This window comes from Stegostoma tigrinum, chromosome 19 (genome assembly GCF_030684315.1).
Source record: "Stegostoma tigrinum isolate sSteTig4 chromosome 19, sSteTig4.hap1, whole genome shotgun sequence".
NCBI classification, from domain to species: Eukaryota; Metazoa; Chordata; class Chondrichthyes; order Orectolobiformes; family Stegostomatidae; genus Stegostoma; species Stegostoma tigrinum.
In genome coordinates, this window is record NC_081372.1 from 28834183 (window position 1) to 28897606 (window position 63424).

A 63424-nucleotide genomic window follows, 5' to 3' on the forward strand; every position below is an offset into this window, starting at 1 on the left:
GAGATAGAAGGAACTGCAGATGCTGGAGAATCCGAGATAACAGGGTGTAGAGCTGGATGAACACAGCAGGCCAGGCAGCATCTTAGGATCAGGAAAGCTGACATTTCAGGCCTAGGCCCTTCCTCAGAAATGCTTGTTTCAGGAGTCGCAGGGAGAAACGCTTCTGAAGGGTCTCAATGTTCTGAATGTAGATATTGTTGCAGTTGGGGCCAAATTGGGAAGGCTTGAATGTGGGCTGTAGCCTTGCTGGAAAAGCTCAGCAGGTCTGGTAGCTTCTGTGGAAGAGAAAACAGAGTTATCATTTCAGGCCAGGTGACCCTTCGTCAGAACTCAGCTTGCTTTAATACCTTATCATAAAGACAGCCCCTCTGATGGTGCAGCACACCCTCGGTACTTTGCTGGAGTACTGAGCAGTAGCAGCAGAACCATCCCTATGGTCAGGTGAATCAGGACAACTGCCCAGGACACTACACTTTGGGGGAGCCTGCACCAGTATCATAGGTAGCTGGAGTGATAGGTGAGAGTGATACATTTCCAGTTTGGTTAGAAAGCAGTAAGGCTTCTTCAATGCAAAGATGCGTCAAGGAATTCCAGCCTATAATTCCAAGAGGATTGCAATATAATTATCGAAATCTGGAGCAGTATGGAACGCCTTTTATGGTAAACACAAAATTCTTGGCATTGATCATGATTGGTCAGTTTTGTGTTTGTTAAAAAAAGAGCATAAGAAATAAAAGGGGGTTAAACAATTTACACTGGTGAATGGTAAACACAATGAATTGGAACTTGCAGACTCAAAAACTGGTGTTTAGAGAAGCGTGGGGTATGGGGTGGGCCGCACTCTGTGATCTGCCTCATCCCGTACAAATCTTTCTCCACCCCACCCCAACCGCACACTGCCACCGGGGGTGGGGCCCCACCGCCAACCAAGTAGAAGCCTTGACTTTTTTTCTAATGAACCTGTTTGGGCATGGTATGACACACATCCATGCTATCACATCCAGAGGGGAGAGTTGACCCAGACCTTCCAGGCCAGACACAGGGATGCTACTACTACACCACAAAACCTTGATCATTAATGCTTACGTTCTGGAGTGGGGCTCAACCCTTTAACCTCGTGACTTAAAGGTGAGGTTGTTACCAAGAGAACCACAGCTAAGTTGAAGCTGTAGTGCAGCGTGAGGAGGAGTTCTGGTACAAACAGTGATGTGGGACTAGCTGCCACTTGTTGGGTGCTGGGATGATGTGGTGTTGGGGCCAGAGTGTTGAGGTGTTGTTCCTCTGCAGTGCCGATGGATTAACCTAAGGATGCTAACAATTATTACAGTGGCTGCCGCTTTTCAAATTTCCCCAACATAGACAACTCGCCTTCTTCATTCCATCTTGTCTTCACGCTCGTTGGATTTAGGCTCCAACTGGTAAAATATTCTTGGCATTTTCGTTCCGCACAAAGTATGGACACAGCCCAAGGCGTGGTTTAAATAGCATTGCCTTCTCTTAGAACACTCTCTGATTACATCAATGTAAGTAACGAGGAAGTGAGATGGAAGCTTGCATTTTCGAAAATGTAACAAGCAGGACCTCACCATCGTCCCTGGAGGTGGAGAGGGCAGCAGGGAGAGAATCTGAGTAGTGTTCACCTCCATGGCCGAAACCTTACAAAGGATCTGTCCCTGTTTAAATTCCATGTGGAATGTAATCTTCGCTTCTAGACAAAGCCCTGAGGGTGACGGAGAGAAGAATTTACCACAGCGTCGGAGTTCTCTGGTATCTACGCCGAAGGAGAGCGGGGGCAGCGTTTACACGGCGCTGTATGACTTTAGCGCCAGGACAACTGAGGAACTGTCTTTCCAAGCCGGGGATGAGTTTGAAATCCTTAAGGAGGACGACCGTTCATCGGGAGCTTGGTTGTTTGCAAAGAAACGAACTCATTCCAAGGGCCATAGCTGCACGGGATATATTCCTTTTAATTATGTTGCTAAGAAAGAAAGTGTAGCCACTGAGCCGTAAGTGCTTTCAAATAGTTTTCACAGCATTTATGTCTGTAAATCGATTTGCGAATTGTACTTCAAGACTGACAAGTGATGCTGGTGGCTGTTCGATTCAGAATTTTCTAATTGCTGAATTCGTTTGAGAGAGGCAGTTTATTTGGGGTTTATGACCTTAAAGGTGTCAGTGAGATGGGCAGCTTGGCGAATAGTGAGGCAGAAAGCCGGAGATTGCAGCTGTCAGTGGAGGGGTAAGGACTCCGATAAGCGCTATGTGGAATTTCATTGGGAGGAATAAGGTAATGCACTTGGAAAGAAAACAAAACCATGGTAAGGAGTTGCACAATGACTTGAGACTAAAGTGTAGAGGTACAGCGGGACCACTATGTCCACAGATCACTGCATAAAGTAGGATAAGATGTAGTGTGGTGGAATTCTCCCCACTTACCTGGAGCACTGCAGCTCCAACAACACGTTAGGAGTTTGACATCACAAAGCAGCTCGATTTAATCTGTATCTCATCCACCAAGTTAATCATTCGTTATCTCCATCACTGACACACACTAGCAGCAATGTATACCATATACAGGATGCATTGCAACAAATTACCTCGGCTCCTTTGACAGTAGTTGCTAAACCTGTACCTTCCAACAGACACATGGAAGTCAGACACCTGCAAGTTCCCACCAAGCCGCACAACATTCTACCTAGGGACTATATCGTCATTCTTTCACTGTCTCTGGATCAAATTCCTCTTTCCTTAACCTGCACAAGATAGAATGCAACAATTTAAGAAGGTCGCTCACTACAACTGGCTTCAAGGCATTTAGAGATGATAGGCAAGTGCTGGCATTTTCAGCAACATTCACACTTGTGAATAAAGAATTGAAAATGTTGTTGAAATAAATGCAAGGTACTTTCATTTACTTGATGAGGCCTAGAGTATAAGATAAGAGAGGTTATGCGAGGTCTGTATAAAACATTAGTTATGAGGACGTTACTGGCGAGACAGTATTTATTGTCCACCCCTAATTAGCCAGAGTGCAATTCAGAGTCAATCACATTACTGTGGATCTGGAGTCACGTGTAGGCCAGAACAGGTAAGGATGGCACTTTCCTTCCCTAAAGGACATTAGTGTACCAGATGGATGTGTTCCACCAACAATTGATTCATGGTCCTCAACAGATTCCTAATTCCAGATATTTTATTGAATTCAAATTCCACCATCTGCCATGGCAGGATTTGAACCCAGGTCCCCAGAATTTTAACTGGGTTGCTGGATTAATAGTCCAGCAATAATACCACTGGGCCATTGCCTCCCCTTTTGGCAGACTAATGGTAGAATTCTGGTCACAGCCTTTCAGTATAGAGAGTACAAAGAAGAATTACAATTTTTGCTGTGAAGAAAGACTAGAGTTGCATTCTTTGGAAGAAAAGAGCAGACATGTTTAATAATATTATTAAATATAAATAATCATACTTAACTGACATGCTTAATATGAGTTATTTGAGAGTACCTATTGCTCTTAGCGGAAAGGTCAGCAACTATGGAGACTGATTTAAAATAATTGATAGGATTAGAAGGGATGTACTGAACCTATTGGGCAATAGATTAAGTGCTGAAAGTGGGAATTGACTGGATAATTCCCCTCATGACACAGGTATGATGGGCTGGATGGCTTTTTGAGGAACATAAGAAATAGGAGTAGGCCATTGGGTCTGTTGGTTCCTTTTTAGTGCTATATATATCTGTGATTTTGAAATTTCATCACTTCATGCAGTTTTTTGCCCATAAACAAATAAAAGAGCTGATGATATTACAAGCAAATGATGAATGTGTTCATGTGCAGTTTGCCCTTTGTTTTGATGAATGTGTTGGATCCATTTTAAAAATGACATTAGAAAATAAATAGAATTGGAAGGAGGCAGAAAATAAGCAGAGCTCAATCATGCCCACACCAGAATTCCAAATATTGCATTTGAAATTTGGCCTTAACATCAATACTTGGAAGTTCAACATGGTACTGGCAGTTTACATACACTCCTGATTAGAAGATGAGAAGGATGAGGAGGAAGAAGGGAGGAGGTGGCCTAGACAGGTTTCTTTTTGGCCAGCCTAGGGTCAGCTTATTCACAAACAAAACCCCAAATATCCTTTTATCAACAGTACCTGCTGTTACCCTCTCTCTGTTACTGACCGTCCCAAAGTTTGCTTGATCACAATATGAAAATAATAGCCAGCACAATATAAACATTCTAAACAAAATTTACAAATCAAAAGTATTCTAAATTGCACACAAAAACCAAAAGTTGTACACTGTGTTGTGCCTGTCTGTTACATGCTTTTATCTGTCCAAGTTGCCTTTTGCAGAGCTATCCCAATGGTTGCATTGTGCCGAGTGAAAGCCCACTAATTTTCAGTGAAGGCCTTGGAGGGCAGCTTTAAGCAGCTTTGAGCTCCAAAGACCAAGCTTCAGATTTCAGACAACAGCAAGGACATGGCAGGTGTAGCAGATGTGGGAAGATCTGTCCTTTTTCCCAGGACAGCCCATCGGAAATCTGTATAATCGGCTGAAATCCAGCTTGCTGAACCGTTGTGTGACCCCGAATGTACTTTTGAGCATTTGTATTTGCTCATTGACAATGGCTGTCATTGTAGCTTTTGTGCTTACTTTTTGAGCTTGCCTGAGAGCAGTCTGTACTTGCATGAACGTGAGCTGATCTTGCATAACAAGAGTCTGAACTTAACATGAGCGCCTAGAATTTCTGCATCTGCTGTGTGTGTTATAGTGGAAGCTGAAGCATTGTTCATCGGATGTTGCATCATCTTTGGGTACACAAATATTCTAATAGACTTGGTCGCTATCGAACTATCGAGAATCAGCTCCAAACTTAGGACAAAACCTGTTCAGCATTGATACTGGACTATTTCATCCTCTCCAGCTTTTCCAGGCTTCTTGTCCTTTCTACATGTACTATACTCTTCAAAATTCAGGTGCCAGTTCTTGACATCCTTTCGCCATGTCTCTCCAATGCCTACCAATCTGTTTGCACTCTGCTTTCATCTGTTTTGTTTCAAATAATGTGTGTATGCAGTTACAGAATCTTTGCTTTTATCCTTTTATTGTTTTTTGTAGCTTCTAGTCTTATCTGTTTGTTTATTCTTAGACTCGCACTCTATCCCCTCCTGTTGAGATCTGTTTATCATATCACACATTAATACCTTTCTCTTTGAAATGAGGCAAGAATGAAACAATGAAGGTTGTGAATGATTCATAGAGTCATAAAGCTTGGAAACAGACCCTTTGGTCTAACTTCGAACCAACCAAGTTTCCCAAATTAAACTAGTCCCACTTGCCTGCATTTGACCCATATCCCTATAGAGATTTCCTGTTCATGTACCTACCAAAATGCCTTTCAAATGTTGTAAAAGAACCAACATCTACCACCTCCTCTGGAAGTTCATTTCACATATGAACGACCTCTATCTGAAAAAGCAACCCTTCAGGTCCCTCTTAAATCTTTCTCCTCTCACCTTAAAAATATGCCCCTTACTTTGGAACTCCCCACCATGTGAAAAATACCGTTGCTATTCACCTTATCTATGCCTGTCATGATTTTATCAACCTCTATAAAGTTACCCCTCAAACTCCCACACTCCTGAGAAAAATGCCCCAGCCTCTCCTTATAACTCAAAACCTCCAGTCTCAGCAATATCCTGCTATGTCTTTTCTGACCCCTGTCTGACTAATAATATCCTTTCTATAGCAGAGACACCAGAACTGTACACAGTATTCCAAAAGTAACCTCACTAACATCCCATACAACCTTAATATGACATCCCATCACTTCCATTTGATGGTCTGAACAATGAAGGCAAGTGTGCCAAACACCTTCTTAATCATCCTGTCTATCTGTGACACAACTTTTAAAGAACTATGTACCTGAACCCAATGTCTCTGTTTGACAACACCAAGGGCCCTATCATTAACTGTATAAGTCCTACCCTTGTGTGTTTTACCAAAATGCAATAGCTCACATTTATCCAAATTGAACACCATGTGCCAGTCCCCAGTCCATCAGCCCAAGTGATCAAGATCCCTTTGTAATCTTAGATAACCTTCTTCACTATCGACTATACCACCAAATTTGGTGCCATCCACAAACTTAGCAATCGTGCCTCCTAAATTCTCCTAAATTTGTCAACTCAGGAGGAATCTCTTTCCAGAGATGATTCCAGATCTGCTGAGTATTTCTACCTTTTTCTTCTAATGTAACTGAGAAAGAGTGAAAGATATCAAATGTAGTCATTGTATCTTCAGTGTTGAAGCGGCAGTACATGGGGTCATTACAGAGAATGGTTATAAATCTTCAAGAGTCCAGATTACTCAAAATGTCAACATGCTCATTGTTACAAAAGAAAATTCCTTATTATCATCCTCAAATCCTCAGAGTGGCCCCTGATTGATCAGAGATAATGGGGACTGCAGATGCTGGAGAATCCAAGATAACAAAGTGTGGAGCTGGATGAACACAGCAGGCCAAGCAGCATCTCAGGAGCACAAAAGCTGACGTTTCGGGCCTAGACCCTTCTGATGCTGCTTGGCCTGCTGTATTCATCCAGCTTCACACTTGGTTATCTTGGCCCCTGATTGATTTTCTGTCTGTCTATCTCTCTCTCTCTCTCTCTCTCTCTCTCTCTCTCTCTCTCTCACACACACACACACACACACACACAATGAATCTATGAGGGGTGAATTTGTATTTGCAGATACATTCTGTTTGGCTCTGAAAGCACTTAATTTTTAGACAGTTAGTCAATGTGGCATTTTATAAATTCAAACTTGAGAATTAAAACCAGTCTGACTCCAAACCAAAACACAAACAGATTCTAAACAAGGCCTGACACCTAGCATGCATTGTCTGACCAAAAATGTCACCTCTTCTATACACAATAAAACCTTTAGTTCTCTCAGAACAGTGACTTGAAAGGAAATTGTGGATTTACATACATATGTTATCAATTAAAACCTTCTAACTAATTAAAGATTTAACGGCTCCTTAGGTTTGTTTAATACATCTTCAATAGTGTGACTCTTTGATCTTTTACTTATAAATTCTCTGTCTGATACTACGTCTCTCACTAACACCTGAAGAAGGAGTAAAACTCCAAAAGCTTGTGTTTTTAAACAAACCTGTTGGACTGTAACATGGGGGTCATGTGATTTCTGACCTTGTCCACCCCAGTCCAACACCAGCATCTCCACATTCTGATTGATTGATGGAGGATGTGGTAGGTGCATGATGAAGGTATACTGTGTTGAGCAGTGTCTGAATTAAGTAGTACAGTTGGTAGTTTAAAGATATATTCACTGAGATTTACCACTCTTCGTAAGTTAATTGAATTTCTTGTGGCATTGCATCAAGGTCATGAGAGCTTGGCTCCTGCCATTGACCTCCAGCTTATCTGCTTCCATTACACCCTGAGCATTTGTCTGTGGGATCTTCATGACCCTGTGGATTGTATCCAGTGCTGCAGGAATCCTTGGAGCCTGGCCCTTTTCCCATGTCGGAGTCTGTTGTAAAATGATTTTGCAGCAATAATGAACCCACCCTCATTAATTAGTGCAGGCTGCCTTTAACTACTATAAGAGATAACAAGGAGTAGAACTGGATGAACACAGCAGGCCAGGCAGCATCAGAGGAGCAGGAAGGCTGACACTTCAGGCCTACACCCGTCTTCAGAACTGCTGCCAGTTTTTGTTAGTTTGGATCTTTTGAGGTGTACAGCCATTGTTCCTGCTCGTTCCACACTGCAAACAAGTCAGTAAGCAGGCAGCACAAAATTGGTGTGCTGTCTGCATCAGAATCAACATGTGCAGGTTGGCCCCTCGTTGCAATTCCTGTTTTCAGACATTGTCAAATTTCACCCCTGTACATTTTCAACATGAACCACTGGATTCTTGTCAGGCTTGGGAACATCTGTTTATTTATCTTGATGCAGCGAAGGAAGTAAATTCCGCGGATTGCAAAGACTTTATGATTAATCAAGTGTCTTTGAAAGATAGCTACTTTTGCCATGATTATCACATGGGCCCTTTATTTTCAAAGATTAGCTAAGTCACTTGGGCTGCCAGCTCTGATCAGACCTGCTCTGAGAGGCTTCATCACAAGATCATTCACCGCCAACGGCACTACCCCTGCCCAACAATTTTTTCAATATTTCTTGATAAAACAAAACTAATCAAGGAACATTTTCAAAATGGAGCTGTTTTCTGTCCTTGTGACTTTCCTTTTGGATTGCTCACAGCAGTGCTCAGGAAATAAATCTTCAAAGACTAAATACTGCAGAGCAATTTTGGAGGGTTGGCAATTAGATATGGATCAAAGATGGAACCTGGAATTTTCCTGGTGCCAAATGGGTCAGTAACTTAATTAGCTAGCCATTAGGAGGTAACTAGTGGGATGAAAAAAGTGACATGAATGGATACGGGTTATTATGATTTTTAAATAGATTTTGATAAAGTGGAAATCAATAGATTATTGCACAAAGTCAAGACTTGTGCAATTGAAGTAATGTATCAAGTAAAACCAGCCCAGCCTGTCCCGGCCTCCCTAACCTGTTCTTCCTCTCACCCATTCCTTCCTCCCACCTCAAACCGCACCTCCATTTCCTACCTACTAACCTCATCTCGCCTCCTTGACCTGCCCATCTTCCTTGGACTGACCTATCCCCTCCCTACCTCCCCACCTATACTCTCCTCTCCACCTATCTACTTTTGTCTCCATCTTTGGACCGCCTCCCCCTCTCTCCCTATTTATTCCAGAACCCTCTCCCCATCCCCCTCTCTGATGAAGGATCTAGGCCTGAAACGTCAGCTTTTGTGCTCCTGAGGTACTGCTTGGCCTGCTGTGTTCATCCAGCTTCACATTTTGTTATCTGTGGAGGAATGTGGTTGTGTTGGATGATGGGCAAGATCATCAGATTATCATATGGGAAAGTATAACGTTATCCAATTTAGTGTGAAAAATAATAGGCTTCTTTTTAAACATTTAATGCTGGAAGACTGGAAATATTCAGATTCAGAAGGGCATGTGTGTCCTTATATATGAATTGTTGAAAGATAACAATTAGGTACAACACCCAATTTGAGGTAGGACAGCCATGATCCTGTTGAATAACAGTAGGCTTGTAAAGTCTTATAATCTATTCCTTATGTTCTTAGTTACTTAATTAATGAGAGGGGACATCAGATTGACAGAATATTTCCAATTACTTAGATTAGTGTTGTTGTTTCTGTAATGTGCTTTCAGTCTTAGGATATAAGCCCATTAAGTCAGTTTGTGTAATATCATACAAATATCAGGAATTGAACCTGTTTCATAGTTTGGATTATGTAAAAATAATTTAAGTTGCTGCAGTCCTCAACCACTGTAAAACTGGAAATTCAAAGTTTTGTCTCAGAAATAATAAACTACAAAATCCCAACATTACAAAAAGCATAGTGCAAGTGATATATTGGGATTTAATTTTGTAAGTCTGTGACTTAATTTTCACTGCAATGTACCTTTTCCCTTGACAGTTGGTACGCTGGGAAACTCAGCCGGTCAGAAGCAAAAATTATTCTTCTCTCTAGCAAGACCATAACCGGGTCTTTTCTTATCCGTGAAAGTGAAAATCAAGATAACACATATGCATTATCTGGTAAGCATTTTATACAAGTTAGCAACATTTTATTTGAACCCGTTAGGGTTAGATATCATTTAATCTATTTTATTCAATGTCAAAAGGGTTCTAGATGCAGCTGCATGAGTTATTTTTAAGCTTTATCGTGGAGTAATGGTTTGAGTTTCATAACTGATCATTTGCAACATGACAATCAAAACCGCACATCCAGTCAGTTTGTGGTTAAACCTGAACTAGATTTCCTGTACGGGAATATTCTACAATCAACAGCTTCATTTCCTCCCTCAATAGAATGAGAACAAAGTGTTTTCTTTGTTTTTTAAAGTCTAATGCAGGCATTCAACCTACAGTTCTGGGCTACCTGCAGCTGCCAAGTCTGATTCTAGTTCTCAACGCCCTTGTGATTCACTCCTATATGTGCCAATGCTTCTTATTTGTTGGTTATGTAAAGGGCTGTTTACCTAATAGGGGAGGAGGGCCTAAAGCAGATTACCAAAATCTACTCATATACGCAAATTATACACACTTTAGCTGCGAGACAGAAGATCCAACCTAGTTTCCGATGTTGAATCTGGCCAGCTATGTTGAGCAACATTCCTGCTAAGCTGAGCAACCGTGTAGCCACTCCAAGGTCCTTCACAAACTGTTTGGCATGCCAACTCACTGATTTTCAGTTTCAGAAGTCAATACAAAGCACAGAACTCTGAGGTCCAATCACCATAACAAACAACGAGACGGAGCATTGAGTTTGAATTGCCTGGTTTGCACCTTCCAGCCCCAATTGTGAGGGGTACATTTTTGAGCAAATGTTTGAAAATTAACTCAAAATCATACAGGGCTCCATGATTGAACATTGGTAAGTATAATCTTAAGTCAAAGGCTGGTGAAGTTGAATTGATAAAATTTCAGTATCTTTAGCAACCACTCACGCCCTCTGCCTCCTCCAAGACTTCCAATTCCCTGGCCTCCAAAACCTCATCTTCACCATGAACATCCAATCCCAGCGAACTTGCATTCCCCATGCAGATGGCCTAAAAGCCCTCTGTTTCTTCCTCTCCCACAGGCCCAACCAGTCCCCCTCCACTGACACCTCATCAGCCTAACAGAACTTGTCCTTAACATAAACGACTACTCCTTTAAATTCTCCCACTTCCTACTGACTAAGGGGGTGGCTGTGGGCACCCGTATGGGTCCAAGCTATGCCTGCCTCTTCGTAGGATACAAGGACTAGTCCCTTTTCTGCAGTTACACTGACAGCACCCGCCCTTCTTCCTCTGTTGCATTGATGACTATCTGCACTGCCTTGTGCTCCCATGAGGAGATTGAACAGTTCATCAACTTTACTAACACTTTTCACCCCAACCTCAAATTCACAGGACTATCTCCGATATCTCCCTTCCCTTCCTGGACCTCTCTGTCTCCATCTCTGGTAACCACCTCAACACCAACATCTATTTCAAGCTCACTGACTCCCATAGCTACCTAGACTACACCTCCTCTCACCTGCCTTCCTGCAAGAATGTGATCCCTTACTCCCAATTCCTCTACCTTCGCCACATCTGCTCCCAAGATCAAGCATTCCATTCCCAGACATCCCAGACGGCCTCTTATTTCAAGGACCGCAACTTCCCCCTCCAGTGATCAAAAATGCCCTAAACCGCATGTCTTACATTTCCTGCACTTCTGCCCTCAAATCCCCTCAGCCCAACAAAATAAAGACAGAATCCCCCGATCCTCACATACCACTCCACCAAGCTCTGCACCCAGCGAATCATCATCTGCCACTACGGCCACCTACAATCCAACCCCATACATCCCTCCCCACCCCTATCTGCTTTCCGTAGGGCCCGCTCACTCCATGATTCCCTCATCCGCTCCACACTCCCCACTAGCTCAACCACTCCTGGCACTTTCCCTGCAACCACAGGAAGTGCTACAGCTGCCCCTACACCTCTCCCCAGAACCTCCACTCAAGGCCAAAAGCAACCTTTCCATTTCTGACAGGGGTTCACCTGTACATCCACCAATTTGGTCTACTGTATCCACTGTTCCCTACATTGGGGAGACCAAGCGCAGTCTTTGAGACCGTTTTATGGAGCTTCTGCGCTCTGTATGCAATAATCGACGACACTTTCCAGTCGCTAACCATTTTAACTCCTTCTCCCACTCCCTTGATGATACGTCCGTCCTGGGCCTCCTCCAGTGCCACAATGATCCCACCCAAAAACTGGAGGAGCAACATATCATGTGTACAGTTCTGGTTGCCACATTACCAAAAGGATGTGGATGCTTTGGAGAGGGTGCAGAGGAGGTTCACCAGGATGTTGCCTGGTATGGAGGGTGCTAGCTATGAAGAGAGGTTGAGTAGATTAGGATTATTTTCATTAGAAAGACGGAGATTGAGGGGGGACCTGATTGAGGTCTACAAAATCATGAGGGGTATAGACAGGGTGGATAGCAAGAAGCTTTTTCCCAGAGTGGGGGACTCAATTACTAGGGGTCATGAGTTCAAAATGAGAGGGGGAAAGTTTAAGGGAGATATGCGTGGAAAGTTCTTTACACAGAGGGTGGTGGGTGCCTGGAATGCGTTGCCAGCGGAGGTGGTAGACGCAGACACGTTAGCGTCTTTTAAGATATATTTGGACAGGTACATGGATGGGCAGGGAGCAAATGGACACAGACCGTTAGAAAATAGCTGACAGGTTAGACAGAGGATCTTGATTGGCGCAGGCTTGGAGGGCCGAAGGCCCTGTCCCTGTGCTGTAGGTTTCTTTGTTCTTTGTCATATTCCACCTCGGGTGCCTACAGCCTGATGGCCTGAACATAGAATTCACCGGTTTTAAAATCTCCCCACACCCAGCCTCATCCCATGTCCAAACCTCCATCTCATCACCGCCTCCTTAACCTGACACAACCTGTTCATTCCTTCCCCACCAATCCACCCCACCCTTCCGACTGACCAATCCCTACTATCCCCACCTGTATCCACCTATCACCATACCACCAATCCTCCTCCAGCCACACCCCTTCTCCCTCTCACCTCTTCAACCTGACGCAACCCGTTCATCTTCTTTCGCACCTATCTGCCACACCCTTCCCACTGACCAATCCCCACTACCCCCTACCTGCATCCACCTATCACCATTCCACCTACCTTCCCCAGCCACACCCCTTCTCTCTATTTAATTCCCAGCTCCCTTCCCCCTCCCCATTTCTGAAGAAGGGTCCCAATCTGAAACATCAACTTTCCTGTTCCACTGATGCTGCCTGAACTGCTGTGTTCATCCAGCTCCACACTGCGTTGTCTCTGATTCCACCATCTGCAGTTCTTGGTATCTTCGCGTATCCAGGAAGTTTCCCCAATAGCCGGACAAATATTTATTTCTCAATTAGCATCACTGAAGTGTTAAATGGTCTACTCCAGTTACTCTTTCTATTGTTCAAAAAGCATAGAAGTAAACGTATATTCTAGACAAAGCCAGTGAGATTAGGGAGTGGCAACACGCCCATTAAAAACCCTCCTCTGCATATCAGAGATAATGGGAACTGCAGATGCTGGAGATTCCAAGATAATAAAATGTGAGGCTGGATGAACACAGCAGGCCAAGCAGCATCTCAGGAGCACAAAAGCTGACGTTTCGGGCCTAGACCCTTCATCAGAGAGGGGGATGGGGGGAGGGAACTGGAATAAATAGGGAGAGAGGGGGAGGCGGACCGAAGATGGAGAGTAAAGAAGATAAGTGGAGAGAGTGTAGGTGGGGAGGTAGGGAGGGGATAGGTCAGTCCAGGGAAGACGGACAGGTCAAGGAGGTGGGATGAGGTTAGTAGGTAGCTGGGGGTGCGGCTTGGGGTGGGAGGAAGGGATGGGTGAGAGGAAGAACCGGTTAGGGAGGCAGAGACAGGTTGGACTGGTTTTGGGATGCAGTGGGTGGGGGGGAAGAGCTGGGCTGGTTGTGTGGTGCAGTGGGGGGAGGGGATCAACTGGGCTGGTTTAGGGATGCAGTAGGGGAAGGGGAGATTTTGAAACTGGTGAAGTCTACATTGATACCATATGGCTGCAGGGTTCCCAGGCGGAATATGAGTTGCTGTTCCTGCAACCTTCGGGTGGCCTCTGCATATCTCTAGTCATCTTCTTGGATAAGTTTTGCACCATTTCCTATCTATTTCCTTCCAAGTTACCACAGATTGATACTGATGACTTCAAAGTGTCCAGTACTGCAGAGACTGCAGTGGAACTCTAACATTCCTCTTTAACTTCTTGAGCCTCTCCTTTATCTTCAAACCTGTTGCCCATAATGCACCATCTCCTCTCTTCTCCATCTGTGTAACAGCCCTTCCAAATTTCCATTCCTACTTGACCCAATTAAACCAAATCATCTTTCAGAATGATTTCTCCTCTGGATCTTCATTTTTAATGCAGCTAAAAGTCCATCATTGGAAGCCTTCTCATCCTGAATCACACTGCCGTCAGCAACATAAATAAGCGGGGGATGAGCTTCTGTTTCAATACCGGTGATATTCAACTTGACAAGTGCACTAACCCTTCCACCAATGACCTGATTCTTTACTGCTGTTATGCTGTCAACTGCTTCCTTAACATTAGGTCATGGGTGACCAGAACAAAACCATTGTTGTTCAAGTGATAAAGATACTGAACATTTTCATCAATTCAGCTTCACCTGCCTTTGACTCAGATTATACTTAACAGTGCTCAATCGTATTGCCCTGTTTGATTACGAGCTCATTTTCATACATTTGCTAAAACTTCCATCATCGGTTCCCAAATATTAGTCATTTCTATCCATCTGTACTTTGTTCGCATTAAAATCTCTGCCGAGGCCTCCCTAAAGTTCTCCTTATTGAGCTTCATTCTAAATAAACTGTAACTCAGAAAAACCCTCTCTAAGCATTCAACCTGATTTTCACATCCATACTACCATTCATCAGCTAGCTATGCACCAGCATTTATTTCCAAATCTTTCCCAGCCAAACTAAATCCAACCTATACTTCCACCCCTTCCTTTTGTCATCTGCTTTAATCCTATGTTCATTTCTCGCCACTTCTGCAATTCACATTGCGTCAAAGTCTATAGATGTTCACTTAAAAATTCACCAGGTTTTCCACACCTATAAGAACTGCCGCATTTGATTACCTTCCAAAAACTGTGGCATACCAGATTTAAGAGAAACTTTGTGAATTTGTTTCATTTGTTGATTGAAATGGGTACAACTTTTCAACATTGTTCCCTAACATTATTCCTTCTTTCATCTATCGTTTCAGTGATTTCCTCTCAATTAATGGAGTAAGAAAAGGGGAGGGCTTTTAGAATTTGAATCTAGAACACTGCAGTGGCTCTTATCAAAGGATAGCTCTCATTTGTTTTTAATTTTTGGAGTTCTGATGAGTTAAGTTAAACTATCTGACCAAATTCTCATAATCTTCTTTGACATACGATATCATACAGAATTCCCATTTTATCCTTTCTTCTTCAGTACGAGATGGATCCATTATCAGACACTATCGAATCATGCAAAATAAAGCTGGGACGTTTTGCCTGAATACAAACAAACAATTTTCCAGTCTAAAAGAACTTGTGGAATACTACAAATTAAGCTGTCTTCGATCAAATCTCCTATTAACCGCACCTTTTCCGAAAGTAAGTTAATTTTAAGTGAAACCTTTCAAGATGTATCTTCTTTAATCTTCAGGCAATTTTTTCATATACGAAAACAATATACCGCTTTGGTTGAAAGACAAAAAGTGACAGAATTCAGTTTGCTGTGGAAAAAAACAGGTTAACGTTTTCTTCGTACAAAACATTTGTGCTGTCTGATATTGTGGGTAAACTTTCTGATTACATTTTCTCAGCAAAGAGCATGATGCATCAGGAAATTGCACGCACAGCCCTGATTTTGTTTCTGACAGGCTGGGCACCATCTCATTACATCACACTCAATTAACTTACATTTCATATTTTCCACGTACTATTTAGTTAGGACCATGCATATAAGCAAGCACAGCTAATATCCTGGGCACATTAAAAAGTGGGCCACTTTATTTCAGTTCTGAGAAGAAGTTTAGATAGGAATACCTGTGCAAAATTTCTTTGATAATCAAAACAATATTCAACCCCTAGCTGTTCTTAAGATTGTTCTGTGAGTAAAACATTCTGGTAGTGAAGTGCCAGCAAATTCTTAATACCTATCTTAACAGACACTTTGGTTTAGTTTCACAACTGCATGAAATCACCCTCAAAAATGTAGAATTCTTCTGTAGTTGAATTATTGGCCAATTTATTTCATCAAGACCTGGAAGGTACCTGAACCTGCACCCCATTGACTTAAAGTTGAAGTTACCACCATCTGACCTGAGATTCCAATAAAATTGCAAATGAGCAGCATGAAGGATAAAGTCAATTTATTCTCCTTGTTGTTCGCATCCATGTAGTGTCTGATACTGTTTAAAGGTAGCTTTTTTTAAAATCTGTGAAGTACCGTTGCATAGACTGTTGATGCATTCACTAAATTAAGTATTTGTGATTATTTTTCTACTAAAAGTATTCCTGCATAAATGTTGATTTGCAATGTGTATGTTTTTCATGCACAGCCCACTGCTTCTGTCCAATTTAAATGGACAGATGGTGCAGCAAAATGGAGAAGAATCTAGAATGTTCATATGTGTTCTTTCTGGAACCATTGCAAACAAAAATATATACTAATTAGTTCATGAAAATATAAACCAAACGATTGCTCAGGAATTAATTTTGTTTTTACTTTGACAATCAATACATTTTGACACTTGAAGGAAACATTTATTACAATCTTATGTGCTTTGTATTTGAAGAAATATCAACCAAATATAAGAGATTTGTCCTATTTGACTGTGGATGACTGGGAGCGACCAAAGGAAGAATTCACATTCACAAAGAAATTGGGATCTGGACATTTTGGAGAAGTATATGCTGGATATTGGAATAAAACAGTTCAAGTAGCCATCAAAACGGTCCATGTTGGTAAGAATGTGCCTAAAGCAAGTTTCAACATGAAAGTGTTTTTTTTTCAGTTAGGACAGGAGACTCAATGTCAGCTCTGAGGCTAGCAATTGAGCCCTTGTAGTTTAGGCAACATTGCCTTATTTATACTAATATGGTTCTTGTTGATGTTAATCTTATTTGAATTTTGGAGCCATGGGTTTTAGAAAGGATCATTCTTGGTTTTGTTACTTCGTTAGTATACAAATCCTGATCTATTGATATTTATTGGGCACGATTGCTGCCTCGAGAGCATTGCTTAAAACTCCCATTGCAATTTACTTGTAGACTGGAATCATACTTAACAATGTTATTGGTTTGCAGCAAAGTTTATTTTAAAGAAAGCAGATCATTTTCTTGAAGAATTATGCTGTTTTCTAAGGCTGTGTGACCTTTAATTTTTCTAGCATCCTACGCTCAGTTTTTTCTTGAAGAAATTATTCTTATTTCAAATTAATTTAATTTACAGTGAAATAGTCACTAATAGGTGGCCATTATATATCTTAATACATTAAAATTACAAGGAAATATTTCCAAATGCTGATTTAGTTTGTCAATGCCTTGTTTAAACAATTGATGAGAAATCCTTGAGGAGATGGGAAGAGGCCCTTAATTGTCTATGTACATAACTTAATTATGCTCCAAGCAGATGGCATGTTTACCCAACTTTCCCTAAGTGGCATGGCAGCAAGAAGATGTCAGATTGGTCTCCCATGCCCATCAGAAGTAAAATTCTGCCAATGAGGTCGGATAGGACAGTTTCAGAATTCCTTTTCCTATCAAAGAGAGAAGTGATAATGCAGAGTATAGCTGTAACAGCTACTGCCATATGTATTTCAGTGAAGTAGATCAGATGGAGGAGGTATTCTACGAATGAGGCCAGAGAAGCTATATAGCTACCTCTGGCACAGGAAACAGTGAGAACTCACTTGCAAGGATATAATAAGGAACAAATGAGTAAAGTGATTGTGGTTGACCAGAAATGTTATAATTCATAAATGGCACCTGATCTGCGAAGATCTCCAGAGAATCAACAATTTGTAAAGTACCATGAGCAACAGTGTTATAGAGAAATCCAGGTACCCAAGGAAACATCTCAGAGGTTAGCCTATTTGACTTTTGAACATCTACCACCTTCTTTCTACTCATGGAAAAATGGTGAAACTGGAATGATAATTGCAAGTGTTCAATATGCTCATTTATTTGTCACTAACTTCTGTGTGTTGCTTATTGATAAGTTTTGCTACAAAGTGGTTTCCTAGGTAGAGGAGTAGGAACATACAGTGTGCTAGCAAACAAGCTTCTACAAGAAATACTAAATGGTCATTTCATGGACCTATGACTAACCCTAAATGCATCACTGCCTGTGATAGAAATCTTTGTTTAGCCAGTCTCCACACAATGAATTCAAAGATAAAACCTGCTATCTCTTGATGACACACAACTGTTGCTTTCTGGCTACTCCACAAATATTTACAGCTGATGCTCACTAAACTATTTTAGCCACAGAAAGTGACTGACTATAAGACTTGAGTCCCTTTCTAATCTTTGCTTATAACCATTTTCATTGTACCTAGTGGCAGTGGAAATGAACAAATGAGGGCCAGTTTATTGTCTAACTAATATTTTCACTGCTGATGCGGATGTTGCTGTGCACTCAAAAAAAAATTCACTATAAAGCAATGTGCAAGTTTCAAAAGACATTCAGTATCTGAAGGGTTATTGTGCGCAATTTCAATCTGTGGCAAAACATTTACTGATCAGAAAGTTGGAGTATGGTACAACATGATCAAGAATGCCATTTCTAATAGCAACAATTTAAATGTAGTTCAGCCTGACCTTTTGACCTAAACAAACACTGTTTTAATGTAATCATGACATAGGTTAGGAGGCAATGTCCAATGCATATCTTATTTGTCAACAGCAGACCAATTCAGGTCTGTAGGCAATTCGAGGGGACAGTCAGCTGGCAAGAACACTGCCTTCTCTCATTTCAATAGCAACTTAAATTTTCTCCTCTGTTACTTCTTACATCCTGCTTCCATATTTTTTATATATTCTGGTGTTTACTTCCACACTTAGTTCTCAAGTGAAATGATGCCGAACATATCAAACATTGGCTTTTCTTGTCATAGGAAAAAGCAGATGGCAAATACTTATATATCCATTTGGGTATTTTGACATCCTGTCCAATCTCCACACTTCTTTCTGACAAACTTGATTATTACCTTTGCATTTCTTGTGACATTGCGTCTATTATCTTGTTATGGTGCATACTTTTCAATTTCAGAGCACTTGGAACTGAGACAGGTGACTTGGCTCATAGATACTGTTCTTTGCAACATGTTTTGTTTTTCATAATGGAATGCATAGAATAATTTGCATAACACTGATATTTTTCGCTTACACAATCATTCTTGCTATATCCTTAATAGTATCTCATTGCGTCAGTGCAGCATTTCCACATAATTTAGCAGCTACTTATTGTCCTAATGCCTTTATAGTATGTGAATATTTGTAGGATGTGTACATTTGACTTGAATGAACTCTTAAGACATGAATTGTTTCAAATTTCATTAATAATAACATCACCAATCACCTACAAGGATGCATGTAAGCTACAGAAAGTATTATAACTTCTTGCAAAAAAATCTTTGAAAAGGAAATTAAATCTTGAAATTTTGATAACAACATTCCCATATTAGAAAAACAGCATTTTAATATCCAACATTAACAGTGTGCAATGTATTCATGTATATATTAATAACCTGACAATTAACACACGAGGCTATAAAGGAAAATTGATGCAACCTCAGCTTTGCTCTTCTTTTGCAAATTGATATTTTGATCAAATAGCAAAGTCACTGGAAGGTCAAAAACATTAGTTCAGACTAAATTCTATTTTTAGGTCACAAGTTAACCAGTTTGCACAGTAAGACTATCACATATTTAAGGTCCTGCAGTAATAGACCATTCTTGTCGACGTGTTAGCATACTGGTGGTTGTCTTCCAAATTGGATAATGATGCTTCATTGCAAAATATTTCTAGTTCTAGAAAAAATAGAGAAAGAACAAAAGAGGAAATTACCCCAACTATTTCATATTTGCCCAGGTATCAGTTAACCTTTGTAGTAAAACCATTATCATATTTACAAGGATTATGTTAGAAATTAGACTCAGATTGTAGCTTCCCTAGCAGTGATTTCAATGCATAATGTTCCAAATTTTACTTTTCCATTACATTAATAGTGGCTGTTTGTTTCCCTTTTCAGAAAGATGCTGGCCAAAAAGATGGTGTTAAGTTTCTTATAAGTTATCATAAAATTTATTCTTGCACATTGTCCCCGTGTCTGCGTGGGTTTCCTCTGGGTGCTCTGGTTTCCTCCCACAGTCCCAAAATGTGCAGGCTAGGTGGATTGGTCATGAAAAATTGCCCATAGTGTTGAGGGATGTGTAGATTAGGTGGGTTACAGGAGGAAGGGTCTGGGCGGGATGCTGTGAGAGTCGGTGTGGACTTGCTGGGCCGAAGGGCCTGTTTTCACACTGTAGGGATTTTATGATTTTACGAAAACTCCGCATTTACGTACATGACTATAAACTGGTGGAAAGTTTTGTGAAAATAACAAACAAAGAGCAAAAATGTAGGAAACAAAGAATGTTTATGCTTCATAAAATCTATTCTTACAATTGTACATATATTTTTCTCCAGATGTAATGAATCAGAAAGATTTCCAAGCAGAGACGCAGGTTATGAAGAAGTTGCATCATCCACATATAATGTCGCTTTATGCAGTATGCACAACAGCAGATCCTTATTACATTGTAACAGAACTAATGAAAAATGGCAGTTTGCTAAATTATTTACGAAGTTGAGTAGACATTTTTTATATTATTAACTGTTCAGTATTTTGGATTTGTTTTAAGTGTGCTGTTGAAATGCTTTACTGAGCAATCAGAGTCCCTTTCCAATTCAGCCATCAAAGCTGTAGCTGCAAATGATTTTGTGCTCTGGGAAATTGGCATCACAGTCGATTAACTTAAGCTGCACCTGTTTCATTTTTATGTTAGGATATTAAAATATTCTCTAGCAATTGGTCATTCTTTTCTTGAAGTCCTTTTTTGATTTGATATTGGTATCTCCAAAGGGACTGAAGCAAACTAGACAAAACTGTCACCAAGAAGAATTACATAAATTATTTGGGAGACTGCAGCACAAAACTTTCAAAATGACAATAGCCACTTTTGCTGTCTCCAACACTGCAGAAGTGTAAAACCACTAATGCTAACATAAAGGATACTGTTATAGGATACTGTTAACAGCATCATGTTTGCAAAGATCAAATTTCAGACTACGGTTATAGCTTGGAAAATTAGAGCTTTTTTTCACTCTGACAGGTTCTTTAAAATTCTGAGAGTTTACAAGAAGGTTGTTTGTGATGTTCATTACTTCATCACATAGGGCCACATTGAAGATTACTACTCAGGACAGAAAGGGAAAGGCTTTAATTTATGTGGGTCTGTGAGCCCTGATGCAGTTTATATTGTCTCTTGCCCACCGGAAAAGTGATATTAGGTAGAATTTCCCACTCCCTGGCATAATGCCAAAAAAGATGGCAAAATTGGGTGAGAATAATAAAATAAAATTCTTGATTTTTGAGAAAAAAGTCCGATTTTCCCCTCTAAACTTAAATGACAAGTTCAGAATCTATCCCATGAGTATCGACTACACTTTTGTTTCCACAGATTTCCATCTCCACCTTGCCCTATTTTGCTCTCCCTTCCAATTTTCCTCTCTTCCACTGAGAAACTAGGTGGCTCAAAAACATAACTTATAAGTTATCATAAAATTTATTCTTGCACATTGTCCCCGTGTCTGCGTGGGTTTCCTCTGGGTGCTCTGGTTTCCTCCCACAGTCCCAAAATGTGCAGGCTAGGTGTACGGAATGGCTATCCAGTATCTGCAACCTGTTGGATCCTTGTCCCAGCCATCATTCAGCTGCTTCATCAGGCAGCCCTGTATATTCCTGTGTGGTGACCATGCTCCTCAACCCTTCGACCACAGAAGTTGGCATCAGCAAACCACCATCCTTGCTGAATCATCATGCCTGCTCTCAAACCAAATCAGACATCACTTCAAGCCTTCACCACTTTGGATCTAATGGACGCCTATAATTTGCATGCATCTCCATGTCACTTGGTATGCAGGGACGAATATGCATCTCATGCATCTGGAGAGGATGCTTTTGAGCTGATATAGATAAATGCATCTTATGGCTCTTAGCTTCATTTCTGAGTGCTCACTCACTTTGTGCTTGGAAGTAGTCAATGTCTGTCCACTTAACATTGCACGATGAATTCCATACTGTCTTAGAGGCTGCCAACTTCTGAGTGGGCCCCATTGTTTTCTTAGTGCACACGGTCTTTAGCCCTCAGTTACTGTCTGCCAATTACAGTGCTGTTTAGTGCAGAGAAAGGAGAGGAAATAGGAAAACTCAGCTCTCTAAAACAAAAGCAGAATGGGACAGATCCTGAAAATATGAAATAAGAACAAAAATTATTGGAAACCTTCAGCAGATTTGGATCTGTGAGTAGAAAATAGAGTTAATATTTAGAACTGATGAAAGATCATTGATCAAAAGTGTTATCTTTGCTTTCCTATGTTTAAAGAAGCTACCTGACCTTCCAGCATTTTCTGTTTATAACTTCAAACTTTGACCAAATGCTTTTGGAAATCTACACATCAGTCATGTGGCAAAACAATTACAATATTGCCTAATACCATCAGAAAATGTGTCTGAAAAATGAAATAACCCATTCCAGGTTTAACCCTAAAATTTGTGCCTTAAGTTCTTCAAATAATTTCTTGACTTGTCTTTGAAATACTTTCTCAAACAGCATAGTGTCTGCAACAAATGTAGCTTTCTCACTTCCTTTGTGTTCATTAGTAAGCATTTTGAACAGCAAAGATGCCTTTGGGAACCCAGCTAACTTTTTTGTTATCTAGCTCACTAACAATTCAGTTCTGACTTCCATAGTTGGAACTCTTGAACTTTTTCTTTTATTAGGTCTGCTCTGAGGGGTCATAAATATTCTACTGCTTCCTCAACTCGGGATACTTAGTGAATGTAACTCAATCTCGCTAAAATAATTTGACTCATAATACTAATTGGGTAACTCTTTGAAAGAGCTTTTATAGCCAAATCATTTGAATAACTTCTTTCTGTGCTGTCATGATTCTTTTTTATAAATTTAATGGCCATTTATGGCATTGAGTTTACTCAGTTGAGAAAGATCAAATGGATGAAAATTCTCTTGGGAGACTTCTCAACTGACTCCATTCCTAGCTAGTCTCTAACATTTGGTAAATTATATCTGTTTCTGCTTTAACTAGATTTCTCAATGTTATATATAAAAGCTTAACGTGCACAGAAATGTAGTGCAAGTTCATTATTGTCACACACACATCTATGAAATAATAAGAGATTTGTTGCTTGAATAAGTAGCATATTCAGATGTAAACTTTACTGAAGAATTATAAAAAATGTGAATCCATAAAGTCGTATTTTTTGTCAAAATCAATTTTTATGTTCTATTCATCCTTACTGCTGTCATTTTAATGAATCTTAGGCAAAGAAAGATTATATTTGAACACAGAACATCTGCTTGACATGACGGTTCAAATAGCAGAGGGAATGTCCTATTTGGAATCCCAAAATTATATCCATCGAGATTTGGCAGCAAGGAATGTACTTGTTGGAGAAAACTGCATTTGCAAAATTGCTGACTTTGGATTAGCCCGCTTGATAAAGGTACTGCCATTTTCCTTTCAGATCACTTATGCATACTGCTAAATTTAATCATGCTAGAAAGGAGCTATCAGACATATTGATGTCCTCTGAAATTTGGACTACAATAAAGATGTGTTGACCATTAAAACAGAAATTACTATAAACCTAATTACATTCAATTCAGAAGTATACAACAAGAGTTGACCTTTGATGTATTTCACATGGCATATTCTTAGTACCTTCTGGATTTTACTGCTTCATCACAAGATCTGGTCACTTTCAGTGGCCAGAGTCCAATTATAGATTAGAGTTAGGCTAAATGTTCTATTCTTGTTCATATTCAACATTCTACTGCTTCATTTAAATCTAGGAGGATGTGTACGTGTCTCAATCAACTACAATTCCATATAAATGGACAGCCCCAGAAGCTATAGAATTTGGCCATTTCTCTGTGAAATCTGATGTGTGGTCTTTTGGTGTTCTTCTTTATGAAACAGTCACTCATGGTAAAACACCTTACCCAGGTAGGCTTTCAGTTTTGTTGTACATAAACTGCACACTGAAATTATAAGGAAAGTATAGCTTTAATTTTAGTTAGTTTAATAATAATCACTTTGCTGCAGGTATGAACAACCAAGAAGTAGTGAGCATGGTTTCTAAAGATTACCGAATGCCGTGTCCTGACGAATGTCCAAGAAAACTGTATGAAATAATGCTTCAGTGCTGGAACAGCAGAGCACAAAATCGCCCATCATTTAAAGCATTAGTACAAATGTTGGTGTCCTTCAGCAACTATGAAGGTAATATTTGCTTTTCCGCTGACATTAAACATTTCTGTTCAAATTATAGATGAGAATATTCTTTAAAATATCATCTTGTCGAATGACTGCCTTCAGATTGCCCATGAACTTTAAGCATTCTTAATTCCTAGCCTGACATTAAGCTAATAAACTATTAAGCGAGTCCAGGTCTAATAAACTGATGGGTTAAATTTTTATGGCATCACTGTTATTTTAGAAAATAACTCCTACAACAGTTTGTTGCTTTTATCAAAATGCAAATGGTTCAAATTTATAAAGCTGTAGAAAATAAAACAATTTTATTGTATCATTGTTACTAAGTATTCGTTATAAAATTTGGGAGAAACTAAGTTTGTTTCTTAAAGGAATTGTTTTATCAAAATATTTAGGACATAGAGGAGCATCTTTCCTCTTTCAGTAAAGTTAAACAAAACATTTGATATAAATTATCACTAGTTATTGTTAAGATTAGGTCAACTGGTGTATAATATTGCTGCAAGGTAAAGACTGAAATTTTTAATAATTCCAACAATAACAAAACACTTTATTTGTTTGCATCAAAGTTAACAGTTCATTTACAGGATGCAGAGATGGGCTGAGAGGTGGCAGATGGAGTTCAACCTGGATAAATGCGAGGTGATGCATTTTGGAAGGTCGAATTTGAAAACTGAGTACAGGATTAAGGATAGGATTCTTGGCAGCGTGGAGGAACAGAGGGATCTTGGTGTGCAGATACATAGATCCCTTAAAATGGCCACCCAAGTGGACAGGGTTGTTAAGAAAGCATATGGTGTTTTGGCTTTCATTAACAGGGGGATTGAGTTTAAGAGTCGTGAGATCTTGTTGCAGCTCTATAAAACTTTGGTTAGACCGCACTTGGAATACTGCGTCCAGTTCTGGGCGCCCTATTATAGGAAAGATGTGGATGCTTTGGAGAGGGTTCAGAGGAGGTTTACCAGGATGCTGCCTGGACTGGAGGGCTTATCTTATGAAGAGAGGTTGACTGAGCTCGGTCTCTTTTCATTGGAGAAAAGGAGGAGGAGAGGGGACCTAATTGAGGTATACAAGATAATGAGAGGCATAGATAGAGTCGATAGCCAGAGACTATTTCCCAGGGCAGAAATGGCTGGCACGAGGGGTCATAGTTTTAAGCTGGTTGGTGGAAAGTATAGAGGGGATGTCAGAGGCAGGTTCTTTACGCAGAGAGTTGTGAGAGCATGGAATGCGTTGCCAGCAGCAGTTGTGGAAGCAAGGTCATTGGGGTCATTTAAGAGACTGCTGGACATGCATATGGTCACAGAAATTTGAGGGTGCATCCATGAGGATCAATGGTCGGCACAACATTGTGGGCTGAAGGGCCTGTTCTGTGCTGTACTGTTCTATGTTCTATGTTCTATGTTCTATGTTACTCCTGATTCCAACACCAGCAATAATTTTCCTACTTCCAATGACGTGCAGGTGCCAATGTTGGACTAGGTTAGACAAGGTCAAAAATCACACGACACCAGGTTATAATCCAGTAACTGGATTACTTCCACTGAGGTGGTGTTCCCAACCAAGCTGGGAATACCACTAAGTAACTGGTATTGAAAAGGATCTGAGACTTGGAAATTAGCTGGAATCAAGGGGTTGGGCATGGAGCCAATTATAGGCTATATCTGGCCAATTTGGCATAGCAAAGGAACCAGTAGAATAGCCCCAGTGTGCTACTTACTATTTTACTAGCATTCTTGTTTTCTCAAGCTAAAATCCAAGTAAAATGTACAGAATATGTCTATGCAGGTGATTATATTTACATGAATGTAAATCAATGGCCATTTACGTGCTTATGTGCAATTGTGTGCATTCCAACTATGTTAATATATTTGTGTGTGTCCTAAATCTGACACCTCTTCCTACTTTAAGCATCTCATCTTCTTTTATCCCTTACCTCTCATTTTAAAAGACTCATTCTCTCCCACTCATCCAAAACTTGAAATATTTTACAAATTATTTTCACTGCTTTTTCCCTCAGCCTCTGAACCAAATGACTGCTCACCCTCAGCCTTCATCTCAAATGTATCATTCTCTTTCGCTCTCTATTCATGAGGCTAATGTCTTGGTTGCTTGACTACGTATCCATGAAACTACTGATTGTACAGCTCTCCTCTCAACTCCCAGGTTAGCTGGTGTTGTAAATGATTCTGTCTGCCCTGGTGCTGTCCCACTCTTTGTCAAATCTGCCATCGCCACCCCCTTTTCCCAAGAATGAATTTTTGACACCTGCTTTCTTATAAATTACCATTCATCAACAACTTTCCTATTCAAAGTCCTTGAATTTACTATCAACTCTCAAATCCATGTTAATCTTTTGCAGAGCTTCATGTTTGAGACCATACAATGAGGTTCTCCACTGTCACAGCACCTAAGCAGCCCTTAGCTATGTGTCTGTGACTGTTCTAAACCATCCCTGCCCATCCTTCTCGACTTGTCTGCAGCCTTTGACTCAGTCAGCCAAGCTATGCTCCTCCAATATCTCTCCACTTTTGTCCAGCTGTATTAGACTACACTCACCTGCCTCCATTTTTCTTTATTCCATCATAGTCAAAAAATTGCTTGCAATGCAATGCCTTCTCTTCCTGCTCTGACACTTTACATCATGTCTCTTCAGAATCTGTCTGTAGCCTCTACTACTTCTCATCAATATGCTGCCCCAGAGTGACATTATCACAAAGCACAGTATTAGTTTTCACATGTATGCTGTCAACACCCAACTCACCAACACCTCTTTCAAACCCCACCAGTGTTTGACATCCAGTACTAGATGAGCAGAAATTTCTGCCAACTAAATTGTTCAAGGTGGAAGCAATTATCTTCAGTCCCTGTCACAAAGTGAGTTCCCTAACTACCATCTTCATCCCCTCCCTGATGACAGCCTCTGAGCATGTGCACAGCTATCGTGTCTTTGCTTAACCTGACATGAGTTTGCAAGTACAGATTTTCACCATCACCATATATGTTTATTTCCACTTCTCTAACATTGCTCAACTCCACCACTGCCTCATAGAATGTGTCATACAATCCCTACTGTGTAGAAAGAGGCCATGCAGCCCAATGAATCTGACTGGCCTGCTGAACAGCAGCCCCAAAAAACCAAGTCCTCACTCTATCCCCAAACCCTGCATTTACCATGGCTAATACGCCTAGACTGCACACCCATGGACAATATGGGCAATTTACCAAGGCCAATCCACCCAACCTGCACATCTTTGGACTGTGGGAGGAAACTGGAGCACCTGAGTGGACCCACACAAACACAGGGAGAACGTGCAGTATCCACACAGACAGTTGCCCAAAGCTGGAATGAAACCCGGATCTCTGGCACTGTGAGGCAGTAGTGCTAATCACCGAGGCACTATGCAGCTCATGGTGAAGCCCCCACTTACCCTTTTGTTCCCAAGAAAAAAAACCTCTATTCCAATTCATTCCCAGTAGTCTTTCTGTGTTCTCCTACCTATAAACTGGAGATAATCCATCTCTGGCATGTATCCTAAATTGCATCAGGCCCTGTTTGTTCTCTTGCTGATCCACATTGACTCCCACTTAAGCAACTCCTCAATTTTAAAAATTTCATCCTGGTTTTCAAATTCCTTCATGGCCTTACCCTTCATCATCTCCATTCCCTTCACCAGCCCTACACACTTTCAAAATATCTGCACAATTCTGGTCCCGTTGATCTTCTGCACAACATCACTTACTGCAGGATAATAAAATGTGAGGCTGGATGAACACAGCAGGCCAAGCAGCATCTCAGGAGCACAAAAGCTGACGTTTCGGGCCTAGACCCTTCATCAGAGAGGGGGATGGGGGGAGGGAACTGGAATAAATAGGGAGAGAGGGGGAGGCGGACCGAAGATGGAGAGTAAAGAAGATAGGTGGAGAGGGTGTAGGTGGGGAGGTAGGGAGGGGATAGGTCAGTCCAGGGAAGACGGACAGGTCAAGGAGGTGGGATGAGGTTAGTAGGTAGCTGGGGGTGCGGCTTGGGGTGGGAGGAAGGGATGGGTGAGAGGAAGAACCGGTTAGGGAGGCAGAGACAGGTTGGACTGGTTTTGGGATGCAGTGGGTAGAGGGGAAGAGCTGGGCTGGTTGTGTGGTGCAGTGGGGGGAGGGGATGAACTGGGCTGGTTGAGGGATGCAGTGGGGGAAGGGGAGATTTTGAAACTGGTGAAGTCCACATTGATACCATATGGCTGCAGGGTTCCCAGGCGGAATATGAGTTGCTGTTCCTGCAACCTTCGGGTGGCATCATTGTGGCAGTGCAGGAGGCCCATGATGGACATGTCATCAAGAGAATGGGAGGGGGAGTGGAAATGGTTTGCGACTGGGAGGTGCAGTTGTTTGTTGCGAACTGATGCCACAATGATGCCACCCGAAGGTTGCAGGAACAGCAACTCATATTCCGCCTGGGAACCCTGCAGCCATATGGTATCAATGTGGAAGCCACAATGATGCCACCCGAAGGTTGCAGGAACAGCAACTCATATTCCGCCTGGGAACCCTGCAGCCATATGGTATCAATGTGGAAGCCACAATGATGCCACCCGAAGGTTGCAGGAACAGCAACTCATATTCCGCCTGGGAACCCTGCAGCCATATGGTATCAATGTGGACTTCACCAGTTTCAAAATCTCCCCTTCCCCCACTGCATCCCTCAACCAGCCCAGTTCATCCCCTCCCCCCACTGCACCACACAACCAGCCCAGCTCTTCCCCTCTACCCACTGCATCCCAAAACCAGTCCAACCTGTCTCTGCCTCCCTAACCGGTTCTTCCTCTCACCCATCCCTTCCTCCCACCCCAAGCCGCACCCCCAGCTACCTACTAACCTCATCCCACCTCCTTGACCTGTCCGTCTTCCCTGGACTGACCTATCCCCTCCCTACCTCCCCACCTACACCCTCTCCACCTATCTTCTTTACTCTCCATCTTCGGTCCGCCTCCCCCTCTCTCCCTATTTATTCCAGTTCCCTCCCCCCATCCCCCTCTCTGATGAAGGGTCTAGGCCCGAAACGTCAGCTTTTGTGCTCCTGAGATGCTGCTTGGCCTGCTGTGTTCATCCAGCCTCACATTTTATTATCTTGGAATCTCCAGCATCTGCAGTTCCCATTATCTCTCATCACTTACTGCAGCATTGCTGCATGTGCCATCAATTGCCAAAGCTGTAAACTCCATGACTCCCTGCCCAAACACATTCACCTCTCTGCCTTTCCTCTTTTGAGATGCTGTTTGAAATGCACCTGTTTTTATCAACCTTTTAGTCATCCACTTTACCAACACCGTCAGTGATTCCATTTCAAATTTTATTTGGTAACATTGCTATGAAGTGGCTTGGGCTATTTTACTATGTTAGAGGTGCAATATAAAACCAAGTTGCTATTCTTATCAGAAATAATTTTGCAGATGCTACAGTTAATAAATTCCACACTAAAATCAGAAATCGACATAACAGTGGGAGCAATATCCTAAGCACCTGGCTCATCAGTAATGTTCAATCGTCTTAGTTTTCAAATAGTTTTATTCGTGTCTTATTTTGACTGGTTTTGCATTTTCTAAATATCTCTTGTGTTAAAATATTCTATCTATTCAAATTGCATAACATTTCATCAAAATCCTAGAATACAAACATTATGTTATATTGTCAGCTCAGTCCAAAAGTATTTGCGAAGAAATGTTCCACATATACTGTTCTCTTGGAACGTTTAAGGTACCAAAATATTTTATCAAACAGCATTCCTTTTATTTTATGTTTAAAACATGATCAAATGTAAATGTTAACTTTTTCTGTCTGTTTCTCTGTCTTTCCACAGATGCTGTTTGACCTGCTGAACATTTAGAGCACTTTCTGCTTTTATTTCAGATTTCCAGTAGCCATAGTATTCTATTTTTGTTACTACTTTAATTTATGTTTTATCTTTTGTCTGTCCTCAAAACGAGCCAAGTGTAATATTCTGGTAATCAGAAAGACAATTCTAATTCACATAGAAACATTTTCGCATGCACAATAACTTCTTCAATCTGGAGAGTACATAACCAAGGCATTTCTGGATTTTGTAATTTTCTGAAATATAAAATAATATTAGAAAGCCCAACAACAAGTGTCACAACTGGAATCAAGACTGAACTCAACGCATAAAACATACCAAAACTATGTTAAGACATGACGGTGCACGGTTTCATTCATCATTTGAACCTAATGGCTGATGCACCAACACACATGGATACAGAATTAAATTGAGCATCATTAACAGTTAAATAATGCATTCCATTATAAATATTATTGAAGATTTTCAAATCACAATGTTTTAATATATTTGAAAACGTTTAAAGTTATCTCAGATTGTTACCTAATCAACATACACCATCAAACACACGCAGATTAATCAATCCCTCTCCCCAAATTTTGATGCCAGAGTCTGCAAAACAGAGTCACCAGAATGGGATAATTGCTGATCCAGCAGGGTAAGGGGGGAGTTGAAACCCAGCAACATTTAAAGCTGTCACTCAGCTTCCCCGCTCAGCCACACCACCTACATAGAATCCATACAGTTTAGAGACAGGCTATTCAGCCCCCTCAAGCCCACACAAATGCTCCAAAAGAGCATCCCACCCAGACTCTTTACCCTGCACACTATGGGCAATTTAGCATAACCCATACATCTTTGGACTACGGAAAGGAAAACAGAACACCCACAGACACAGAGAGAACATGCAAACTCCACATAGACATTCACCCAAGGGTGCAAATGAACCTGGGCCCAGTACTATGAAGCAGATATGATAACCACTGAGCCACTATGCTGGCTCTTCCCATATTTCCAGACTTACCACTAAATCAATGACTGAGTTACACTTACCACCTGCCTCTACACAAACATTCCGGGCCCACTAGACACTTGCTGATAAAATGGCTTAAAGAGCACATTGAGCTCATTGTCTGCACATTGCTGTTTGGCATTATCAGCCCAGTGGGTCATAGCCTTGTACAGTGCTGGGAGTAGTGAGTGTGTGAGTTGAAGGGCTTGCTGAAAAGACTTCCAGGTAACTGGTGGTTCTGTATTTCTTTGTTCCAGACTGGAGAAGTTACAATGCTCTATGTTGGTTATTACTGCATTTGTCCCAATCTGTACCCACATACTTTACCTCCAGTCACTCATAATATTTGCAATAGCCCATTGGTAGATGTACAAATGTGACTGACTGATTTGGGTGAATTTTTTGTTTAGTTCTCCACTGTTCTTCCTTCCCTGTGCAAAATTCTAGCCCTTTGAGTCTCTACAATGTTCATTGCTCCTACATCATGCCATTAGGTGCCTTGGACGTAACCTCTAGAATGGCCTCCTCAATCACTTTTTGCCTTTCCTTCCTCCTTTTAAGCATATTCCTTCAGATATAACTACCAAAGTTTTGGTAATCCATCCTAATGTGGCTTGCTTTCAGTTTTGCTTGTGACACCTCTCATGAGGAACATGCCAAGTAGAGATTTTGTTTTTACTCCTTCATGAATGAAGGTCCAGGCCAGCATTGGTGCATATCCCTAATTGCCCTTGAGAAGGCTGTGGCAAGTCATCTTCCATCTTAGTGGTTTGCTAGACTTTTTAGAGGCTTGTTCAGGGCCAACCATATTCCCATGGGTATGGAGACACTTGTAGAGCACCAGTTGCACTTGATTTGAACTAGTATCACCAGAAAATTGATCAGGGGATCTGGATTGCTAACATTAACATAAAGCTGTCATTGTCTTGGGAGTGATCTTCTAGTGCAGTAATAACAATATGCAGCCAGCCAAGTCCTTTGTGTTATCTTTTCAAAGTAAATAAAACATGAAGAATCTGTGAACTATTTCTTCACTTTCGATGTGATAATAGTTCTAGATGTTGTATCTAAATGCTTTTCTTTAATGCAATATAATTCCCTTTTATTGTTTGTATACCTTGTAAACTGATTTAGGTTTGTTATCAGTATTAAGTAAAGCTATTGTACACAAAGCAGCAACTCAGTGAATGCCCTAACAGTGTGAGATTTTTATTGTTTTTGGGAATTCCCATAATAAAGTTATGATTAAGATCCACACAATGAGTAATTCAAATAGATCTACAGCTTGTGGCTGCCTATTTGATAGCTTAAATCAGAAATAAGTCTTGTTTGAGAGATTACTTAATAAATTATTTTACCTTCCTTATAAGGCTTGCATGCAACACCTTAATGATTGTCATCCAAAAATGAAAATAAATTAATTCAGAAATAATGCACAGAAGTTTGATTTCAGTATTATAATTTCTGACTCTCATTCCTTAAACTTTCTTTCCAACACCTCCGTAGCTTTATCAATTCTTACCTTTGCTAATCCCTAATTTTGTGAATTCTTCAAGACCAGTTTGTTAAATTATTCCCTCTGCATCTCAGCTGTGGTCTCTCCTGCTTTAGCCATTTCCTCAGCTCTCTTTTTAAAGGCAAGTCTTTAATCATCTTCATTTAACAATTAGCTGTCACAAATAGTCATTCAGCAGCACAGAGCTTGAGTATTTGCTGAAACAATGTCACATTTTGTCAAAGCTGTTTTTCCCATATTCATCAGAACATTTTACAAGATTACCACTTCAAGGGGTAAAAGTAACATTTGCACAAGTATGACAGGAGAGTGCCAATTGATTGGCAAGTCAACTTTCATTGGCAGCAGTATTAACTATTCAACTAACCCACAACTTACCTCTCTCATCCCAGCTACACTTCCCTGAACCCTTACAACCCCTTGCAATGTCACTGCCCTCTATCCTGATACTTAACATTCCCTACCACTGGATCAACACTCCACTATGCCTGGGACTTGACACACCCCATCACAGGACCAGGTACCTCCTCCCTCCCCTCAACCACCTATCCGCACCCTTCAAGAGACCTTGATCTCCCATATTCTTCACTTTCCTGCTCCAGACTCCAGCATTCATTATTCTGTTCATGGATCTGAGGCCAACCCCTCAATCACCACCGGTCTCATCACCCCTTCCTCTCCCTTACATCCAAATCTAACTTACCTGGCACCCTACCCCCATGCACCTGGCACTGTACCTATATGGCACTCAACCCTTCCCCAGATGGAATAATATAAACCATAATGTATAAAATTGAGAATTGAGGGACTGCTGTGTGCTCTGTTTCACAGAGACATGGTTCACTGCAGCTACACCTGACCATGCTTTATACCCTGAGGGTTTTTCAGTTCACCAAATGGACTGCTCAGCATCCTTGGGCAAGAAAAGGGGCAGTGGGGTCTGCCTCCCAATCAATATCTCCTGGTGGTCAGACATTGTGACGCTGGTGAGTCACTGCTTCCTGGACCTAGAACATTTCACGGTGAAATGCTATGTTTACTACCTGCCACACAAATTCACCAGCACTATCCTGACAGCAGTCTACATCCCACCCAATACAGAAGTGAAGAGTGCAGTATATGATGATATATACAACAGGACCAACAGTCTTGAGACAGAATACCCTGAACCTTTGTTCATCTTAGCTGGTGACTTCATCGAGGCCCAACTCAAGAACCTGCTGCCAAAATTTCACCAACACCTCTCCTGTCCCACCAGAGGTCCAAACATCCTTGCCCATTGCTGCCCAACCATAAAAGATGCCTACTGCTCCATTACCCACCATCATGTTGGAAAATCAGATCACAACTCTGTGCTCCCCCTCCTGGATTACAAGCAGAAATTGAATTATGAGGACCAAGTACAGAAAGTAGTGCAGTGTTGGTCTGAGACAACTGAATGGCTTCTACAAGACTGCTTGGAGTCAATGGACTGGTCCATATTTAAGAACTTAGCGGTGAGCCTAAACGAAGATGGCACTGTTGTTACAGACTTCATTAGTAAGTGTGTTTTTGACAGTGTGCCAAGTAAGTTAATCCTAGCATTTCCCAGTGGTAAACCATTGATGAACTGGGAAATCCACTCCCTACTGAAGTCCAGGTCTGAGGCATTCAAGTCAGTGACCATGACCTATACAGGAAATCCAGGTACGACCTTCACAAGGGCATCAGAGACACCAAGAGACAATACCAACCTGAGCTGGAGACCCAGACTAACCATATGAACACCCATTATTTGTGGCAAGGCTTATATTACATAAAGGCCTACAATGCAAAGTCAAACAGAATCGGGGGCAAAACGGTACATCCCTACTCAACAATCTCAACGCATTCTATGCTCACTTTGGACAGAAGGTTAGTAAAACAATGTTACCTGTCCCATCAGCCTCAGATGTACCTATACCCATGGTCACTGACACAAACATTACATCAGTTTTCCTGAGAGTGAACCCATGGAAAACAAATGGCACAGATGGAGGGCCTGGCTGTGCATCCAGATCCTGTGTGGACCAGCTGGTGGGAGTATTCACAGACATCTTTAACCTCTCCCTAATATGCTTCACGAAGACCACCATCATCCCAGTGGCAAAGAAAAGTCATGCAAAGTGCTTCAATGACTGCTGCCTGTTGGTTCTGATATCCATTATTAAGAAGTGCTTCGAAGGGTTAGTCATGGTTCACATCAACTTCAGCCTACCAGACTGCCTTGATCCATTGCAATTCCTCTACTGGCACAACAGGTCCAAAACAGACCCCATTTCACTGAGCCTACATTCATCACCGGAACATCTGGATTACAAGGGTACCTACATCAGACTGCTATTTATTGACTACAGCTCTGCCTTCAAAACCATAATTCCAAACAAACTCATCTCCATACTATGAGACTTTGGTCTCTGCTCCCCACTCTGTAACTGGATTCTCAACTTCATGACCAACAGACCACAATCAGTTAGAATAGGCTACAATACCTCCTCCATGATAATCCCCAACACTACTCCATTTACAATTTTTCTGGTGACACCACCAAAGTAGGTCAACAATGAGACAGAGTACAGGGAAGAAACAGAGTGCTTATGGGCATGGTGTACCTATACCAATTCATCAATGTCTGTAAAACGAAACAGCTGATCATTGACTTCAGGAAGCGGAGTGGGGGGCTTGTCCCTGTCCATATGAGTGATGCTGAGGTGGTGATGGTTGAGACCATCAAGTTCCTGGGAGTGACGATCGCCACCAATATGTCCTGGTCAATTCTTGTTGACTCTACAGTCAACAAAGCATAGCAATACCTCTACTTCCTCAGGAGGCTAAAGAAATTCAGCATGTCCATAAAGATTCTTACAAATATTTAAATATGCATCCTACCTAGACGTATCACAGCATGGTATGGCAACTGCTCTTCCCAAGTCTGAAAGAAACCATAGAAAATTGTGAACACAGCCCAGTCCATCACACAAACACCTCCAATCCATTGATTTCATCTATACTTCCCACTGCATCAGGAAAGCAACCAATATAATCAAAGAGCCCTCCCACCCCAGTCATACTGTCTTCCACCTTCTTCTGTTGGGCAGAAGATATAAAAGTTTGCATAAATATACAAACAGATTCAAGAACAGCTTCTTCCTGCTGTTATTAGACTTTTGAATGAACCTGTTTAATCTTAATGTTGATCTCTCTGTACCTTCTCGGCAGTTGTAACATTGTATCCTGGTTGCACATGTAAAGTACGATCTGCCTGTAAAGCACATAAGACAACACTTTTCACTGTACACGTGACAATAATAAATTAAATCAAACATTGTGTAAAATGTTAGATAATAAAATGTGAGGCTGGATGAACACAGCAGGCCCAGCAGCATCTTAGGAGCACAAAAGCTGACATTTCAGGCATAGACCCTTCATCTCTGAACCCTGCAGCCCAATGGTATCAATGTGGACTTCACCAGCTTCCAAATCTCCCCTTCCCCCACCGCATCCCAAAACCAGCCCAGTTCGTCCCCTCCCCCCACTGCACCTCACAACCAGCCCAGCTCTTCCCCTCCACCCACTGCATCCCAAAACCAGTCCAACCTGTCTCTGCCTCCCTAACCTGTTCTTCCTCTCACCCATCCCTTCCTCCCACCCCAAGCCGCACCTCCATCTCCTACCTACTAACCTCATCCCACCTCCTTGACCTGTCCGTCTTCCCTGGACTGACCTATCCCTTCCCTACCTCCCCACCTATACTCTCCTCTCCACCTATCTTCTTTTCTCTCCATCTTCGGTCCGCCTCCCACTTTCTCCCTATTTATTCCAGAACCCTCACCCCATCCCGCTCTCTGATGAAGGGTCTAGGCCCGAAACGTCAACTTTTGTGCTCCTGAGATGCTGCTTGGCCTGCTGTGTTCATCCAGCCTCACATTTTTTTATCTTGGATTCTCCAGCATCTGCATTTCCCATTATCCCTGTATTCTTATGATATGCTGAATTACACAAGTCTTCCACTAGGTGGCAGTCCTAAGCAAGATTATTTTGCCAGAAACTGCTCTAAGTCTGGAATTGGGAGAGGAAGTTGCACTTTGGGTCTTCGTTTTCTCTCATTTGAGAAAGCAGTAAATGAACAGTTGCTCAAACCATTCTTCAAAACTTCGACTCTTAGAATCTGAAAGATACCTGAACAAAATTAATAAAGCAGGGAAAAAAATAATTCACAGCATTAGTTGGAACAAAATAATTACAAGTGCAGTTTGTTGGCCCGGAAATGATTGCTTATAGTGCTAGCATATAATTCATAACCTCTGTTCACTCGTTTAGCAGCTCTGGGATCTTATTGATACCTTGAGTTTCAGGTATGACTGCATAAGCACTCCTCATTTCATTGTCAGCAGTTCGAATAGAAACGTATCTATGCAGCACCACCAGCAACAAAACAGTGCAGCTATGGAGGGTCAAATTTACAAAGGAATTTTCCTAAGTATAAATGCAGGAATTCATAACAAAAATTTAAAAATAAACGAAAATGAATGATTTTAAAATCAAGACTGCTCTGCTCTGACATTGCTATCAACTTCATTTGAAGGTTACAATTGTGTTTCACACTGTGTACAAGAGTCATGGGAAATCAAACAGTGTATTTAGTTTTTATCCCTAATACCTTAAAAACAAACAGTAGAAGAGGTGCACCAACTGCATAGAGGTAACTGCATTTTTTTTTGTAGATTGACTGATCAGCTGCCAATCCTTTGGCAGTCCAGCAGAAATGCTGTTTGTGCGATCTACTGACCCCTATTATAAATACATGAACAAGTCCTTGCCTGTTTAACTGAAGGGCTGCCTGAGGTACTGCTGAAAATCAGCGTGTCCTATTACCCCGCTCCATTTTCAGACCGGAAAACTATGTTCCTCTCCGACCTTGATGAATTTTTCAAACTGCCCTTAAAGTTTGCTCTCATGCAACCACACTGTTTTAAAGAAAACCCCAGCCTACGCATTTAACATGTAGTCAGTGCTAAATGTACCTAAAAAAGAACTGAGGTTTAATTTGTTTTGCAAATAACAGTGTAAAATGTTTTAACTGAAACTGATCGAGTAGGTGGACTCAAATACGAGTGCGGAGAGAAGCTTGTAGGTTGTCATACAGGCCAGCAAACTGCGCTCGCATGGTGTGTAATGATTGTTGAGGGAAACTGGCAGTGATCCTGTGATGCATCCACTTGCTATCCTCTTTCAAGAGGAAACATTCGTGCTTCTACCGCTGCCAGTGCACATGCTGTTGCCTGTCAGCAACCCATACTGCAGCCACCAAGCCGAGGTGATGCAATCTAAAATTGGGCATGCAAGGCCCAAAGCTGCACAAGGTCATCTTGCAAGGCCATCTGCACCGCCTCAGCAGTTTTCACATCAGCTGGCAAATAAACGTAAGAAATGGGAGCAGGAGTAGGCCATTCAGCCCCTCAAACCTGTCCCTGATTTTATAAGATCGTGGCTGATCTTCCCCAGGCCTCAACTCCTCAATATTTCAAGAAGCTATCTACCTCTTCTTTAAATACTTTCAGTTACTTTGTTGGTAGAGAATCCAGATATTTACTGTCATCTGGAAGAAGAAGTTCCTTTGCATCTTAGTGTCAAAAGCATGTTCCCTTATTCTGTAATTATGTTCCCAGTTTGAGATATTCCATGACAGGAAACTCCTTCTCAACATCTACCCAGTCAAGCCCCCTCAGAATCTAGTATGTTTCTACTGCCATGTTAGAAGCATGAAGTTAGGCAGTGGCATCTGCGTGTCAGGCAACAAAAAAAGTGCAAACAATTCATTCTTATGTATATTTTTGGAACTGTTATTGGATAAATTTATTTTATTGTGGTGATCCTTCTTTCAAGATTTTGGCTAAAGTGGATGTTGCAGTAATTTGTAGAAGGTGAATTGAAAGTTAGAGAATTGTACACCAATTTTATTCTAGGCTATTTCCAGGGGAAACAAAATGAGCCCCTTCAGTAGACACAGGGTAATTTTTCAAGAATTCCTTCATTTTATAACAACCTTGAGACTTCCTCCCAATGGAGCCCAGACTGAAAACTCTCCAGGGAGCAGTTGACTTTCTAAGAGATAGTAGGAACTGCCGATGCTGGAGTCTGAGGTAACAAGGTGTGGAGCTGGATGAACACAGCAGGCCAGGCAGCATCAGAGGAGCAGGAAAGCTGACGTTTTGAGTCTGGACCCTTCTTCAGAACTGAAACATCAGCCTTTAGTTGATTTTCTGGATGTTTATTGCATGCTTTTTGGGGTAAAAATATGAATTATAATTCAAAATGGAAAGCAATGAACTAAAAGCTCAATTGTTGTTTCTCAGGCACCAGAAAAAAATATCTGCTAAGAATTTAACAATGCTTCTGTTTGGTCCTTTGTGTTTGTACCAGGCTGTTCAAATGAGCATTACATTACCTAGTGTCAGTTCTGGCTTTATCCCCATATCCATGCATATTATTTTTATGCAAATAATCATCTAATACCCACTGAATGCCGCAATTGTATCCATCTCCAACACATTCCCAAGCAGCGCAGTCTACACCCTAAATACTCGCTGAGTGAAAGTATTTTTTTCTCTCACTTTATATTTGCTTCTTTTGCAAATCATTTTAAATCTGACTTTCCACCTTCAATGATCTGGGCACATTTACACCAACATCTCTCTCATCCTGTAACCCCTGTACTCTCTGTTTTATGTTCTCTTTCAATTTACTTCTGACCAAAATGTGTCTCCTCACACTTCTCTACATTGAACCCCATCTGACCTATCTGCCTACTCCACCAACTTGCCAATGCCCATTTGGAGTTCTTGGCTGTCCTAATCACAGTTTCCAATTCTTCCTAATTCTGTGTCTTCTGCAAACTTTCAAAGTGTCACCTGCACACCAAGAACCAATTTGTTAACGGGAAAAGCCACAACAAACCTGCCTCTAGCCCAAAAACATCCATTGATCATAGATAATAAAATGTGAGGCTGGACGAACACAGCAGGCCAAGCAGCATCTCAGGAGCACAAAAGCTGACGTTTCGGGCCTAGACCCTTCATCAGAGAGGGGGATGGGGGGAGGGAACTATGCCTGCCTCTTTGTAGGTTACGTGGAACAGTCCCTCTTCCGCACCTACACAGGCCCCAAACCCCACCTCTTCCTCCGGTACATTGATGACTGTATCGGCGCCGCCTCTTGCTCCCCAGAGGAGCTCGAACAGTTCATCCACTTCACCAACACCTTCCACCCCAACCTTCAGTTCACCTGGGCCATCTCCCGCACATCCCTCACCTTCCTGGACCTCTCAGTCTCCATCTCAGGCAACCAGCTTGTAACTGATGTCCATTTCAAGCCCACCGACTCCCACAGCTACCTAGAATACACCTCCTCCCACCCACCCTCCTGCAAAAATTCCATCCCCTATTCCCAATTCCTCCGCCTCCGCCGCATCTGCTCCCACGACAAGACATTCCACTCCCGCACATCCCAGATGTCCAAGTTCTTTAAGGACCGCAACTTTCCCCCCACGGTGATCGAGAACGCCCTTGACCGTGTCTCCCGCATTTCCCGCGACACATCCCTCACACCCCGCCCCCGCCACAACCGCCCCAAGAGGATCCCCCTCGTTCTCACACACCACCCCACCAACCTCCGGATACAACGCATTATCCTCCGACACTTCCGCCATTTACAATCCGACCCCACCACCCAAGACATTTTTCCATCCCCTCCCCTGTCTGCTTTCCGGAGAGACCACTCTCTCCGTGACTCCCTTGTTCGCTCCACACTGCCCTCCAACCCCACCACACCCGGCACCTTCCCCTGCAACCGCAGGAAATGCTACACTTGTCCCCACACCTCCTCCCTCACCCCCATCCCAGGCCCCAAGATGACATTCCACATCAAGCAGAGGTTCACCTGCACATCTGCCAATGTGGTATACTGCATCCACTGTACCCGGTGCGGCTTCCTCTACATTGGGGAAACCAAGCGGAGGCTTGGGGACTGCTTTGCAGAACACCTCCGCTCAGTTCGCAAAAAACAACTGCACCTCCCAGTCGCAAACCATTTCCACTCCCCCTCCCATTCTCTTGATGACATGTCCATCATGGGCCTCCTGCACTGCCACAATGATGCCACCCGAAGGTTGCAGGAACAGCAACTCATATTCCGCCTGGGAACCCTGCAGCCATATGGTATCAATGTGGACTTCACCAGTTTCAAAATCTCCCCTTCCCCTACTGCATCCCTCAACCAGCCCAGTTCGTCCCCTCCCCCCACTGCACCACACAACCAGCCCAGCTCTTCCCCCCCACTCACTGCATCCCAAAACCAGTCCAACCTGTCTCTGCCTCCCTAACCGGTTCTTCCTCTCACCCATCCCTTCCTCCCACCCCAAGCCGCACCCCCCGCTACCTACTAACCTCATCCCACCTCCTTGACCTGTCCGTCTTCCCTGGACTGACCTATCCCCTCCCTACCTCCCCACCTACACTCTCTCCACCTATCTTCTTTACTCTCCATCTTCGGTCCGCCTCCCCCTCTCTCCCTATTTATTCCAGTTCCCTCCCCCCATCCCCCTCTCTGATGAAGGGTCTAGGCCCGAAACGTCAGCTTTTGTGCTCCTGAGATGCTGCTTGGCCTGCTGTGTTCGTCCAGCCTCACATTTTATTATCTTGGAATCTCCAGCATCTGCAGTTCCCATTATCATTGATCATAGGATCTCTACAGTGTGGAAGCAGGTTATTCAGCCAATTTCTCTACACTGACCCTCTGAATAGCATCCCACCCAGAAATAACTCCCCTCCCCTGTAACCCTGCATTACCCATGGCTAACCCACCGAACCTGCATACGACAGGAAATTTAGCATGGCCAATCCACCTAACCTGCTCATCTTTGAACTGTGGGAGAAAACCCATGCAGACACAGGAACAACATGCAAACTTCACATAGACAGTCACCTAAGGGTAGGATCAAACTCAGGTCTCTGGCACTGTGAGACAATAGTGCTAACCACTGAGCCACCATGGATGACCACTACTGTCTGTTTTCTAACACTCAGTCCATTTCTTTTTATCCATACTGCAAATGCCCCCTTTATTCTATGATTTACAGCATTCATCACAAGTCCTGTGTGGCACTATGTTAAATGCTTTCTGAAAGTCCATGTGTACCAAAATAACAGTGTTACCCTCATCAAGACTTTATGTTTACTGTTCAAAAAAACTGCAGCAAGTGAGTTAAACAGGATTTCTGCTTGAGAAACCCAATGCTCACGCTTCTGAATCAACCTGCCTTGTTTTCATATAACCACTAATTCTAATCTGAATAATTGTTTCTATAAGCTTCCACACCACTGAAGTTAAATTGATTAGTTTGTAACATCTGTGCTTATTCATGCAACGTTTCTTTAACAAGACGATAATGTTTGCAATTTTTCAGCCTTCTGGTACCTCAATCCTGGTGGCTTGTGAACTTCAAATAGATTTGATTTGGTTTGTTTATTGTCACGTGTATTTTTTTACAGAATATCGTGAAAAGTGTTGTATCGTGTCTCTTCTGCACATGATTCTGGAACACGGCCCTCTCTGCCCCTTACACACTGGTCATCCCAGTCGTTATTTGAGTAATTAAGCACCTATTATATATCTACTGTACAATGTTGGCATTTCTCTGTAATTCCTTGCAGATTTGTTCCTCTATATCATTCCCACTAGTTTGTGATCTATAGGTAATACCTAACAATGTAAATGTATTCTTTTTGTTCATTGGGTCTAGGCAAATTGATTCTGTCCTTGAACCCTGCAAAACATCCCCTCTTTCTCCAGCACTGCAGTATGCTCTTTAATCAATAATGCCACCGATCCTCCATTCCCTCTTTTTTCATTTTTTCTGAATTACTTGTACCCAGGAAGTTCAACACCCAGTCCTACCCTTTCCTGAGCCAGGTGTCAGTTATTGCAAATAACATCATATTTCCATGTGCCTGTACACCCCAATTTGATTTGTGGTACTCTGTGTTTTCATATACATGCATAGTAACTCTGAATATGATTTCATTACTTACTGTCTTAGATTTTAGCTATTGGCTTTCTGATCTCTGCACTACTGCTAATTGTGTCTCCTTGCACCTTGGTATTCCTCTCCAAGAGTCTGTCAATATTCCCACTCTCACCACAATCCCACCCCATTCCTTTCCTTGGTCAGGGCCCTGAAGATTTTGTGTGACCACATTTTTGAATATGCTATCCACATAGTTCTCAATGTTACAGAAATGCCGCAGTGGTTCCAACTGCTGCTCAAGCTCTTAAACTCTGAGCTCAGGATTCTGGACTGGAATCACTTCCTGGACATGTGGTCATTGAGGACACTGGGATGGGCCATGATCTCCCCCTGATTTTACAGGTCAAACATTCCACTCGACCGAACTGTCCTGCTGTGTCTTAAACTTAAACTTGAACTTACTTCATCTCACTTACTTTTTTACTTAGTTTTAAGCTTACTTTCTTTATGTTAACTTTATTCCACTTATGTTAATCTATTTTGCCTACTTGTATTACTTTAAGATGTTGGCCCTGACTTTATTCCTGCTGTTTCTCAATTAATCCCTTTTTACAAAAATAATAATTTTTCAAAACATGAACAAATTAACCTGCCACTTCAGCACGATGGCAGTGTTTGATGCTTTTTTTTCCCAGTAAGGTACTCTCCTGAAGCTGCATTTAGAGCTGAAGTGCTGGGACCTATTCCTGGACCTCAGAGGTCAGTTAGCTCAGTTTGCAATGGACTGTATGGATTTAATTCCTGCTCGGGCTGAGGCCACTCCAGGCCTTGTGCTCTCAACCTTATCCTTTGCCTGAGTCATGGTGACCTTCAGGTTGAACTCACGACCAATTAGTTAATCCTGTCTAATATGAGAGCAGCCTGTGCTCCTCCGGAACTATGGTAACTTCTGTGTCCGCTAAAGTTATAGTTTTCCGATGTAAGGACAAATCCTCTTGCCTAGGTACAGATAACTTGGTTGCAGTTGACAAAAACCAAGACTTGTGTGTCGTCAAGTGCAGGGATACTGCTCTTGTCTAAATATAAATACAGAATGACACTGCCAACATCCCCACAGCATAATCTTCCCTACTCATTATGCGGCTAGTGGATGGGAGTCAAGCACGTTGAATCCTAAGTTCTAGCAGTAGATTTCTTCTCCTTTCTCAGTTCTATTTGTGAGCCAATGGGCTGGTGAAGGTGTCTTGGAGTACTGCAGGCTGGTCTGGATCAGGTAAGAGCAAAGAGTGTCACCAACTCGATCAATAGAGATGTGCATTCCTCAGGCATTAGCTGTGCCCTGACAATCCATATGGTCTCAGGAACAGAAAGGGAAAAAACAGCTGGAAGGGAGATGAGGACTGAAGGGATGGTGGGTAGTCTCCATGACATACACATGACACTTAGCCAGGATAGTGGAAATTTCACTTTTTTTTTCAGTTTCAACAGTGTTTATGAGGAAATTTATTAATGGAAATAAGTGAGCCAGAGCCTATGACAAATAGATTTTACTGGGATAGGAGTAAAATTAATAGAGCAAATTTTTTAAATAATTTGTTCTTATGTTGGGATGTTTATTTATTTTCTGCACAGTAAAGAACTCAATGCCAAACTTAGGCCCATCAAAAACATTTCAATGTGCCAATAAGCTGCCCTTTTCCCATCATAGTCACTATGTAATGAAATTGGCAACTTCTGTGCCGGTTGATGTTACAGATCATTGTTCACTAGGGCCTGGATACGACCCACAGCAAATTAATTTTGTGGAGGGCTGTGCAAATAAGGGAATATCAGATAAAGGGAATTATATTATTTTGTTGGATTGAGGTGAATAATTGGTTATAATCTCCCAAATTAGCATCTGACCATGCTTGAGCACCCAGGATCCAGTGATTGAAATGAGGTCAGTCATGTGGACCTCAAAGAATATGAGTTCCACGATTGGGGTTGTTAACCTGGTCCAATCAGGGAGCTCTGGCTGACAGAAATAAACAGGAGTGTCAGAGGTTCTGTACACTCAGGGAGCTAACTCAGAGCTAGCTGAGTCAGTGCCAGGTTCTATGTACATATAAACAAAGGATGACTTGGTGATGGGATATTGGCCTTCATGGAGCTATTTTACAGGGCTTCAGCCTAAAATAGGCATTCAATTCCCTAGGTTATCCTTGATAAGGACTTGAAGCCTGTTTTAACAATAGCCTACCAATGTCAAGCGTAAAAAGGGCAAAACATGCCTTCTATATGCTCCAAACTCTCGATTGTACCCTTTTAGAAATCCACGGGGACTACCAAGGAAGCAATAAATGCTTTTATCATTTAGCTTAACATGGATCTAAGAAGATGAGAGCAATTCTCTATGGATTACAGATATACTCTGTGCCACTGCTGGCCTATTCTTGTCATCTCCAGTTTGCAATCCATTCTCTAAACTTACTTAAGGCAGGCTTAGAGATAAAACCTTTGAGAAGGTGCCAGTTGGTGAATGAACTGATGGCTGCAACTTGCCAGTATTATGAACATAAGGCCCAATTTGGATCTGGTGTCTACCTTCTGTTTTTTGGGTCTATGTTATACATATATTTATATATTTATTATACATATTTATTGTTTCGCAAACATTTCTGCTTTATAGTTTCCATGCTTGTTTTGATATACTTTAATTTACACACATATAGATCAAACTATGGGTAAGAAGAGGAACTTACAGGAAAAAAAATCACGAGAATACAGTTGGATATTAGAAAGACCTGACCTTTAAGCACCAGAAAAACATTCAAAGTATTTCAACCGCTGATGCTGTCTCTGGAATACCTTCTCCCAGGCATCAAGCCAGTCAAGCAGCTGGGCTGCGTGGATAATGAGCAGTCTGTATCTCAAACAAACTATTGTCACCATCACTGATCCAATCAATAAAGGAACAAAGTAGCTTTTTAAACTTCTGCCATATTTTAGCAGCCCACACAAATCCGCCTTGAGGAGTTATTCTTTTACTGCTGCATAGAGGCAAGTAGGAGGAGGCTGATATAAATGATTGACATGCTGGACTTCACTTTGCATTCTGTGTACTTCTTCAGCTGAATCTTTAAGAATTCTCCATTGAAATAGTTGATAAAGGCCTTGCTACTGTTACCACAACTATCCACTTTGCCAATATATATTGGCTGTTCTAAGACTTTTTATAGAATCCCTACAATGTGGGAGCAGACCATTCAGCCCATCAAGTCCACACTACCCCTCTCAAGAGCATCCCACCTAGGTCCACCCCTGTACCCATTCCCCATAATCCTGCATTTCCCATGGCAAATCCACTAACCTGCATATTCCTGGACACATGAGTATTATAGCATGGCCAACCCGCACATTTTTGGAATGTGGGAGGAAAACAGAGCACCTGAAGAAAACCCACTGGGAGAACGTGTAAACTTCATACAGACAGTCACCCAAGGCTGCAATTAAATTTGGGTCCCTGACGCTGTGAGGCACCAGTGCCGACCACTGAGCCACGACATGGCACTTCTTTTGCCTTTAGTTTTCGACTATTATCTATCCTCCTAATCATGAAATACATTTGCTTTACGCTGTTCAAATATTTCCACTTCATTGTAATTTGCATTTATGCATGAGTGAGTGGCATTGTTTCAGCATGTGCCCTCTTTCAACATGCATGTGGCTTTCTTTTACGTAAGAATTGTTCAGAAACATTTCATGTTCCTTCTTTGCCACAGTTACCTCAGCCTAGTTCCAATCATTGCAAATCTAGCAATCTTGAAATCATAGAATCCCTACAGGTCATTTAGCCCAACAAGCCCACACTGACTCTCTGAAGATCATTCTGTCCAGACTCAACCTCCCCTACCCCATCCCTGTATTTCCCATGGCCGATCCACCTAAACTGCACATCTTTGGACTGTGGAAGGAAGCTGGAGCACTGGGAGGAAACCCACATAGACACAGGGAGGACATGTAATCTCCACACAGACAGTCACCTGAGGCTGGAATTGAACCTGGGTCCCTGGTACTGGAAGGCAGCAGTGCTAACCACTGTGCCAGCGTGCTGCTAAAGTTACATACTATATTATATATTACATACTGTAGTTAGTTTTTCAACTGCTTTGTTATGGTTGACCACCTTAAACCGCATAATATTGAAGTCATTGCTGCCCAGGTACTACTGGTATGGTGAGATCTGATACCAGCTCATTTCTAGGGTTATTGGGCTGCATTGTTGGTGTCCCTATCTTTGGCCCAGGTTCAAGTCATACCTGCTCCAGGGGTGTGTCATAACACCTTTGAATGGAGTGATTAGAAAATATCTACACCTCATTACGAGGGATCTTGTGGTGCAATGGTAGCGCCCCTACTTCTGGGCCTGAGGCCTGGTGTCAAATCCCCCAACTCTGGAGTTGTGTCATAACATTTTTGAGCAGGTTGGTTAGAAACCATCTATTTTAAGCTCATTACTTAAAAATACGGTGGCTCAGTGGTTAGCACTGCAGCCTCACAGCACCAGGAACCCAGGTTCGATTCCAGCCTCGGGCAACTGTCTGTGTGGAGTTTGCACATTCTCCCCGTGTCTGCGTGGGTTTCCTCCGGGTGCTCCGGTTTCCTCCCGCAGTCCAAAGATGTGCAGGCGAGGTGGATTGGCCATGCTAAATTGCTCATAGAGTTCAGGGGTGTATGGGTTATAGGGGAATGGGTCTGGGTGGGCTGCTCTAAGGGGCGGTGTGGACTTGTTGGGCTGAATGGTCTGTTTCCCCTCTGTAGGGAATCTAATCTAACACAGGCCAACTAAATGATTGCTCCAAGCTATCTTGTTAATAATTGTATTATTATTTCATATCTGTTATATCTACAAACCTTTCACTGTCTTTCCCCTCAACATTAGATGCATCATCCATTGAATAGCTAGAAAATTAAAATAGCCATTTCACAGTCGCAGTTTACCTGCTCCAATGCAGACCAGGTGACCTAGACACGCAAGCATGCAGTGTCCATTGGTTTGCTTGAAGGCTTTCCATGGTAGATAGATATTGTTGGATAATACATCATCGCCAAATGAAAAATGGATCATGATCTAACAATTTTTAGTTCAGCAGGGCTGCTTCTATTAGTAGTGTTGTTGTCATTAGGGTCACATTAGTTGTGGCATTTTGTCCTGCAGCCCAATTACACTCTGTTGACCCAGACATAAATGGTTCTCAGTTGCTCTTGTAATTCCAAAGTGTTTTATCACAATGGACTCTTTGACCTTGGAGGACCATAACAGCTGCCAATGATAAATTCAAAAAGAGACAGATTAGAAAATAAATCAATAGAAAAAGACAGAGGGCAACAGAAAAGGAGACAGGATAGACAGCAAAGTGCATTAGAGAATGAGCCAAGAAAGAGGATGATAGTGTGAACCCCTAGAAAAGGTCAGAATAAAAGTACTAACCACAGATAACAAATAAAAACAAATGAATATGAGAGAAAGAGTGAAAGATCAATCAACTGGGATAGTAGTTAAACCTAGCATCGTGGAATAGTCCAGAAGCAAAGGTGACAGGAAGGAAGGAACACATAAGACAAAACATGCATGAGACAGAAAAGATCCAGAAAGAAGGGGAGAGAGATAAGGGAAGGAAATAATAAGGACAGACAGGAGGGATGGAGCATATCAACATACAGAAAAGAGACAGAGGGAGGATGAAAGAGAGAAACACAAACTTGAAGGATAAAGCAGAGGGAACATAAAAGAGGGAAATACAAGAGAAGAAACTGAATAATCAAACTGAGAAATCAAAGGTAATGGATATAAAGGGACAAGGAGTAGAGACAGAAGGGAAGAGGAATGTGGACAAAGAGGAATGTGAAGGTGGTGTAGAGAAGTGAAGGTGAGAAAGACAGAAATACTGAAATACTGATGAAAATCTTTTCTATGGAAGTCAATTGTGGGACATTGGGGAAGCGTGCTGGAATGCAAAGGGAATTATAACAGGGGAAACTCAACAGATACGGGTTGGAGATGATACTGCATTGGAAGAAATGGGTTAGTAGGGGAGGGGTGTCCAAGACAGGTCACTACCACTTTAGCTTTGGCACGAGAATGGCTAGCATAGCTGAACTGTTGGCCTGGGACGCAGGAGGTAATGTTGATAGATAAAGACTTAAATGGCAGATGGAAATGTGTGGAAGCTCAGAACGATGGGGTTGGACATGAAAAGGGACATGAGGGATTGAGAGGAGTCATTTTGATTCCAAGCTGAACCTGTGGCTTTCTCTGTGAAGCACAACCTGTGTTCTCTTCCAGCCTCATCAAAATCACAAATTCATAATGGAAATGAAAAATGCTGTTCTCACACCCAGAATGCAAGTGAGCAATTCTTTCTGCCTCGGGACACAGTCTGTGCTTGTGAGTGATGTGAGGTCCTTCAAAGAGCAAATGCATTAGTCAAACACTTCCACAATACCAGTTAAAGGTAATTGTAATCATAGAATCCTGAATTTGAAACTCATGCAGTGATCCACTAAATTGGAGACAAATCCTGGACACAAACAATCTTGACCATTATAAATAGTCATTAGAAATTGATCATTGTCATCTCTATGATGTATCAGTACTCACAGGTGACATTAAAAATGTCATCCTGTGGGCCACCATTCACAAAGGCAATCCAAAGTCTCACAGGCTGCTCAAGGCCAAGGAATTGATTTCCTCTCATCTTGAACTGTAGGTATTTGCTAACATTCTCCCTTTCTTGGATGACGTGACATGGGGTGGGATCATTTAGGGGAGAGAACAAGATTTCTCTATACCATATTTTCAATGTCCTACAGTATTTACACAATATTGTTTGTGCTGCAGACATCAGAATAAAATTCCTATATCAAAGCTTCATGTAGACAAATTCCATGGCTCCCCCATATTGGAGCTCTCCGTGGCCAACTATAAGGAGGACTATGCCGAACTATCATTTTTTGTGATGTATATGCTGGCTGCTCACATTGCTTTGGCCATGTTTTATTTCTGATTTTCCCCATGTGGTTTATTGAACCCATCCCAAATGGATCAGCCAGGTGGAAATCTCTGTAGCTGCATTGACACAAAGATGTAGATAAATTAAGGAAGAACAACTGTGCCAGCAAGCCATTGACAAACAGCAAATTCCAGCGGCTGCCAACCAGCCTCTTCATGAAGAAGTCATATTATAAAGTGCCAATGAGGAAGTGGAGGAGTTAAAGGAAGCCCAGAGTCAGTCATCCTCAATGCCATTTCCTCCAGGTAAGCGAGCTGCCTTGCAACTGCCCACGGAGGACTGATGTCCTAGGACATTGTCACAGAACTATGGCAACTGCTGGAGCGGGACCTGTGGCCTGGAAATGTGGGTGGTCGTCCTGTCCTGTTGGCCATCAAGGTGACAACTGAGCTAGACCATTTCTGCAACTTGCTGTTTCCAAAGATCCTCTGGGAATCTGTGTGCCATCTCACTGGCTTCAAACCACTGCTGTATCAAGGCTGGTACTGATGTAATCTATCACAGATCACACAGTTTCACCCTGTTTCTCTGTAATGAGGTCAGTGCTCCAGCCTGGGCAGTAAGCTTTGCCAATGTAGTTGGCTTCCCTCAGGTGCAAGGCATACACTACATTGAGAACACCACATCATATCACAGCCAATTTCATCAACAGAAAAGAATTCCATTCCATTAGTTTACCTACAGTACATGGTTCAAGAAGGCCGCTGACCACCACTTTTTCAGGGGCAACTAGGAATGGTCAATAAATGTCAATGTCACTCCATACCCTGAAAGCTGTCATGATGTCTCTATCCTTGAATTCTTGGTTCTGAATTTCATTTCAAGGGCTGAATGCCCTACAGAGATGATGACTGGAAGACAGGGGCTACCCTCTGAACCTATGTCTCATAACTCTGTTTCACAACACCCTTCATAGTAACAATACAGGCCAGTCTTCCAACAGGGTCCTCATGGAGTAGAGTATATGCCTCCTGAAGAAGAGGTTCCTCTGCTTGGGTCAGTCTGGGGAGGGCCTTGCTGTACAGTTCAAATAAAATGTGCTGCATCATTGTCACATGCTGTGCTTTGTTCTACTTGAGCAGGAAAAGAGGAGATATGATGGATCCTGAAGAGCTGAGATAGAACAGCAGCAGTCTTCCAAGGAGAAAGATAAGAACTCTGAGTAGGAGGATCATCACTTTCAGCATGGTAGACTACTGCAGCATCAGGCTGAACTCAGACCAGACAGCATTTAATTGATACCCGCCTTCAAATAGATCTGAGCTGGGTGAAGTCATAATTCATAGACTGTAAATTTTGTTGTTTGTTGCAAGTCAAGCAGTCTTCCGCTTAGTCCCGGAAACAAACACTTTTTTTTGTCTCTTTGCTTTTCCTGTTGTTTAATAAAAATTAATTTTATCAGCTGTTTTAAGACTTGACAACATGAGATGCTTCCACATTCATCAGTGTCAAATAGGTTTGCTGTGCTGGGCAGTAGAAAAGGAGCTGCACTCCTATTCAGCATTTTAACATGGTGTAGACTGGGTAGCCTCTGTAACTTCACTCTTGTAGCTGTAGCCACAATGACAGTCAATCGGAAAGATGATGATATGAAGTGGTAATATGTTGTGAATTTCTATTTCTAATGAAGTGTCACCCATGCCACCTATGGGCCCTCAGATGCTTTTGCTCTTTACTTGCCTCCCATTACTGTTAAGGGCTGTTTACGGCTGGCAGCAACTGACCTGGTGTACAGTAGGGCCTTAAACAGTACTCTAGCGGTGGAAATTGCAGCAGGCCCTGGCAGTGGCATGTGCTTTTGCCACTGAGTGCACAACAGAGAGAGCACAATGCTACAGAGGCGTGGCACATCCATAATGATGTGAACAGTGGAGAATTACATTACATAACTCTCTGGAGCTCATGGAGGCAAACCAATGTTAGCTTCATTCTTGTATAAAAGTCCCCAAAACTGGCAATTAACCAATTTTTGGTAAAATTCAACCAGTACATTTTCTAGGAAGATGCCAAACTGCAGCCCACAATTATATCAATATTACAGTGGTAGCCTTGTTCTTACACATGTAATCCAGGTTTCTATGACATTTCAGCAAAGTTTGTGACACAAAGAGAACTGTTTCAAAAAAATTCCCAACATCTCTATCCACCTGGATAAGGAGAACCACGAATTTGATTGGGACAACACCAAGATCCTGGGACAAACAAAGCAGAGACAGGGATGGGAATTCCTAGAGGTTTGGTACTCCACGAAGAAAGCCATCAACAAACACATAGAACTCGAGCCCATATACACTCCATTGCGAAGGAAAACCAGAAGTGAGGTATTCCAGCTCAACGGACTCCAGAGTTTAAATAGCAGGTGGGAAAACACAACGGTGCCTCATCAGAGGCTGCACTGATGATGTTACCCAGCAGGGGAATGAAACATCTGCAAAACAATAATGAACCAGCTCGGCGAGCCAACCAACCTCAACATACACAACCCGAGCTACAAATCTACTCCAAAATTCCCAACAATTAAACATTTTTTTTTATTTTTTGTTCATGCAGCCACCTTCTTTTCTGTGTTGAAAATGAGAAAAAAGTAAGGTTTTGTTTTTCCTTAAGAATTTTAAGCTGCCAGAGCAGAAAGTACTGCACACTCATATTCTGTTTCCATTGTGTAAGCTGTTATTCTGTCTCAACTCAGTGAGCACACATAACAGGAATGTAACTTGACCATGTGTTAGTTTACAGAAGTTTTACTTCTTGGCTTGTTACATGCTGTCCTTGTGCAATTTTTTAAAAAAATAGCAATTTACGGGATGTATTTATTTGTAAATTTCTTAATGCTCACTAAAAGTCCTGACTCATCAGGAAAAAGCTACCTAATAAACGAATGAGATATTCTTCACAAGCTATTTCAAAGAAAGGATTTTGGTAAATGACTCTGGAGATGCATAAAGGATTGCTTATGTATAGAACCATAGCACAAAAATAGCACAATGTTTTTCTAAGCACTTGTCAAAAGTATTTGCTTCATATGGCAGACGCATTTGGAATCATATTTGCCCTTTAAATCTTTTTGCTATGTTTATAAACTCCAATGTGAAAGTTAAGATTTATTTAGTTATGGGGTACTGTCATATGTCATAGCAAAATTCTGGAAAACTTTCACATTAAAGCATATGAAAGCAATTAGATTTCGATATCCAGTGCACTGGTAGCCTATTTTATTGTAAAGCAATTTTAACTGAGAGGTATTTACAGAATTAATTCAGTCATCATGCTCTCAGGCAGCAATGATCCACTATACAAGGCCTGCACTTGACCTGAATCATTCATTCTGCTCGGACATGAGTTCCAGACACGTGGACTGATAGAGAAAGAGGCAGTTTATTCCAGAATAGTTATGCAACATCAAGTGAATCAAAATGCGTGACTGACAGTCAGCAAGTTAAGGAGAACATAGAGGTAGAATAACTGCAGAAACTGTTCCTGATAGATAGGATTCACTTACCACATAGGGGTAAAAAAGAAGGCCGTGAGAAGGATGTTAACCAGCATGTCAGAAAAAGCACCATGGAGAACTGTTCAAACCTTCACTGTCTCTGGGTCAAAATAGTAGAATTCATTCCCTAAGGGCATCATGAATCTACCTACAGCACATGGACTGCAATTGTTCAAGAAGTCAGCTCACCACCACCTTCTCAAGGACAGGCAATAAATGCTGACCAGCCAGTGACACCCATATCTCATGAGTGGATAAAAATAAAGTCCGGAGGGGTTATTGGGATTTGGAGGGGACAGCAGGATCGCATGGTTAATGTTACAATAGATTTGGGAATAAGGAAGATAATATAGTCTGCAGTCTCGATCAAAAGTGACCCAGCAACAAAGAAATACCACAAAGTATTTGTGATATTTGGAAGGAACTTGGAAACGGCGGGGGAAGAAAGCGCTTTGGTGGTTCGTGTCATAGAAACAAAAAAGGGAGGAAGGCCAGCTTCAGGAGTATCAGGACTAAGGTGCTAAACAAAGGTACAGTACCTTGACGATGATTACCAGTTGAAAAATATGCTAATTGGCACAGGGAAAAAAATAAAACAAGGAAGCAAATGTGTAGCTGAAAGTGTGAAGTGGAGGAAGAAGATTCCAGTTAGTGGGACACTGGCATCTGAACTGAGACAAGAAGGAGCTCTACTGCTGGTACGGGCTCAAGGACAGGAACTAAGGATAAGCAAGGTGCAGTGTCACTGCAGATTGAGGATGTCCTGGGACACTGTCATAGAACTATGCTAGCTGCAGAAGCAGGATCTGCAGACTGAATGGGGATGGTCATCCTATTGCAGGGCTGTCATTGTGACAGCAGCACTAAACTTTTAAACAGCTGATTGCTTCCAAGGATGCACAGGGCACCAAGATGGGATCTCACAGTCTTCAACTTATAAATGTATCAAGGCTGTTACTGTCATAATTTGTGTCAGATCACACCATTTCGTCTCATTTCCCTCTGACACGGTCAGCAGTGCAGCCCAGGCATAGGATTCACAGGATTTTTTAAAAGGCAATTCCCCCTATCTTCCCGTTCCACTTAAGACACAAACCAAATGGAGCAGCACAGTGGCTCAGTGGTTAGCACTGCAGCCTCACAGCGCCAGGGACCCAGGTTCAATTCCAGCCTCGGGCGACTGTCTGTGCGGAGTTTGCACATTCTCCCTGCGTCTGCATGGATTTCCTCCGGGTGCTCCGGTTTCCTCCCACAATCCAAAGATGTGTGGGCTAGGTGGATCGGCCATGCTAAATTGCCCGTAGTGCTCAGGGGTATGTGGGTTATAGGGGGATAGGTATGAGTGGGATGCTTCAAGGGGCAGTGTGGTCTTGTTGGGCCAAAGGGCCTGTTTCCACGCTGTAGGGAATCAAATCTAGTCTAATCAAACAATACAGATGGAAGATGAAAAGTGAAGTGAATACAGAGGTAGGTTTCACAATTTCGGATTCCTAACATAGAAAGATACTCACTTGACTTTGAAATTGGGCAGTAGCACATCCATTCAATCTAATGGCTGTAGGATCAAGCAATTTGCAAAATGCAAACACTAATTTCCAAGTTTGATAGACTTTTTTTATTCAGTCGTGGGATGTGGGCATTGCTGGTTGGCCAGCTGCCCTTGAGAAGTGGGTGGCGAATTGCAGAAGGCCACATTCAAGCCACAGTCCATGTTGCAGATCTACAATGCCATTTAGAAGTGAATTCCAGGATTTTAACCCAGCAACAGTGGAGGAATAGTGATATATTTCTAAGTCAGGATGGTTAGTGGTTTGGAAGGGAACTTGTATGTGGTGGTGTTTGCGTGTTTCCGCTGCTCTTGTCTTTCTAAGCAGAAGTTGTTATGGGTTTGGAAGGTACTGTCCAAGGATCTTTGCTGAATTTCTGCAATGCAACTTATAGATATTACACACTGCTGCTGCTGAATGTTGATGGTGGAGGATGTTGATGCTTGTGGATATACCGATCAAGACAGCTGCTTTGTCTTGGATGGTATCAACCTTCTTGAATGTTGTTGGAGCTGCATCCATCCAGGCAAATGGGGAGTATTCCACCACACTTCTGACTTGTGATGATAGATGATGGACAGGCTTTGGGGAGTCAGGAGTTGAGTTATTTGCTGCAGTATTCCCAGCCTCTGGCCTCCTCTTGTTGCCACTGTGTGCATGTGGCAGGTCCAATTGAATTCCTGGTTAATGGTAACCCCCAGGATGTTTCAGGAGGATTCAGTGATGGTAACACCATTGAATGTCAGGTGGCACTGTTTAGAATGGCTCTTATTCGAGGTGGTCTTTGCCTGGCATTTGTGTGGTGTAAATGTTACTTGCCAATTGTCTTAGTGAGCCTGCATATTGTCCAAATCTTTAAAGATGGACTGCTTCAGTATCTTAGGAGTTGTGAATGGTGCTGAAGATTGTGCAATCATCGTCAGACATTCCTACTTCTGATCTTATGTTGGAGGGAAGGTCATTGATGAAACAGTTGAAGTTGGTTGGGCCTAACATCTCCTGGAGCTGAGAAGACTGATCTCCACCAACCACAATCATCTTTATGTCTTTCTGAAGCACAGTCATGCCACATTTGAAATGTTAACTTTGTTTCCGTCTCTCCACAGATGCTGCCAGAACAATTGACTTTCTCTAACATTCTGTGTCTATTTAAGATATTCAGCATCTGCAGTATTTTTGCCTTAATTAGCTAACTTAGCACATGCACCATGCAAATGTCTATACTGGGGGATCAGGTTGGCAAAATACCTTAGGCAGCTTTAGTATATGATTAATCCATATACCTGCACAAGTAAACAGTGTTCACAAAGTATAACAATCTTAAAATTTACACTATTTATCCAGGAAGAAATAAAATCAATTTTACGGCTTTTACACAATATCCTGTGCACACAAGATATTACCTCGAATTCACTGGTTGATTCTACTTTCTGAACTTGGAAACACCAAGTGATTCAAGGCTCTGTAACTCAATCAGTTTGTACTGGAGACATGGATTTGCAAATTCCACATTTTCTTTTACGAAAGGGTCCAAAATTTTATTTACATATCAGTAGGTACTTTTCTCACACAAACCTTGTCCAAGCATATATGTTCCACATTATTGCACATTTTCTTTCTCATTTTAATGGCCTGTTATCATTTTTTTCCAAATAAATTGATGCTGCAGAATATTTGGGTGTTTCTAAGTAACTAACAATGGCAGGTTTGTACAGTATAGGAATGTATCATTTACACTGTAAATAATACAGGAATTTTAGTGAACTGGGTGAATTGCTTCTGATTTTCTCTTCTATGAGCAAGGAATTCCTTGCAATTACTATTTCCTGAAACATTAGGCTGAACGTTTTGTGGTGGAGAGAGGACAAATTGCTCACAAACTAACAATAAAACAGGCCACCCCACAGTAATTATATGCTATGGGTAGCTTTAACAAGCAAAGAGAAGATCTTCTGCCATGTAGTGGAAGCAAACCTTACCCTCAAGAACTGCTGGCCAATCTGATTATCAGCATTTCTCGCACCAATGGTGTCAAAAAGGTTTTCAAAAAGGATAAGTTATACACCTAGGAAGTTATAGGTCAGTTAATCAGTACAATGAAGAATCACTAGAATATTTCCTGGGACAAGAGGATTGTCCTATGGCGAAAAGCTAAGTAAGTTTAGGGAGATGATGACCTGGTTGTATTATCACTGGACTGCAAATCCAGAGACCTAGGTAATATTCTGCAGATCTGAGTTTGAATCCTGCCATGGCAGATGGTGGCATTTAAATTCAATAAAAATCTGGAATTAAGAGGCTAATGTTGGCTATGAATCCATTGTCAGTTATCAGGAAAAACCCACCTAGTTTGCTAATGTCCCTTAGGGAAGGGAAATTTGCCATACTTACCTGGTCTAGCCTACATGTGACTCCAGGTCCCTCTGGGCAATTAGGGATTGGCAATAAATACTTGCCCAGCCAGTGACACTCCCAACCTATCAAGGATTTTTTAAAACTCTGGCATTTTACAGATGCATGATTCTGAAAAGGTTTAGCCCTGAAGATACTGAAATATTTCCCAAATCTTCCCATTGAAATAGCGGCAAGCTTTCAGATTTTTGCTGAACTTGCAAATCAGTACCCAAAGGTGGTCCCAAATCATGCACATGCACAGCACTTACACATGACTTAAACTTCCAATGGCCAAAGATAAGTTGCCTGGAACCCTGTGTACATGCTTCCAACATTGACAATATTGTTGTAGGCTTGAAATTAATACCATGACCTTGTCCTGAATTTATTTTAGTCTACTAACACTTTTTAACCACAGAGACAAATCCAGGGCTGAAACTGATTCGTAACAGAGACTAATCAGCAAGACCACAAATGTATTTAAAGGTAATCATTCTGAATAATTTAAGTCCACACAGCTCCAGTGCATAAAGGTGAAAGTGCAGTTTCTTTACCATAGTCAGCAGCAGGCAACAGCAGTTTGATATCTTAGGGAATGGAGGGAGCTAGCCAGAGAGTGCTGTTGAGGCAGAAGGTCAGCACGGTCAGTATTGAATGGCAGAGCAGCAATATGATCCACTGCTGCTGCTATTTCTTAATTTCTTATGTAGTCTATTCAGAATTCTGACAAATTTTCAAAGGTCCTTATGAGAACCAGTACGACTCTTAGGATTTTATGAAAAGTTGTCTGCAAGGATTGGGATATGTCTCAAAAGTGAAGCAAAGAATCTGGAAATAACACTCTGTCCAGTGAGGAAACAGCCAGTAATTTACCACAAATATTTATTCTGCAATGCAGTATTTGTCAATGCTGTGGAACAGCTGGACGTATTTCTAAGTGGTAAAGTTGAATTTATTGAATATAGCCTTTTTGGCAAATAAGAAATAAAAGACTACGGGCGAAATATTTGCATTTTCAGTTCAAGTCTTTTGTCGAGTGAGAATCACAACGTTTGGTCCATCAAGGCATGCAGTGACTTTTATCATGCAATCTTCTGCTCTTCAATTCATACTTTATGGAATTAGACTCTTCCGCTCCCTTCTTATGCAACTGTGTAGCCAGGAAGGCAGAAGAGCTCAGCACTGCCACAATGTTCTAGCATTCACTCTGCAGGGCCATATTCAAAGCCCAGTTGCACACTACTTCAGATGCTGCAAGTGGAGAGTTGACATTTTGGGCTGAGACTCCTCTGATGCTGCCTGACCTGTTGTGCTCCTCCCGGTCCACACTATATCGACTCTGACTCCAGCATCTGCAGTTCTTGTTATCTCTGATGCTGCAAGACAGGAGCCTGCCCTCATACTGTGATCTTGCACTGTTATACCCAATGACATAGCTCAGAAATGCAAACTAGCTCCCTGCTTAATGGATTGGGGCCTAGTGGTGCTGATGAATCAGATGGTGGAGAGGATGGCTGGCCTTTATTTTTCCTGCAGACAGCAAAAAGAGGCCACAGCACAGTGGCCAGTCTGGGTACAGTCAGTGGTCTGGGTCACTGTCCAGTGTAAATAGAACACTCAGCAGTGCAGGGAAAAGGTCAACGATCTCTCCTCCAGAACAGTAAGTGCCACCATTTTCTCTCTGCTCCCTCACACTTCCAGGTCCATCACTCACACTAACTCTATACCTGTGCATAACATTCACAAAGTCTCATGAGCTACAATTTTCACTACTGCATGCATCTTATCCACTGAATGACTGTCAACCACCTCATCCTCCAAAACTACTGACTCTTCCCACCCTCTGTGCTTCCAACTCACTCACTGGTGACATCTCACCACCTCTTCTGCTCCTGCACCCCCACTACCTGCTGATCTGTCCATTTCAGTCATACTCCATCCTTCCTTTGGGAAGCTTCACTGTGCTGTGCTGCATTGCTCTTCCAATAGTACCAATGCTAACTCAATCTTCACTTGCACAAGTTTTCGTGCTCCTACAAAGCTAAATCTCTCCTCTCATATATAAGCACCGGCAGCACCCAGTGAACCACCATCAGGAAAGGACCAGCTTTGGAGACCCTCATCTCCACCTTCACCTGTGAGCAGAAAGACACTGAACTCTTAGAGGATGCACCAGCAAGGCTTTTGTCTGCATCATCCTCCAACTCAGAGACTTTCACCTTTGTGGGTCCTGTTGTAAGTACAATCTCGAAGGCATGTCACTGACATGTTCTCTGGTGAAAGAAGAGATGGCCCAGGTCACAGGCACACAAGAGACTGACAGAGACCAGGTACCTGTTCAGCTCCAGGCAGACGATGCTCCCATAATCTCATCCATTAGTGACTTCAGCAAAATGCGTAGTCAGGCACATGAACAGCAGGCAGCTTTGTTAGAGACAGCCAGTAAATTCAAACAAAGATGCAGAAAGCCAGAACCATGCAACTCTGGTATGCACCTATCTTTCTGTCTTCACAGACGGGATGGTGACTGCAATGGAGACACAGGCAGCATTCGTTCTTGTTATACAAACTGCTAGGAGGGCTGTAGTCAGCAGCAACTGCCAGAACTGGAAACCAATGCCACGATCAGCTTGCCAACGCCAAATGTCATGCATGGAACATTGGCGTGGCTGTGCACGCAACTTAGACGGAACTTTGGTCTAAACTGAACTGTAAACCCCCAAGCTTAGATTTTAAATGTGGTGGAGGAAATGACAACAGTCTGGGAAAGGGATGTTTACATTTTTCCCCTTTCAATAATACCCAATAACAGAGGTAAAAATCCAATTTCAATCTTTTGTGGGTGCTTCGTTTGTGGAATGAACTGCCTGAGGCAGTGGTGAATGCAGGTGCAGTTACAACATTCAAAAGACACCTGGACAGGTACATGGACAAATTAGACTAGAGGGTCTGTTTCCGTCCTGTAAGACTCTATGACTCAATTGGAAGGAACAACTGAACTTGAAAATCTAAGATGTGCAGGTGCCGGTGTTGCACTGGGATGGACAAAGTCACAAGTCACACGACACCAGCTTATGTCAGGTGACGAAGGAACAACGCTTAGAAAACTTGTCATTTCAGATAAACCTGTTGGAGTGTAACCAGCCATAGTCCAACAGGTTTAATTGAACTCAGAAGCTTTCCAGGCGCTGTTCCTTCGTCACCTGACATAACCTGGTATCGTGTGACTTCTGACCTTGAAAATCTAAAACAGCAGTCCCCTTATTCGAGGAGGCGTCACTCTCACAATGCATATGAATGTCTTTTGCAGACACTTATGATTGTTATTTGATTAGTAAATTTATAAAATCGGGTTTCGACTTGTGATTCAACCTGAAGGTTTCCATGTAGTTGTTTCCCCCTAGTATTTCAGAAGTATCTCACCACTTTTTTTTTCCTGTGTTGTCGTTTCTCCATTACATGCAAAATAAACTTCTCTCTGTTCTGATTTTTTTCCGCTTCCAGTTTAGTCTAAGAATGTCACTGAGCTTGCATTTAAACCAGTCCGTTGCGATTGGGTTAAACTACAGAGTCTGTCTCGATCAGCCAATGGTGATGTGAAGCTGCCTCAGCAACAAGCTGTTGCTTGCTTATTGGACTGTTCCCTATAAAGTCCCCTGCTCACTTCTGTCAACTCCTCTTCATTCCCACATTCAGCTGCTTTAAAGAACAGAATGTGACGGCGCAGCGCATGCGCACAATCACCTGTTTACAAAATTGGTGAATCTCGAACAAAGGTTACTAAGCGCAAAGGGGAATTCATGTTTGTCTGAAGGACACACCAAATAACAAGCTCATGAAGATGCTAATTTCAATAATGTATTTATCTCTCAGCTGCCTTTAACTTCTATATCTCACCTTGCCACGACTTGCATAATCTGATTCCTACTGGTTGCTATCTCCCTACTGTGACTCTAACCCTATGCGTTTTCATTTAGGTGGTTATTCTCTTCACTCCTACTGCCGAAACCTTTTCCTGTAGTGACTGCATGTCCCTCAATTTTGATGTGGCCCCGCAGTGAAGGGTACCACAGCTGGGAAGTGGGGGCTTAAACTGTTGAGCAGGGAGTTCTTTGGCTGGTGATCAGAGACAAGAAACAGGAGTTGAGCATGGTAGGAGTTAATCGATAAGCAGAAAAGCAAAATTATACCTTTCAACCCTCATTGGGAGTCATGCAGTATTATTAAATGCAAAGTTTTTGCGAAAAAACACTAATTACCAGCTAAGTAAAACTAAGTTCTTCAATTAGCATCCCATGTCACTAGGTTGTCCACTGAAACTTTCAGAAATTTGACTGCTATCTTTATGAAGGCCTGCTTTCATTGCGCTTCGGAAAGCAGTGCATAAATATAAATGTATTGTCATTTAGAAGCACAGGAGAGGGGAGGCAAACTAAAGGGAAGAGGAATAGAGAGGCAAGTGATCCTTCAGTTTCCAGGCCACCAGAAACTTGACATCTAAACTGTATTTTGATTAACATAGTCGCAATCTAACCAGTACGTGAGGCCTGACTGAAATCAACTTTTTATTATGTTTCCTTGCTCAATCAGGGACACAAGACAAACAGCAGTCTGGTAAGTATATCTAGTGATTATAATCATACCCACTGCTGTTATTTTAAAGCAACTTTATTTTTGCATGGCTCTAAAAAGAAAATGTGTGATCAATTTGCCATATGTGATGAGTGACGAGTGCACTGGACACTGCTGTGCGCGTAACTTTTCCAAGTGTAGACTAATCAACCTTGGAAGGCATCATATTAAAGTCCCGTCCTCTGCTGGCCAAAACTTTCCAGCGAATATAATTGTAGAACAACCAGGGCATTGGTCACAACATCATGTCATGAACTTCCTAGAAAAAGTAATTTTGCAAGTCCTTCACCATTGAGACATTCATGCAAAGCACCCTGTTACCAATAAAAATGACTTCAAAGGAATTCAAGCAAATGCTGCAGCCTCAGAACTGCAGAACAGCAGGGCGATTTGGTATTCTTGCAAAATGTTAAGAGGATTCGGTTTCCACCATTTCCCGTATTTCCAATCAGAAGTTTTCCTGTAACTATATTAACGGAAGATTTTGAGCTAACCAGAAAATATGTTTGGTTAAGACACTCAGGGTAAGTAATCCCATACATAAAAAGAAGCAATATAGTATTTCAGCTGTTATGCAATAGTGTGTATGCATAGACGTGTATTTCAGAATACTGATCCTTGACAACATTCAAACAAAAATGTTGGTATTGCGTATTTTCCTGAACCCGCTAATTAATTAATGCATTTAAGATGATGATTGAATTTATATAGCAGCTTATCATGTTCTCAAAGCTTCTAAAAAGACTTCATTAGGAATGAAACTGTACCTTTTTTGCATTTGGTAAATACAGAAGCAATTTTGTGTACAACAAGATACAACCACAGTGACCAGTTAACTGATTAATTTTGTGATGTTGAAGTGGCAGGAGACGAGGACTGCATGTTCTCCCTTAAATATTGCCATGGAATCTTCAACATTTGTTTAACTGGGCTGCAGTTTAATTTCACGTCCTGAAGGTTTCAAGTAATTAAGCAATCTTACTTACTAAACTTTTTTATGCCTGCACTTCACTCACATTCAAAATAAAGAGACTTAGCATTACGCTTGTGAGGCGCATGTGCATATGCACTAATCAGATGTCTTGATGTAAATCATTTGATTTAGAACGCTGTGGCTGCTAGCTAAGTGGGTTGAGGTAGTCAGTCCCAGGGCAGCGAGCTCTATGCGCCATAAAACTAAGTTTAAGCTTACTTTGGGGCATCTTCAGCTCTATTATCTGTTGAATTGATGACAGCCTGCGGAACATATATTCCAACTAATTTCAATTGTTTGTTTTTACTTCAAATGTCTGATTTTCACGTTCAAAAGAGCCTATGGCCTGAAAAGGCACTTTGGACAGAATGTAGGAGGTGCATTATACACTGGAGGTAACCTCATAGTTAACAAGGTATTAATGCTGAGGAATAACTCTGATTTTTCCTCACAGATGCTGCCAGACCTGCTGAGCCTTCCCAGCAACTTCTGCTTCTGTTGTTGTTAAGGCATTAAGAATATTGCTCATATTTTGAGGGTATTATCATCCTGCTGACACTACATTGAGCCTGTCAAAATCAACCTAATCCAGTGTTACATGGGCCTAAAGGCTTAAGCAGCATTTTGGA

At 41.9% G+C, this 63424-nt stretch overlaps 1 protein-coding gene across 1 annotated transcript; it reads left to right on the top strand.

The window, feature by feature from the left end:
* The first annotated feature begins 1394 nt into the window (after window positions 1–1394).
* LOC125461471 (protein-tyrosine kinase 6-like) lies at window positions 1395–32542 on the top strand. The gene is made up of 9 exons (XM_048550295.2): window positions 1395–2006; window positions 9573–9694; window positions 15170–15333; window positions 16521–16689; window positions 20417–20575; window positions 23335–23516; window positions 23866–24019; window positions 24119–24295; window positions 30141–32542. Exons 1-9 carry the CDS (start codon window positions 1645–1647, stop codon window positions 30149–30151), a joined length of 1500 nt encoding a protein of 499 aa, XP_048406252.1. The 5' UTR covers window positions 1395–1644; the 3' UTR covers window positions 30152–32542.
* The last annotated feature ends 30882 nt before the right edge of the window (window positions 32543–63424 follow it).

Excerpts from the sequence above, each read along its gene's own strand:
- LOC125461471 (XM_048550295.2), top strand. The coding sequence starts at position 1,645 with ATGGCCGAAACCTTACAAAGGATCTGTCCCTGTTTAAATTCCATGTGG. Across the intron at positions 15,334-16,520 it reads TAACCGCACCTTTTCCGAAA|AAATATCAACCAAATATAAG; the intron begins GTAAGTTAATTT and ends TTGTATTTGAAG. Across the intron at positions 20,576-23,334 it reads TTTGCTAAATTATTTACGAA|GCAAAGAAAGATTATATTTG; the intron begins GTTGAGTAGACA and ends AATGAATCTTAG.